A 54,678-nucleotide genomic window follows, 5' to 3' on the forward strand; every position below is an offset into this window, starting at 1 on the left:
CCCCTGCATACTTGGAGGGTCCCTGCATCCCAGGAGGGTCCCTGCATCCCAGAAGGGTCCCCCCATCTTTGGAGGGCCCCTGTATCCCAGGAGGGTCCCTGCATCCCAGGAGGGTCCCCCATCCTGGGAGGGCCCCTGCATACCTGGAGGGTCCCTGCATCCCAGGAGGGTCCCCCATCTTCGGAGGGACGCTTCATACCTGGAGGATCTCTGTATCTGGGAAAGATCCCCCACCCTGGGAGGCTCTCCACATCCTGGGAGGGTCCCCGAAACCCCAGAGGGCCCCTGGAGCACCCTCGCCCCATGCAGGCGCCCACGCAGGGGTGGGCCGAGCCTCTGCCTGCTCAGTCTCCTGCCTCCACAGGACATCGGGCTTGCGTCCTTGGGGGCTTCTGACGAGGAAATCGAGAAGCTGTCCACGGTGGGTGCCTTCCCCTGCCGGGCCTTGGGGGGCACGCTCAGGACACCTGGGTTCAGGCCGGGGGGCCCCCCATCTGGGCTGAGGTCCCCTCTTCTGTCCAGGGAGTGTCACTTTTACGCTGTGATCCCCAGGGCCGGCCGGGCCCTGCTGGGGCTGGGGGTGCGGCAGGGCCGAGCGGCAGGGGCTGGCGGGTGGCGGCTGTGGGCACCCACGCAGTGCTGTCCCCCCCAGCTGTACTGGTTCACGGTGGAGTTCGGGCTGTGTAAGCAGAATGGCGAGGTGAAGGCCTACGGCGCGGGGCTGCTGTCCTCCTACGGGGAGCTCCTGGTGAGGCCCGCCCCTGCCGGGCCCCGGCCCGGAGGGTGCTCGCACTGGGGCTGCGGGGAGGGGGGAGCAGGGTGCCCGAGAAAGCTCGTCCTGCGCTGTCCCAGCCGCAGGGTGCCCAGGCCTCGAGAGGACCCCGCGGGGAGGGTGTGGAGTCAGGGAGCGGCGCTCCTATTCCCTCCGGGCCCAGGGTGGGGGGTCCTGCGACCTCTGGCCTCCTGCAGCACTCCCTGTCTGAGGAGCCTGAGATCCGGGCCTTCGACCCGGACGCTGCCGCCGTGCAGCCCTACCAGGACCAGACCTACCAGTCCGTGTACTTTGTGTCCGAAAGCTTCAGCGATGCCAAGGACAAGCTCAGGTGGGCCAGGGCTCCCAGGGCCGAGACCCACCCCCCACGCCCCCAGACTGGGCTAACCTGCAAGCGGGGCCTGGCGTGCACACCCCTCCCACCGTAGGCCCCCCAAAAGTCCCGGGGGGGTGGGGGGGAGAGCTGCCCGACTGGTGGCCAGGTCAAGGCCAGGTTTCAGGAGGCAGAGTTTGACCTTTGTAAGAAGGATGTGTGGGGCCCTTCCCAGCCTCCTGCCTGCTGAACAGCTGGGGCCATTGGGTGGGACAGAGGGGCAGGGGTGGCTGAGGGTGCAAGGGGGCCTGGAGGGGGCAAGGAGCCCCCAGGGCCGGGGGCTGAGGGTGCATGACCAGTGGTGTCTGGGAGAGGGGCAAAGCCTGACGCATCCCACCTGCTCATCCTCGGAAAGAGTCTTGTTTTCCAGCTAAGGGAAACCGAGGCCCAGGGGCTGTGTCTGCAGAGTGGAGGTGCGGGAGGGCCGGATCCCACAAGCAAGTGTGGGAACAGGAACAGACCTGAGGCTCTCTGGGGCACACAGCCCAGGAAGGCCTCCCGGAGGGGTGGGGCGGGATGGGGGTCCAGCAGAGGCCTGCTTGGGAAAGGCCTGTCCTTCCCCTGCCCCCCACCCTTGGAGCAGGCCTCGATCCCCCGCCTTGTCCAGTCGGTTGGTTGCAAGGAGTTTTGGGGCCTGGGCTTGCCCTGCACTGATGATGCGCCCCCTCTCCTGGGGACCGCAGACTCTGTCCCAAGCGGCCCCTGCTCCTCCCCACCTCCCCAGTGCCCCCCGAGTCCCCACCAGGTGACCGAGGGTCCGTACGCCCTCCCCTCCCTAGGAACTACGCTTCCCGCATCCAACGCCCCTTCTCCGTGAAGTTTGACCCGTATACCCTGGCCATCGACGTGCTGGACAGTCCCCACGCGATCCGGCGCTCCCTGGAGGGCGTCCAGGATGAGCTGCACACCCTCACCCATGCGCTGAGCGCCATCAGCTAGGAGCAGTGGGAGAGGCCCCGAGGTCTCCCTTCCCTTCCCCAGCCTCCCCCTGGCCCCTGCCCACGTGAGGGGCTGGGTCACTGGGCACCCCGAGAGCCCGCCAGAGATCCTCCCTGCTGGAGGGCACCCCGCGGACCCCCACCCCACTGCTGCTCAGCTCTGCCTGCTGTGTCCTTGTCCTGCCCATGCTGCCCGCGCCGCCCGCTCACAACCTCAATAAAAGAAAGAATCCCTCTGAGCGCCTCCCTGGCCTCCTGTGTGTGCTGGGCTCAGGGCTGGGCCCCTCACCCCCTGCTCCTAGCCTTGCTCAAAGCTTTCTCTTCTGCCTCCGGCCTTCTCCGAGACCTCACCAGGCAGGCCAGGCCAGATAGGAGATGCCCTGCTCACCCCGGAGGACCAGCCTGTGCTGAGCCCCCAGCAGCTCCGGGGGGCGGAGGGGGTCCTGGCTGAGCGCATCATCCCCGTAGGGGCGGGGGGTGGGGGCATCGGGAGCCGCACCTGGGGCTCACAGCTCTGCGTTTGGCCGTTGTGGCTTCCAAGGCAGGGCTGCAGGCTGGGCCCTCCCCACAAGCCGGGTGTCCCCACTAGAGGACAGGGGTACAGGGGCCAGCCCGTAGCAGGTGCAGGAACGGGGCCCTGAGGCATCCCACCCGCACGGAGCAGGGCCTGGAAATTGTCCCCAAAATGTGTGCTGATGGGGAGTCCAGCTGAGCTGGTTCCCAGATAACCTCCCTGGGCCTGAGTCCCCCAGCAAGGCGTCTGCGGGCTGGATTCCGGGCTCTGTAAGCTGCCCCTCAGCTCACTCAAGGGGTCTGACATGGCCCTCCAGCTGGAGCCCCCGCATCCTCCAGGGCTGGCCCAGCCCAAGGGGCTCCTCCTCCCGCCCTGCCCCTGGTGCTCGGGGAGAGAAGCCTGGGGGCTTCCCGGGGCGTGCCTGGCTCCCCCCTCGTCGCAGGGTGAGAAATGCCCATGGGTCTCCCAGGCCCTGCTCACTCCTGGCAACTGTGCCTGCCACACATCGCCAGGGCCCTGGCGTTAAGCTTTTAGGATGTCAGTCCCCGCAAACTCCTATTCATCTGTCAAGGCCCTCTGGGGCAAAAGCTTCTTCCCCAGCCCTCCCTGGTGGTCTGAGCACCTTGCCCATCCCAGGCCTCCCCTACCTGCATCCCTTCAGCCCACGAGACCCCAGTGAGGCCATTTCTGAGGGCTGTGAGCCCCACTAAGACCCTGGGGAAGAGGTGAGGGCCGGCCCCAACCCCCGGGCTCTACTGGCCCCTGGGCTCCGCCCTCTCACTGGGGTCCTGCTCCACCCAGCTTCCTGTCCTGCATGTTCCTCTCAAGAGACCCCCAGACCTTCCGCGGCTGCAGACGGCCACGGGCTCCATGCTGGCTGTGGGGGTTGCCGCGCGGCCCAGGCGGAAGCGGCAGTGGGGAAGGCGCCCCACGGGATCAGGGGCGTCCACCCTGTGCAGAGTGCAGCATGGGGGAGTTGCTGAGCTTGGAGTAGGTGGGCCAGGCCCCTGTAGTCCCCCGGTCGTGCAGGGCCACAGACCAGGACTGCCTGGGCAGAGGGTCCAGCCTGGAGACTGGGGTCCATGCTGAGGCAAGGGCACAGGATGCCCCCAACCCTTCCTGCCCACTTTGTCTGAGGCGACAGGAGGAGGCAAGGCTCAGCCTGTCACAGACTCTAGTGGTGTCACGGTTAGACATGGCAGGGGGAGGGGGAGAGGGTTCTGACCTCTCTCCTGGTCCTGTCCAGGGGGCTGGGGAGCACCCCAGGGGCCCCAACCATATATATGAAAGCCCAGGGAGTCGATGGTCTGAAAGTGGTCAGCATGGGGGAGCCTGGCGGGGCCTCCAGAAGCAGGGGTGGCACGGAGGGGGAACGTGGGCAGGACAGGTGGGGCCCCCACACAGAGGGTGTCTGTTGCCCCCACGGCAGACATGAGAAGCAGGGCCTAGCCCGAGCGTCCACACAGCGAGCGGCTGGTCCCCAAGCTCGGCCCTCAGTGCAGCACCCCTGGGTGCTGAGGGTCTCAGCAAGGTTGCCGTGCTGGGGTGGGGTAGGGCTGTGAGCAGGGACGAGATGCTCCCCCACACCACCCCCATGGCCTTGCACCATCCAAGGGGCCCCGGGGGCAGACAGGGGTCCAGGGGCCAGGCAGAAGAAGCCCCCTCCTCTGGCCCCCGGCTCCCCTGGACTAATGTGGAAAATGTGGCTCAGGCAAGGCCCTGGGGGGTGGGGGCTCTGCTCCCATGGAGACATTTGCCCCCAGCTGTGAGTGGCCATCAGGCCCCTCGTTAAGACTCTAATGACCCTGTGGGCCTGCAGGTGCTGACGACCAAGGAGCCGTTCCCGCAGACCCAGCACTGGGGAAATGATCCAGAAATTGCCGCCTCAGCCCCCCGGCCATCTGCCACCCCCACTGGGGGCCCTAATGGGGAGGGCAGTGGGATCAGGAGCTATAAAGCCAGGAGGGCCCTGCAGCCCCCAGCCCCCTGGGACCAGCTGCACCCGGAGACGGACGGCTAGCAGGTGTGTCCCCGTGGGCTCCTTGTCAGCCTGGGGCTGCCCCGCTGAGGAGTCCGGGGTGTCTGGGGCCCCAGGAGGACAAGAGCTCCTACCTCAGAGCGTTTGGGGGCCGAGCACAGGGTGGGGTCCTGGGTGGGGCACATGCCCCTTCCAGCCTCAACCCCGTCTGTCCCCCAGGTCCCCGTCCCCCGCCATGGCCCTCTGGACGCACCTCCTGCCCCTGCTGGCTTTGCTGGCCCTCTGGGCGCCGGCCCCGAGCCGAGCCTTCGTTAACCAGCACCTGTGTGGCTCCCACCTGGTGGAGGCGCTCTACCTGGTGTGCGGGGAGCGCGGCTTCTTCTACACGCCCAAGGCCCGCCGCGAGGTGGAGGACCCGCAGGGTGAGCCCCCGCCGGCCCCACCCTGGCTTCCTACCTGGCACCGGGGAAGGCAGGCGGGATCGTTAAAAAGAACAATGACATGCCCTTGGTCGCGTCCTGCAGGCGACCAGCTCCCCCGTCAGTGTCGGGCAGCAGGGGCGCATGGGCAGACTCAAGCCTTGGCCCCCCCCGGGTCCTGGGAACAGATGGCAGGGAGCACGGGCCCCGTGCCAGGCGGCGGGCACCCTGCTGTCCCGGCAGAGGCCAGCATGGGATGGTGGGCAGGTGGGGGAGCGCGTTCCCTCCCCGACCCACTCCCCCTTGTTTGCTCCCCGCAGCAAGGGCCGTGGAGCTGGGCGGGGCACCTGGACCGGGCGACCTGCAGCCCCTGGCGCTGGAGGGGGCCCTGCAGAAGCGGGGCATCGTGGAACAGTGCTGCACCAGCATCTGCTCCCTCTACCAGCTGGAGAATTACTGCAACTAGGGCGCCTCCCCGCGCCAGCGGCCCTGAGCCTTCCGAGCCCTGCACCCCAAGCTATTCAATAAACCCCCTGAATGAGCCTTGTGAGTGTCGTCTGTGTGGCGTGGGGATTGAGGCGTCGGCCGGGGGGCCGGCAAGGTGACTGCCTGGGCCGTGGGGGCCCTTGCAGGGGCCCCCGTCCTGTTCTCTACACCAGCCCCTCCAAGCTTGGCCCCTGCTCACTGGGTGCCCACAGGCGAGCTCCTGCCCTGGGTGCTGCGAGGTCCCAGGGCCCCTGGCTGCTCAGGACAGGACAGAGAAGGGCTCTGGGGGCTCTGGGGGCCTGGGGGGCCTTGGGCACTGGCTGGGAGCAGATTCTCTTAGCTCAAAAGCCTTGAGCTCTCAGGGCCCCCAGAGCGCTTTCCAAGGAAAGAGAATGAGAACACTCCAGCAACTTCTCCCCACCTAGCCCTGCGGTGCTCTACTTTTAAAGCTATTTCTGATGGAGGCTGAGAGGGGGACGGGGTCCTGCAGGGGCAGGGGACAGAGAAGGGCCCAAGAGGCTCCCCAGGGCTGGGCCTTTCTAGTGCCTCTCCACCACCAGCCCCAGCCCCAGCCCCAGCCCAGATCCAGCCAGAGGAACCCACGGGTGCCCTGGAGGAATCAGAGAAGCCACATGGCAGCCTTGAGCTGAGGGACAGACTCGGACCCTGTGGGCACTGGGCAGGAGCCTTGGGCCTGGCACTCAGGGGTGTCCCAGCTATGTTGCCCCAAGAACTGCAGCCCACAGGGCCCAGGCTGGGTCTCCCTGCTGCCCTGCGGCCCTCTCCTCCTGCTCAGCAGCCCCAGACCAGGTGGTCAGTCCCAGAAGGGCCTTCGGGCCTAAGGATGAGGTCACTTGGGTTCAGGTCTTCAGGGATCCTCCAGTGTGGGTCCACTGGGCACCCCGCCTAAGCCGTCACCTGGCGTGCCAAAGAGCCTGGGGGCTGTCTGGGCTGGCTGTGGCCTGGGAGGTCAGCGGGTGACCCTGGCAGCACAGAAGGCTGGCCAGCCGGCCACCCAAGCCAAACCAATGTGCACCTCTCCTGAAGGCCCCGCCCGGGGCCGGGGCTGGGGATGGCGGGGCCGGGGCCGGGCGCCCAGGCCCCCGAGGCTGCAGACCACGCAGAGGCGGCCTCGGGGCCAGAAGTAGATCATCCTGCTGGGGCCTGGCTGTCTCGGCAGCCTCCCTGTAGCCCCCAGGTTCCCTCCTGGGCCACCCCCTCCCCACGACATCGACACCCCCAGAGACGAGGCCGTCCCCCAACTAGCTCCGCCCCTGGAGTGGACAGCCGGACACTGGACCCGGAAGAGGAGGGGAGGAGGCGGCTGCCATCGGCGGCGAATCGTCCATGGGAGCACCCAGGTGGCCCCATCCGCAGGGGTAGAGGCAGGGGCGTCCTGCAGGAGTTGAGGTAGGTAAGAGCCCGGGGCCGGCCTGGAGGCAGCAGTTAGCCAAGCCCGTGTTCTGGCTGGCCTGCTGGCGGGCAAGACCCTGAAAGATGACCCAGGTGTCCCCCTCCCCCTCAGGGGCCAGCAAATTCTGTGGAGTGGGGAGCAGGAGTATATGGGGCCATCTCAGCTGGTGGGACTCACGGTGCAGCTGGTCTTGGGTGGTGCTGGGGACTCGGGGGCGTCATTGGAGGACTCCCTTCCATTGGGGGGGCTCAGGAGAGGGCTCATGTCCATTGGGGTGGGAAAGCCTGCCCACCCAAGAGACACGGGCATGGTGTGTGGCCACCCTTGGCCCCCCTGCCTGGGCCGGGGCCCATCTCCCCGTTCCCTCCTGAGACTTACTGCAGCCCTGAGACCCAGGCTCTCCTGCCGAGCCTTTCCCACCAGCCCCTCGGCCCCCCACGGCTGTGTTCTTGGCAAGGTGGGTGCAGGACTCTCCATACCCCCCCCACAAACGGATCCCGGGGGCAGGGAGAAGGGGATGCCCATGGTCGCCAGGGTCCCCGGTGGCAGAGGTGGGATCAGACCCAGCCTCCTACTTGGCACCCTCCTGAGCACTGAACCCCAGATGCCCCAGTTTCCCGGAGCCCCCGGGTCACCCCATGGAAGCCAGGCCCACAGACCTTGGCTCTGCCACCCCCTCCGGGCCCATGCTCCGCCCCTTCTGGGAATTGGGAGAACAGTCGTCCCATGTCCTCAGACCCTGCCTGCCCTTGGAACCTGGGCTTCCCTCGCCTGCGGGGCTGGCAGTGGCTCTCAGCTGCATCCAGGCCAAGTGCCCCTTAGCCAGGGGCAGCGGGATGTGGAGGAGCAGACCCCTGGCCATGCTGGGTCCCCCAGCCCTCTCACCAGAGGGCCAGGGTGCCCCCCGCCCCCACACACCTGCTCTCATGTCTGGTCGGTGTCCCACTGTCATGAGTGCCACGTGGGGTGGGATCTGTTGGACCCATATTCTTAATGGGGAGACTGAGGCTGGAGCCAGGATGTCTGGCCCTCTGGTGCGCACACAGTGTGGCTGCCTCCAGGCTGGCTCCCCAGATTGCACCTGCTCCTGGCACCGATAAACTGGCACTTCCGCCTGGCCCTTGGGGCAGTATTTGCCTTGTCCTGTCAGTAAATATTTACCGTCCTCACAGTTCTCCAGGCCCGAGCAGACCCTGAGGGGCAAGGGAGGCAGATGCAGGGATGCCGGGGTGCCCCCCCCCCGCCCTTGGAGGCTTGGTGCCTGGGGGGGCGGCCCAGGAGAGGGAGCTCCTGGAAGGGCCCCCTGGCAGAGCCCAGGCTAAGCCCCGGCCAGCGTCTGTGTCCCGCCGAGCTGTGAGGGGAGACACCTGTGTCCCCACCTTAGGGAGCCTGCCCTCGGGCCCAGGCATGATCAGGCCCCCAGCGCAGGTGGCTCCCCGAGCAGGCACCTGTCCACGCCAGGCAAGGGGGCCCGGGCGGCCATTCACAGATGTGACCAGCAGAGGGCACCAAAGCCCCATTTTTGCCACACGTCCCTCAGCGTTGTCCAGGCCGATGGTCTCCCCACGGGAGCCGTGGGGCCCTCACGGGAGCCGTGGGGGACGCTGGCTCAAGAGGCCTTCAGGCTTAGGAAGGAGAGACGGTGTGTGCGGGGTCTCAGGCCCCCAGCCAAGTGGGGACCAGGCTGGACAAAAGTACCAGGTCCCCAACATTCTGGGAAAGTCTCCAGGGAAAGCCTGAGCCCCGGCCCCCAGGACTGTGGGGGCCTGGGACCCGGGGTGGGATGATGGCTGAGCACGCTGAGGCCAGCGGAGGGGCCGGCGCCCGTGCCCTCTGCCGAAGGGTCTGCAGGGAGCTGACGGATTGGAGGCTGCGGGCTGGGGGCCGCTGGTCAGTCGGGCCAGCCGGCCCCTCGAGCCGGAAGGCTTCAGCGCGGCAGGGACCCTGGGACCCGGGAGGCCTCAGGCAGGGTCCAGCTGGGCCCCATGTCCCATGTCCACCCCCGTCCCCACCTGGTGCTGGGAGGAGAGAGGTCAGTTCCAGAAAGAACATTTTGGGGTCGGAGGTGGACAGGGGTCTGGGAAGTGCAGAGATAAACAGGGTGGTGGGGGCTGGCCCTCCTCCCGCCCTCCCTCCGGCATTATTGTTTCTGGCCTCCGCACAGGGACAGCGAGGCAGATTCCTTCGAAAGTGGACGCTGACGGGGATGCCTCCCCATCGTCCCCCGCAGCATGGTCAGGCAGCGCTGGCGCCAACCCCCCCGCCCCTCCGGTCCTGAGCCCCCAGGTCACCTGCCAGCCCCAGCCTGCAACTGGCTGGGGGGGACTGGTCCCGACGGGCTCTGAGGCTCCACCGAGGGGTCCCTGAGGCTGCCCCCAGAAGCGGGACTTGGGGCTGTACCAAAAGGTCACCCCGCCATTCCTACCCCCCAAGGCACTGGGCTGAGCCACAGCATCCTGGGGGGCCCTGCTGGGCCCACAGCTGGGTTGCAGCCAGAATCCGTCAGGCGGGGGGTGGACGTGGGTGCTGCTTCCCCAGCTCCCCTCACTCTGAGAGGCTCTGGATGTCCAGACCCAAGAGGCTGACCCCTGGACCAAGGTGACAGGGTCATGGGGGGCCGAGCCCAAGCCCCCATCGCCACACTCAGGGCTCCCCATCCGTGAACCCATGAGGGTTGGGCCTGGCCAGGGAGGGAGGTGGGCCTCGAGGCCCCCAGCCCAGGGGGGCAGAAACCCCTGAGCTTCTGGGCTGGCCCCACCCCCTCCAGCCCCATGTGGACTCGGCTGGCTGCTGAGCCATCAGAACCTGGGGGGAAGGGGGCCCACATTCGCCGGCCTCACTCTGACCCTCTTCTCGGCCCATCTGTGTTTTTGGAAAACAGAGCCAGCGCCCCAGCAGCCCTGCCAGCTTGTGGCCATCCCTGCTGTGACTCCGAGCCCACTCCTTTGTTCTTCAAAGGCCATCCTCCCTTCAGAACTTGGCCCAGTTCCAGCTCAGCCTCCCGCGGGGCCACCTTGCCTGCCCTCCCAACGCCCAAGGCGCAGTTGCTGAGGGACCTTGGAAATTCTCTTCCCTCCCTAGACCTCAGGTTCTTACTCAGTGGGCAGCAAGAACAGGGCTGGGAGGAGGTGAATTTGGGAGGCCTGGGATGAAGCTGAGGCTCTGAGCCTGGGGCTCTGGCATCCCTGACCCTCCCTGACCCACTCTGACACCCCCTGGCCTTCCCTGACACTCCATGGCCCTCCCTGGCCCTCCTTGACTTCCTGACCCTCCCTGGCCTTCCCTGACCCTCCCTAACACCCCTGGCCTTCCCTGACATTCCATGACCCTCCCTGGCCCTCCCTGATACTCCCTGACCTTCCCTGACCTTCCCTGACCCTCCCTGACCCTCTATAACCCTCTCTGGCCCTTCTTGACCCTCCATGCCCCTCTGTGGTCTTCCCTGGCCCTCTTTAGCCCTCATGGCCCTCTGTAACCCTCCTGGCCCTCCCTGGCCCTCCCTGACCCTCTGTAGCACTTTCTGGCCCTCCCTGGCCCTCCCTTATGCTCTATAACTCTCCCTGGCCCACTCTGATCCTCTGTAACCCATCCTAGCCCTCCCTGTCCCTCCCCAATCTTCTGTAACCCTCCCTGGCCCTTCGTGACCCTTCCTGACCCACCCTGGCCTTCCATGGCCCTCCGTGATCCTTTGTAATGCTCCCTGGTCCTCCCTAACCCTCCCTAGCTCTCCCTGGCCTTCCCTGGCCCTCCATGGCCTTCTGTAACCGTCCCTCACCCTCTATGACCCTGCCTTCATCCTCTGTAACCCATCCTCTGCTCTCCTTGACCCTCCCTAGTCCTCCCTGGCCCTCCCTGATCCTCTGTAACCCTCTGGCCCTCCTTGACCCTCCATGGTACTTTCGTGAGGTCTGACATGCTCAACTCATCAAGGAGATCTTTAAGGGGCAGGGGTGGGGAAAGGGCAGAAAGGCCCTCTCCAGGCCTAGAGGATGGGTTGGTCCTTGGTTGCCCATGGGGGTGCATTCTGGACCCTGGCCCAGCTGTGGGGAAAGGAAGTGGCAGAGAGGCCAAGCTCTGGAGGAAGGAAGAGTTGGCTGAGAAACTCCTCGGCTCTAGTCACACAGTCAGAGCTCAGAACAGAGGGCAGGCTGGGAGGCTTCCTGGAGGAGGTGTCTTGTGCCCCTACGCAGGCATCTCAACCTTGAGGACAAGTCCATGTCAGGCTGTTGCTGTGGGTCAGGTACAGCTCATGCCACATTCCTTGGGGCCACAGTGGCAGCTGTATTCGCTCAGATGCCCCCCCCCCCTCCTCGTGGCTGGGCACGGGCTAGTCCCAACCAAAAAGAAGGGACAGGCTGAGGTCTGGAGGGCATGATGGGCCGAATCCTGTGAGTGTCTCCCCTCCCCTCAAGCCTCAGCATATCAGGGCCAGCCGGAGTGTCCACCCAGGCTAGTGCCATGCTGCAGGGGGAGAGGTGGTTGGCTAGGCGGGCCAGGGTGTAAGTCCCTGCTCTGCTGCTCCTGGCTGTGTGGCCTTGGGAAGGTTACTGAACATCTCTGGGGCTCAGCTTCCTCATCTCTCAGAGGGAAACCAAAGGAGGCTGTCCTTGCCTTGGCTGCTGAGAGGGCCCAGCATGGCGCACTATGTGCGTGGGGGAGCCCCCCAGGACCTGTTCCAATCAGCAGGCCTGCCTCTCTGCACCATCAGGTCCTTCCCTAGCAGGATGCCACTGTCATCCCAGGAAGCATCGTCCCCAGTGGGCCAGGCATGTAGGTGAAGAGTCGTGGGAGGCCAAGGCCGGGTTTAGGCTCAGCGATCTGTCCTGACTCCGCTGCTTGCTTCCCATGTCCAGCAAGCTGTCCCTCTCTGGGGCTTGGTGGCATTGGGACAGCCCTGTGGGTCTGGTAGTCCTCCCAAGATCATGCGCAAGAGGAAGTGGATGCGGTCCCCGCCATGTGGCCCATGGGTATGTAGGGGGGTGGGGCTTGCCAGGAGGACCAGCTCCCCAAGGGAGGAGCCTCAGGACTGGGGTCCTGGAGGGCCCCCACCGAAAGGAGGCCAGGAACGGGGCAGAGACCAGGACCAGCCAGGGCCTGCCACTGAGCCACCAGCCACCTAGGTTGCACCCCCATATGGCCCCAGGAAAGAATGTTCTAGTGCCAACAGTGAGGGGAGTCAGGGGCAGATACACATTCACATCAGGAGAGTATAATAGTGAGTGTTTATTAGCGTTTACTCTGTGCCAGACACTGATTCCAGGCCTCTGTGTCCCTACACATGGAACTCATGAGATCAGGGGAGGTGGAGGCCCAGGGGGTGACCCGGCTTGCCCACCTCCACGGGCAGAGCCAGCACGTGAACCCTGTCAGCCTCCAGGCCTCCTCCTGCCCACTGCTCCCCTCCCCTCCATCATGCCCGGTGCCCCTAGGGCCCTCGTGATGTGGCCTGGGGGCCTTCAAGCCTGTATGCAGCCCCCAGCAATCTCCCCAGGCTGGTCAGACTACCTGCTGCACAGATGCGGGGAGCTGAAGATATCCGATGGGACAAAACCTAGCTCGTTCAGGTTGGGGTTCTCTCCATTCCTGGGTTTGATAAAGCAACCCTGTTGTTACCCAGGCGGCACTATTACTGATTTAAGGGAAACTAGGCTTTCTGAGGCAGCGAATGCATTTCTACAAGTGGCCACAAGGTGGCAGGATCGGGCCAGATTTGGAAAACCCTGCTCGCAAGCGGGCTTGGGAGAACAAAATTCAGCCTACCCCTGCTCCTCCCAGGGTCTCTGCCTTGGGAAGGGGGTCCTAACATTAACATTCTTCCCAGAGCCTCCCAGTAATAGATCTGATTTTATTCTGATACAAATATAATACAGGCCCCACTAATTTTCAGAACACAACGATACTTCTGGAAGGTGTCCCAGGTTGCACCTGTGGTTTTGGGCATCTGCCTTGCCACATCCGCTAGTGTTGGGGAGTCCCCCAAGGGGGGAATTCCCCTAGGCCTCCCTCCACCACCTGTTCTGTAATGCCAGGATGGAAATGGATAAAAGTCTCCTATCTGAGCACAGAAAAGTGCAGAGCCCACCTGTACCCTGATGCTGTAGCGGGCCCCGCTCCGTAGAGACAAATGTCCTTTTGCCCCCTCAGCCCTCTCCCCAGAATGCCCCAAGTTGTACTAAGACCTGTGGGCTCTTCTGCTGTAATTCTAGAAGTGGCCACCAGGTGTCAGCATGAGGCCGCTCAAGCAGCCAAGCAGAGGTAACTCCTCTGCACTTGGGATTTCTGGGGGTGCCCCAGAAGTCTCCTGAATAAATGAGGTTCTGGCTGGAACCCCAGGATGGGATGATCCTCTCCCAGGCCCAAAGGCAGTGGGGCAATGAGGTTTTTGTTATGAGGTGTCCCTGCAAGCTTGGGGGAGAGTTTTAAATTCCCAGCGAGATTTAGTTCAATGGAGCACTCCAAATTTGTCCCTTTTGTGTTCCTTCCCACTACCTGTATCCCTTATTGGCCATGTGCTCTCCCTCCACCATGGAAAAGAAATGGAATGCAGGGCTGTGCGTCCCAGGCCTCACACCCACCTCCCTGACCCATGCTGCTAGTTCTGCCTCAGTGGTGCCATGGCTTAGCTAGTCTTCCATGGGCCCTTCCCACCCTGACCTCTATCCTCTGCTCCCCTCCCCTTGCTTAAGCACTCTGGGTTCCAAGATGCTGGTGGATTAAAATTGCCCCGCATGATTCCCTTTTGGGCCAGGCCTGAGATAGGAATCCAGATTAGGGCAGAACTCAGATTCAAGACACTGTTTTGGGGCTGGGAGCTTCCACATTTCCAGGAAATGATCTATGGGTTTGAAAGGCTACTTCCTTTTCAGCCCCTTAGCTTCCTGCCTTCTCAGTTTGGTGGGCCTCCTGTGGCACGGGTAAAATGGGTAAAATGTTCAGTAACTTTCCCAGGGCCACACAGCTCCTTATGTCTGGCTTAGAGTCAGCCCTTACACTCTCCCTAGCTCCACCTGTGGCTTGGAAAATCCCAACTAAGTCTTCCCATAAGGACCTGGCAGTAGCTCCTTGCAACATCTGGATATCTTGCAGCAGACACAGGGGACAACACAGGATGCAAAGCCTTCAAGCCACAGAGCCCACAGCAGAGTCAGAGCCAACATGAGCAGGTGACTGCTGTACCCCAAGAACTGTGGGCCGCTTCACACTGACTCCCTTCTATGTGCCCCAGACCTGGCTCAGGATCCTTTAGCATCCCTGCATCCCTCCCCATGCAAGAGTCCAGCAAGGAGTCCCACCTGCCTTCTACCTGTAGGGTGGTGTGGCTCTGGAGCATCTGCATCCTTTGGGACACACCTGCCAGATCTGAGATCCCCCTCAAGTCTCTCTTCCCCACCAAAAGTCCTGTCTTCCCCACTGGATGCCCCATCCCTCCAGCTAAGGAAAGGAGTTCAGGTGAGGGCTTGAGAGAGAAAGGAACAGTGAGTGTTAAACCCAGCATGTGCCAGTTAGCTGGGTAAGCTGGGGTGCAGGGTGCTGGGGGGTGTGGGACTGGTGGCCTTCTCAGAAGTGCACATGTCTTTGCCTTTCAGTGAGTCTTTGCTCTGCTGCCTGCTCTCCCTGCAAGGTTGGAAGAAGGGTTTAAATTCCCAGCGAGATTTAGTCCAATCAGGCAGCACATCTGCCTGCCCATTCCCCAGCTGCTGATGGCTCTGAGGCTGTGCCTTGATTGGAGTTTCAGCCAGGCTCAAAGGCTGTGAACCCAACATCCCACCCTCAGTGCCTATGAGCAGGACTGGTGCTCAGAGCTGCCACCTGCCACCACACTTGTGGTGCAGGGTCCCTATCAGAAGTGATTGGTGAAGGGAGGAAACTCCCAGATGAGGCCCCTACCCCTAAAAGAAGAAATGATGTGAAGGTGCTGCACTGCAGCTGCCTTGGAAGCACCTAAAAAGAGTTTTTTCTGATCACTCTCGAACCCGGCTTCTTTCTGCATATGGCCCGTCGCCATTTTACCCGTGCCACGCCCACTGGCATACCAGGGTGTCAAGTGACTGCCAACTGTCAATCTCAGGAGGCCCCACCCACTCTCCACCCCTCCACATAGTCCCACCTCCTGGGGGAGTGCTTCCGGTCTGTGCCCCCGCCCACACACGCCTCTCCGTGGGGTCAGGGGGTGGGCCAAATCTCCACCCCCTTGTGCACTGTGCCCTGGCGTGAGAAGGTGCCACAGCCAGCTGCCCAGTGGCCCCAGCACCACCGAGTTGGCGCAAAGCTACCCAATTTGGAGGGGCTCGAGGAAAGGCGTGGAGGGGACGAGGAGGTGAGGGGCAAAAATAATTTCAATTGGCATTTGAGCAGGTGCTGTGCTCAGTGGTGGAGAGCCTCTCCCGCTTCTAGGGGCTATTATAATGCACACTCTAAAAGTGCCCTTCATCGTCTCTCCAGCCTCAACCTCGTCCCCCTCCTCCTCCTCCACGTCAACCCGGCTGGAGGGTCTGGGCACCACAGCCAGAGCACCCCTTACTTTGGCGGCGACTGCTAATATTGGCCCGACCAGCGGATCATCGGCCGGGCAGCTTCAGCAGAGAGGCTTGGGCACCAGTGACTCCCCGGTCCTCTTTATCCACCGCCCGGGAACTTCGGGGACTACGCAGCGACTAGAATACAGGTGACTGGGCTTCCCTCCCTCTTGCTGCAGCCTCTGTGTGAGAAACACTGCATGCTGTGTTGAGGCATGGGTGGGCTGGGGGCTTGGGGCAGCTAACAGGATCCCCATTTCTGCAGGAGGGACAGAACCTCTCATGTCAGAGAGAAGGCCCAGGCAAGCTATTCTAAGAATAGCTTCAACTTTGGAGGGGACAGGAAAGACAAGTGGGGAGGGGGCTCCTCTATAGGCTGCACAGAGGCTTTTGCAGGGAAAATAGGTTTTCCTTCACTTATCTGCCAGGCAAAGTGGGAGGGGCAGGGGTGGAGGGTAGGGCTGCTCTTCTCAGCAGGAGTGAACAGCTGTTTTTGCAAATGTAAAAGGCAGGGCTTTTCTGTGTGAGAAGTTTGCAGTTGCTGCACCTCCCCCCACCCCACCACCACCGCAGTCCCAACCAAAGACAAACAGGAGACTGTGCAGAGGGGCCAGGGGCCCGAGATTTTGGAGCAGTTTTTTTTATACCATTTTAAAAGTAAAGCTTCCCCCCCCCCTCCCCACTCCCTACACCTCCCAACCATAACCAAAGAATCCCACTAAGTAATTGGAAAGGAGATTGAGGAGGAGGACAATGAAGGGCCATACACCTTGGTACCCCCACAGCAGGACTGAAAGAGTAAAGCTCCTCTCTCCCTGAAGGCCTGCCGGGTTCTCCTGGTGCCTCTCCTGCCCACAGAACCGTGTGCTGGGGCAAGGGCAATTTCCCAGGGGTGTGCATAATTCTGCACATGAAGTTTCTCTCCCTTCCACCCGGGGGTCCCAGACTTCTCCATACAGCCAATGTGGTGTCTGTGGTGACAGGTTTCATTTCCCAAGGGAAGCCCAGTGTCCCATCCCAAGGCTGCCATCCAGCTGATTTCTTCATACAGAACTGTGTCCTTTGGTTTATACCTGGCCCCCTTCCTTGCTTCCACCCAAGGTGGGAATGTTGGAGTGGGTGGGGGTGTCATATAGTGTGCTGTGATCCCCCAAGTCAAGCCTTTTGTGTGCAGCCCCCACCCCATGCCCAGGCAGAAGTCCACACCAGCCAGGAAGGGACAGCCCACCCAACAGAAGGGTCTCTTGCCTCTTCATGGGCAGGCACCTTTGCAGGCTTGGCTCCTGGGAAGCCCAGCTCTAGGTGAACTGTGGGCCACTTTCCTCTTCCCTTGTCCTTTGAAAAAGGGGGAGCTAGGCAGCCAGAGGGACAGGAAGGGGAGCTGCCACCCAAAACCCTGGCAAGGTGACCTGCAGGCCTTCCCACCGAACAGCCAGGGGACAGGGAGGAAGGGACGATGCTCTGGCTTGGGGGAGGTTTGTTTTAAAAGTGCTCATCTCAGGAACACCTTTGTATTTTCCCCAGGGGCCGAAGAGTCACTGCAGAGCTCCTTGAGGAGGAGGTGGATCCCAAGCCCCGAGGCCCTGCATCTCATCCAGCAGAGCCCCCTGCCCAGGCTGCCCCCCAGCCGGAGCCGCAGCCCCAGTCACTGCCCGACCCGCAGCCGGCCAGAGCCGCCAGAGAACCCAGCCCGGAGGTGAGCTGCTGTGGCCTGTGGCCCAGGCGGTCGCCGCGCGCTCAGAACTGAGGCCCGCAGCCAGCCCCAGCCCCACAGAGGTGAGTGTCTTCAGACCCCCAGGGCAGGGCTGAGGTGTCCGCTGGCTTCGTTCTCCAAGTGTCAGCTCCCGGCAGAGGCCTCCTTTCCTTAGGTTCACGGAGCAACCCCCCCACCAGGCCCAGGGAAGCTGGGGCGCATTCAGAGTCACACCGTGGGCATCTGTGATTCAGGGGGTCTGGTCTGCTCCGCTCCGGGTGTCGGTCCCTTGGTCGCTCAGGTGTGGGCACAGCCGCTCCTTGCAGTCTGGGCTCCTCTGGGGGTCCTTGGAGGGGAGCTCCTGGCCAAAGAAGGGCAAGGGAGGAGGAGGGAGCAGCCATGGGAGAAGGGGAGGACAAGGACTAGGTGGGGACAGAATTGGAGGAAAGAGAAAACAAGCAGGTGGGGGGGAGAATTCATCAATTGCGGGGGCAGCAGGAGCCCCCAGGCAAGCTGGCTTCTGCTGGGGCACCTGAGACCCAGGTCCTTCCCTGCCCTGGGCTGCTGGGCTGTGGGGCCTCACACCGGTGGCTTGACCTCTCTGTGTCCTCATTTGTCAAAGTGGGTGGCAGTCTCAGACTCCTGGCTGTTCAGTTGTGAGGAGAAAGGGAGGTCGTGCCCCATGGGCAGGCGGCAGAGGGACTCTTGAGTGCTTCGGCCATAGGAGCCCCGGTGTCGCGATTCCATTGTGTTCGGCCAGAGGGGCTTCCTGTGTGTGTGAGTGAGGGGTGGGGGGTGGGGGGACTAGAAAGGCCCTCAGGCCAGAGTGCCTGGGACACTTCTGGAGCAAGCTCAGTGGTGGTGGCCACGCCGGTTCACGGACAAGGTACTGGGGTTGGGGGCACAGGCTGAGCTGCCCTGGAGGGGTGCTCTGCTCCAGGGTCCTGGGGAGCTTTGGAAGTGGGGGCGGGGTGGGTCTGTGTCCTTGCGCTGGACCCCAGAAGTGACTGAGGCCACCCTTCAGAGCGGGGGGGGGGCGGGAACCCAGCAGGTGACCCCCTTCTAGGTTGGTTGGCCCATCTGAGAGACAGGCCATGAATGTTCTTTTTAAGGTGTCTTTATTTCTGACTCTACAGAAAACAGTACAATAGTGGCCTTGCCTGGGTCCTTCCCCAGCACGCCTACTCAGCCCCCCCCCCCCCCCCCCCCCGCGTCCTCCACCCAGCCCCTAACCCCTACCTACTTTTGGCTTTGGTTTATGGAACAGTGGTTTGTGGCGCCTTTGTGCCTTGGGTGGCTTGAGCCGTCGTCGGGTCCTGGTGGTTCCGGCTGGGTCCTTGGTCCCTCGCTTCTAGCCAGGGCTGACGCTGAGCCGGGGTCCCTCCTGGAGCCCAGTGCAAGGTCTGAGCCTCAGCGGCCGGTGCCCTGCGGTGGGTGAGGGAGGGGTGCTCAGGGACCCTCGGAGAACAGAGCAGAGTTTGCAGAATGCTGGGCTTGGTCCCAGGGAGCGGGAGCAGCCAGCTCAGAGCCAGAGCTGTGGGAGGACACCGGGAAGGAGAAAGGCTGCCTGCTGGGAGCAGGGGAGTGAGGGAGCCGGGAGGCGGCTCGAGAGCAGCCGCAGGCCTGGGGCGTAGGGGCCAGGCTCTTAGGGTGAGTCCAAATTTGGGGGGGATGATTATTCTCTGTGGAGCATGGGTTTGCGGTCTGCAGGGAGGCTCGTGCTGCCGCCGGGGCTGGAGCAGGGCAGGGGGGAGGGTGGCTGGCGCTAGGGCTGAAGTTCTGCCAGCCGGGCTCTGGGCAGGAGAGACCCCAGTCCCGAAATATGCTCGGGCTACTGCAGTTCCCTTCCTACCGTGGAGGGCCGGAAGTCGGGGAGAGCCTGACGCTGTCCTGGCTGGGGGCAGCCAGTGCCTTTTTGAGCCCTAGGGTGACCCGGATCTGCCCCTTCCCAGCCTGCCCCTTTAGCCACACTTTTGACTAAATAAGGCGAGGGTTCAGCGGGCAGCCCCGCGGGGTAGAGAGCGCATGTGCACCCCCCCTCCTTGCCCCCGTGGCTCAGCCTGGCACCCCAAAGTGGCCTCAGCCTTCCTACCTCCAAGGTCCAGGCAGAGGCCAGAGGGGCACGTCTCCAAGCACCGGGCAGAGGCTTCTCCAGGGCAGGCTCCTGTGTGGGCAGAAAGCAGGGGAGGGACCCACTGAGAGGCTGCTGGTGTGGTTGCCCCCCCACCACCCCCAACCAGGGGGAAAGCCCACGCTTTGGAAAGGGGCTCTCACCTCAGCACCCCATCCCACTCCCAGCCTGGGAAGCAGGCCTGGAGGAAAGGTGGGGGGCCCAGAGCAGAGCCACAGGGAGCCCTGTGTTTGTCCATAAGCAGAGGCCCTCCGGAGGGTTTGGAATCTGCTCTGGGCTCCCAGGGACCCAGTTCCCTACCCCCAAATTCACAGGTCTCCACGCATTGGGGAGCGACTTCAAGGCACCCAAGGCTTCTCTGCTGGAGGCCCTCTCCTCACCCTCCCTCTGTCCCCAGGCACACCCCACGCCCGCACAGGCCTGAGAGCCAGGGGCGCGGGAGGCTACAAAGCTGGTGGAGGGGGGAGGGGGCGGTGATGGGGGGGCAGGCCAGATGTTCTTGGAATGGGACACGGGGTGATTGATGCGGACTGGAATTTGAAGGGGGAACATTCCCCACGTGCCTGGGGCTCTGGGTGGAAAATGGGCTGTTTTTCATGGTGGTGTGGGGGGGGAGTCTCCCTGTCTTGCCAAAATAACGTGAAGAGTCCCGCACCTGTCCAATGGCATTAACCCCTGCCTTCCCAGAGTGTCAGGCTTTGAGCCGCCCCCTTCTAACTGGGGTCCTTCTCTGGGGTGACAGTGGGGACAAGCGGTGCCCGCTGGAGGGGCCCCAGGATCCCCACCATTTCTCTGTCCCCGGCAATGCCTCCTTCCTGGGAGCTCCGTACCCCTCAGATGCCCCCCAGGGTCGCTGCCCCCCACCTCAACAGTGCTCAGTCCGAGGTGGTGACCGTGTTCGTGGCAGCAGCGCCTTGCGCCTGCGCTGCTTCAACCCTGGCTTGTGAGCGACTGGGCTTTCCCAGCCGGGCTAGCGAGGCTCTGCGTGAAAATTCCCTTTGCGAAAACGAAAGGAGACCCCTGGCGCCCCGGCCACCGTGCAGGGCTGCCCCCATTCCTTCTCCCCGATGTCTCTCCTCTTCTTCCCCATTCCCGCCCCTCCTTCGTGTCACCCAAGCAAAACTGGCTTCGCCCCTGTGTGGGGACTGGTTGAGGCCCGAAGGGCGCTCGCGGAGCGCCTCGGCGCGCGGGGGTGGCCGTCTGGGGTGCTCCCGGGCCCCCAAGCCGAGCCGGGGACGAGCCTGCCCGCGGCGGCCGCCCGGCCGCGGCTTCGCCTAGGCTCGCAGCGCGGGAGCGCGTGGGGCGCGGCGGCGGCGGGGAGCGCGGGGCCGTCCTCGGAGGCGGCCGAGCGGGGAGCCGGGAGCCCCGCGAGCGCCGGGGCGCCGCGCCCAAGTCGCTCCCTCGCGGCTCCCGGGTTCCTCCCTTCCTCCCGACGCCTGCTCGGCGGGGCTGCCGCCGCACGCGCGCTCACGGCGGCCAGAAGGCCAAAGAAAGAGCGGCGATACTCCTTCCGGGGCGCGCGCCCCGGGGAGCCCCGCGCTACCTGCCCGCGCCGCCCGCGCCCGCGGCCCCCGGGGAGGGCGCCACTGCTCCGCGCGCGAGCCCCCAGACGCGGGGGAGCGGCGGCGGCGCGGCGCCTCCCGGCCCCGGGAGCCCCGCCACTCCCGTGCGGCCCTCCACCTCCGGGGTCCCAGCCCACCGAGCGACCTCCCTGCTCCCACCGAACGCGGACGTAATTTTTCCTGGGATCCTCCAGATGTAAGGCTCGCTCCCAGGTCCTCCCAACACATCCAGCCTTTCCCCAGGCCACAAGAATTTTCTTGGACATCAATTTCCGGGGACCCCGAGAAAAGCAAGCCCTTCGCTGGCTTCCCCAGATTCACCTAGTGTCCTGGAACCCCAGACTCATTGGGCAGGCCCTTAACAGCCTTATATACCGTGCTCCACACCCCAGCGGTTTACACATCGCCGACCCGGGATCCCCTACAATTTCAACGTTAACCCCGGGTCCTGTGGTCGTCACGCTGACCAATTTGCCTGGCTCCCCAGAAGGCGGACGGTGTTTTTCTGGCACTTAGGTGCCGTCTCTCCGAAACAAGTGGAGCTTTTTCCCTGTGCCTCCATAATTTTGGACCTTAACTGCAGGGTCTCCCAAGCTAGTATACTTGTCCCAGTTTTGGCTGCCCCACACCGAAGCCCTGTTCCCCGGGCTCCCCACAGTTTAGGACGCTGTCTGCGGGGTTCCACAAATTTATCGGCATCAGCCCGGGTTCCCTAAATTTTACACAAAGATTCCCAGGTCCCCCTAATGCACGAAGCAATTTTCCCAGAACCCTCAGAGTTTGAACGTGGCTTCCTATTCCTTTCCTAAAATTGAGGCATTGCACCCAGTGCACACCAGGCCCTTTTCTCAATCCTAAATAGTCTGCACTCTGGTTTCCTGACTTCCACAAAGTTGGGAGGATGATTTCTGACCCCCAGATCTCATTGAGCAATATTTTTTTTTTGTTGGGGGGGGGGATGAAAATTCGGTGAGTTCATTTACAGGACTCTCCAAGCTTCCTGGCCACTAATCAGGTCCCTTATGGATTAGACACTGTCACCCAACCCCGGAAAGCACACTGAGCAATTACTGGAGATGTGCTTCCTTGTGGCCCTGTGGGTTGGGCAGATTCCCCTGGGTCACACCACGCAGGAAACAAACCCTTTGCACAAAGCCTACATCTCCTTGTACCAGGTTCTGTTGGGTGTCCCCAGTAACCAAATATTGGGAACATGTTCTCTTCACCATAACATTTTGAGTATTAAAACATTCCCTGTGTCCCACTGGCTTACTGACAAAAATCCGGATTTTCTGAAATTCAGGCAGTGATCTCAAACCCCAGGATGACACTGGACCCTTTTCCTGATCCCTTATATTTGAACATGCTGGGCTCTCTCAAATATCATGCATTGCCCTCCAGGCCCGAAAACACAGTCAGTGCTACACTTGGATCACAGAAAGACACTGATTTCTTGGATTCCAGAGCATTCTGCATACCCACAAAGTCACCCAAAATGTAAGCAACATTTCCTGGGTCTCTCACACACTGCAAGCTCCCTGTAGATCACCAATTTTGGACACTGATTCTCCAGGCCTCAAAACCTACGGACTCTTAATCCTTTTTCCCTAAAACTTATTGACCCCCAGTTTTCCTGAGGACACTGAGCAACTTCCCTGGATCTCCAGATTCAAAAATTAGTTTGTGGGGGCCTCCAAATTGAGACATGTCTCCCAGTCCTCCAAAATAAATTGGGACTCCCCCTCCAACAAAACAACTGAGCTTTTTTTGAACATTGATTTTTGAGTCTCCTGATTTTATGACCCTTGCTCCCCAACTCCCCCTAAATTCAGGCAACTTTCCATGCCCCCCCCAAATGAAAATGTCCAGGGATCAAAAAATATCCTAGAAACCCTAGGTCTTATGGGCCTGTGTCCTACAGGCTTCCAGGCTATTACCAGTGGTCCCTGAGATTTAGACATCTGCCTCCATTGGACAATTCCCATGGATCCCCAAAACTTGGGACATGTTTTGCTAGGGTTCCCCAAATGCAGACAGTGACCAAGCAAACAGGATATTTTTTCGTGCTCACCAAAAATAAACTAATTGAAACCAATTAAAAATTAAAATATAAGCGGACATGGATTTTTCTGCATTTCCCAAATATACTGATCACACCCCAGGTTCCCCCAAGTTTAGACCGTGTTTCTTGAGTCTCTAAAGGACACTGTGAATTGGCCCCAGACCATGACAATTAAGGAGGTTACTTCCTTGGCGGCACTGGCTTCCAGGCCACTAATTTTGCATTTCTAAATTGTGGAAGTAAATCTCTACTTCCCTCCACCACACTGAAATTTCCCCTAGATCCCCAAAATGGGTTCAGTGTTTCTCTCCTCCCAATTTCAGATAATGTGCCTCTGAGGTTCCCCCCACCCCCCACGTTTCATGCTGAGAATTTTCTCAGAGTCACCCAAAACCTATCTCCCACAAATTGGCCTGGGGTTCCCCTAAGCTTGTTGACCAAGATGCTGAGTCCCCCCTATTTCAGAATCGAATTTCTTGTTCCCTCCCCCCCACCCTTTGTACTGAGCAATGTCCCCTGATCCTTCAAACTTGGACCCTGGATCCTGAGTCTCAAATGTTGTCACTGATTACAGTTCCCCACACCAACGGGGCCTCCCCCGGGTCTCCTGCGACGGGACACTACTGCTCTGAGCCACAAACCAGACAGAGCTCTGACTTGCGTTCCCGACATTTGGGCATTGTTCCCGGCCCGCCGGCAGCCCTCTGCACTTTTTCCAACCCCGAGCGGTGGGTACTGGTTTCAGCCTCTCTTCGTCTCCTACGAAGGCCCCCGAACTCCTCGGATTTGGGAAATTTCTCTCTCTATTCCCCAACACACTTGGCCCTGCAGCGTGTCCGCCAGGACGTGGGCAGTGCTGCTCCCGCGTCCAGGAAAACGACTGGGCATTGCCCCCAGTTTCCCCCAAATTTGGGCATTGTCCCCGGGTCTTCCAACGGACTGGGCGTTGCCCCCGGACACTGGGGACTGCCCCCGGGGTCTCGCTCACCTTCAGCAGCGTCCACCGCCGCCGCAGAGAGCTCGCTCGCTGCCTCGGCTCCTCGCGCGCCCGCGGACGCAGCTTTCAGCCTCCAGCCTCCAGCTTTGCGGTGAGCTCCCCGCCGCCTCCGCGGCCCCGGCCGGCTTCCCCGCCCGCCCCGCCACCGTCCCGCCGGGGCCGGGGCTCGCCTCGGGCGGCCGCCGGGGACACGAGAACGGGGCGCAGGAGCCTTTTGAGGGCTTGCGGCTCGGCGGCCGCGCTCGCTGGGACCTGGCGCCCCGAAACCTGCGCCGCTTTCGTTTGCTCTTTGCAAAGATCACAATCGTGGGGAAGGTGCCTCGGTGGCCCCAGAGCGGGGAGGGCCGGGCGCTGGGTCGGAGGGACGCCGAGGAGAGGCGCACCCCGTTCGGGCGGTGCGGCGCCTCCAAGTCCGCGGGGCAGGGCAGTCGGGGAGGCGCGCGCTGAGCGCGGGCGAAGTGATTGATGGCGGAGCGAGGGGGCGAGCCGGCGCGGGCTTCCGCCGGCGGCGTCCCCTTCCCCTCGGAGAGGCGCGGGTGGCCGGGGCGCCGAGGGGCGGGCGGGGCGCCGGGGCTTGTGCGTGGTTTTGACTTGGTAAAAATCACGACTTCTTTACGTCGTCCAAACTCTCCAAGAGATGGTTTCCCCAGACCCCGAAATTATCGTGGTGGCCCCCGGGGCTGAACCCGACTCTACGCGAGTCCAACGCACTGAGGACAGGGGAATCATTATCCGGATATTTTGGGCGGGCCCCAAAGGCGAGCTGCTTAGACGAACCCCGGTGAGTTCGGTCATGCAGGTAGGATTTGAGCGCTGTTTCCCTCCCTGCTTTCCCCTCCCCGGCTAGGCGCAGCCGCGGCAGGCCCCACGTCTGGCTTCCATGTGGGCCTGGCGGGGCCGGCCCTCCCCAGGAACCGCACCTGGCGGCCGCCGCAGCTACACCCCTGCTCCCGTGTGGCACCGGGGGGCGCTCAGGCTCCGGCTGCCGCGACTTCAGGCGCCGCGCCTGCTCGGGCAGGTGGCGGCTGCGCGCCCTGCCCGCGCCCGGAGGTTCCTCCGTCCCCTACAGCTCCCCGCGGGACCCGGGGACCCCAGACTCGGCGCCGAACCACCTGCGCCCTCACTCTTGGTCCGGCGCCCCCGCCGCGTAGCCCCGCGCCGGCGCTAGGGCCTGGGACACCGCCCACCTTTCTCGCTTCGCGCCCCCCGCGCGCGCGAGCCTAGAAACCCCTGGTTCCCCGGAACCCGAAAGGGGAGCCCCCCAACACTTTAGAACGGAGACTCGGGGTTTCTTTCGCATTCTTCCGCTCCCCGCCCCCAACTCAATCTCTCCGCGAGCACCCCCCAGCCCCCCCACCGTCGCCCCGGACCCGGGGCCCCCCAGCCCCTCGCCCTCCCTTGCTCGAGCTGCAGGGGCGGTCCGGAGGGCGGGGCCAGCGCCCCGAGGGCGCCCATTGGCGCGGGCGCGGGGCCAGCGGGGCCCGAGCGGGCGCCGCGCCGCGGGGTGGCGCGGCTATAAGAGTCGGGCGTTGGCGCCCGCAGTTCGCCTGCTCTCCGGCGGAGCTGCGTGAGGCCAGGCCGGCCCCCGGCCCCCCCCTTCCGGCCGCCCCCGCCTCCTGGCCCACGCCCGCCCGCGCTCGGCCCGCCAGCGCCTCCATCCGGCCGGCGGTCCCGCGTCGTCGCCGCCCGCTGCCACGCTGCTGACTCCCGCCTTGGGCGCCGTCGGCGGGGCCGCGCTCCGCCGGGCCTGCGGATCCCCGCCGCCTCCTCTTCCATCTACCTCAACGCCCTCCCCGCTTCGCCCGAGGAGGCGGTCCCCCCCGCAGGCAGTCCGGCTCGCAGGCCGCCGGCGTTGTCATCCCCCGCGCTGCCCCCAGCCCTCCCCGGCGCGCGGCCCGCCGCTTCCCTCCTCGCCGCGTCCCGAGCGGCTCGGCGCCGCCACCGCCAGCCCCCCCCCCAGGGCCCGGGCTCGCGACGGCCGAGGGCTCCGTCGGCCCAATCCGAGCTGGGCGCCCGTGGCCCGGGCGATCCTCCGCTCCGCCCCCCTCAGCACCGTCCCCGGCCCTCGACGTTGCGCCCTGCCCTCGCTTCTCTGTGCTCCCCCGTCCCCTCTCTAGCCTCTGGCCCCGGCGCCCGCGCTCCGCTCTCCCGCAGCCTGCCCTTCGCTCCCTCCCGCCCCCCCCAGCTCCTCGCCTCCGACTCCCTCCCCCTCCACGCCCGCCCTCTCGCCTCGCCGTCCCGAAGTGGATTAATTATACGCTTTCTGTTTCTCTCTGCGCTGTTCTCCCCCGCTGCGAGCCTGCCCGCCTCTCGCTGTCCTCTCTCCCTCTCTCCCTCTCTTTGGCCCCCCCCTTCACGTTCTCTCTGTGTCTCTCACTATCTCTGCCCCCTCTATCCTTGATACAACAGCTGACCTCATTTCCCGATACCCTTTCCCCCCCTAAAAGTACAACATCTGGCCCGCCCCAGCCCGCAGACAGCCCGCCCTCCCCAAACAATCAGACGAGTCCCCCCCCAAAAATAAGCCATCCCCCCGTTCTGCCCCGTCGCACATTCGGCCCCCGCGACTCGGCCAGAGCGGCGCTGGCAGAGGAGTGTCCGGCAGGAGGGCCAACGCCCGCTGTTCGGTTTGCGATACGCAGCAGGGAGGTGGGCGGCAGCTGCGCCGGCTTCCAGGTAAGCGGCGTGCGGGCCGGCGGGGCGGGGAGAGGGACCCGGGCAGGCCCGGGGTGGGGGTCTGGGGGTCCGGCTCCCTGTGGCGAAGCCCGCGCCCTCCCCTGCGCCGCCCAAGTGGGGGTGGGCGGGTAGGGGCTTCGGGAAGTGCCGGGGAGGTGTGAGCTGTCTGCAAAGGCGACTTCCTGGTCGGTTTGTGGGTGCAGGGGGCTGTTGCTGAGAGTCTGCGATCCGTGCCGTGTGGGGGAGGGCGCTGTCCCCCAGGGTGTTGGGTAATGAGGAGGGGCGCACGGCTCAGAAACCCACCCTGGTATGTTGACTCCGTGCCAGCAAGACTGAAGGAGGAAAACGGGGTGGGCGGGGCCAGGATGGAAGAGGGGGCGAGCTGGCAAAAGGCTCAGACGAGGCGCCACATTTGCAGTTGGCCCCCCCCACACACGCCCCCCCTTTCCCTGTCCCCAACATTTCCACCCAGGAATCTGGGGAGAGGGGCTGGTTGGAAGCTCAGATGAGCAGGAGCGTACAGCCCATAGAGGGTAACTGCCCCTGCCCAGTGGGCAGATGGAACTTTCCATACAAGGAGGTGTAAAGCAGCCCCCCCTTCTTCCCCTCCCCCCCACTTTGCCTTGTGCCTAGATGGGCTGGGGGTGCAGGATGAGCCCCCACCCCCACCCCGCGGTACTTCGCGGAGGGATGGTCCAGGGCTAACTGTTGGGGGTGCAGGAGAGAAGGGACTGGCTGGGAGGACGGAGGGGGCGGGAGCAAAGGGGGCGGGGGGGGGGGTCGGCGGGGGGGGGGGGGGGGGGTAGGGTGGAGCCCGGGCTGGGAGGAGCCGGCTCAGACATAAAAGCTGGAGCACTGACCAGCCAGCAAACTGGACATTAGCTTCTCCTGTGAGGCAGCCTTCCAGCCTCCTCCTCCTCCTCCTTCTCTTCCTCCTTCTCCACCAGTCCCAGCAAGCCTCCTGTCCAGCTGCAGGTAACCAGGGCTGTTGAGCGAGGACCCCTCTGCCCTCTCGCTCCGGCCTGCTCGCCTGCTGATGGCCTCGGGCCTCACCCCCTCCACCTCTCCTCTCTGCCTCTATCCTCCTCACCCCTACCCTCCCTCCTCCCCTCCCTCCTCCGGGGCTTGCTTACCTGGCCCACACCTCTGCCTGCCTCGTGCCTCTCCTCATCGGGCCTCTGCTCTCTGCGGGTGCTCTGGACCGGACCCCGCACTGGAGTGGCCGGGCTTGCAGAAGGACGCAGCTGCCGCTCGGCCGGCGCCCAGTCGCTAGCTGGCCAAATTGTTCTTAGAATTTGGAAGGGGGCAGCAGCGGGGGCAGCCTGGGAGCCTGGCTGGGGCCGGGGCGAGGGCAGGAGGAGGTGACCAGGGTGGCACTTGAGATCCTTCTGTGGATCTGGCCACTGCTCTTCATCCAATTTCAGCGGAGGCTGCGCTCCCTTCTTATTCCCCCTTCTCTCCTGCACGATTTCTGGCATCAGAAAATTCCCTGGGCCTCCCATGCAGCAGCCGGGCTCCAGGCTGGGAAGGGGCATGCTGCCTGGACCCCCCCATGCCCACCTGGTGTGGAGCCTGGGAGGGGCACCTCTGGGCAGGCTGCCTGGCCCCTGGCTTGGGTAGCATCAGGGTGCCAGGGGCTCAGAGGCCCTGGGCCGTGACTGTCGCCCCAGAAGGGGTTTGTACCTGGGCCAGCGGAGGGCAGGCTGGGGCTGCCTGCCTGGATGTGGGGGGGGGGTGGCGAATCCACTTTCTGGAGGGAGCAGGGGCAGCTTGCTGTATCCACAAGAGAGCCTGAGGCCCCTCCTGAGCCCCCCGGCCCTGGAGGGACCTTGTTAACCCTTGCCCGGGGCCTGCAGCTGCACACCCTGTGCAGGGGGTGTGTCCTTCCAGGTTGGGCTCCAAGGACCTGGTGTCCAGCCTCCAGGTGGCCTGACCTGTTCTCTCCAGCTCCCAGGGTGGGCTTTGGTACCCCCGTGGGGGAGAGGGTCTGGTGATCCCAGAGAGACCTCGAGGCCCTGGGTGCTGTGATGCCAGGCGTGCAGAGGAGGCTTCTAGTCTTTGTGTTTTGGGGTGCCCAGGGCACTCTGGAGTGGAGGACTGAGCGATTCAGGAGGACAAGGCCCCTGGGAGTGTGGTTGGCACCATGCGGTAACCACCGGATCCTTGACCTGAGCTTTGCGCAGCCACAGACTGGGAGGGTGGGGGAGGGGGCAGGGGTGGGACTGGCCCAGCAGGACCCCCTGCTGCTTGCAGGGGGGCGGGAGGGTGGTCCTCTGGGATGCACATGCTCTGTGGTGGGGTGGGGCTGTCTGCCATCTTGGCTGATGCTGGGAGGTCTGAGGAGTGGCCACTGCCCTTTGCTGGCCCCGCCCCCATGACTTCATAGGACAGAGGCCAGGTTCAGTGTCCAGCACTGGCCCCCGCAGCTCCGGGTGTGGCCGAGCCCCTGCAGTGGTGACGATGGGGAGGATCACCCCCATGTGGAATTGCCGACCAGCACTTGGTACGGATCAGAGACGTGCTTCACACAGGTCCACTCAGCCTCGGGGCCACCGCGCACCCCGCCTTGGGCAGTGAGAGCACGTGTGATTTCTGTAATTAAAGTGGTCACATTTAGGAGGACACCATGCTCTAAACCGAACTTGGAATTAGGAGATGGCTAGGAGGGTGTCTCCGTCGGAGTCGGGGCGGCCTCTGGCCCTGGATGTGGCCTGGGAGGGCAGGCTCATGGCCTCATCTCTCCGCCCCCAGATGCCGATGGGGGTCCCGATGGGGAAGCCGATGCTGGTGCTGCTGACCTTCTTGGCCTTGGCCTCGTGCTGCTTTGCTGCTTACCGCCCCAGTGAGACCCTGTGCGGCGGGGAGCTGGTGGACACCCTCCAGTTTGTCTGTGGGGACCGCGGCTTCTACTTCAGTAAGTAGCTCAACGTGCGGTGGGGCAAGGGGGAGGGCGTACACAGCAGGTGCTCAATAAATGCTGGAGTCCTCCGCGCCATTTCCCAGACGCCCAGGGATACCCTCCGGGATGCCTGGTGTGGGGGGCCAGGTGGAGGGAAGCCACTGCAAGGTGGCGACCCCAGGCTCTCTTGTTCTGAGACTTCATGAGCACAACTGTGTCCACATTTATTGGGCACCTGCTGTGTGCCCGGGGGGTGGTGCTCACACCCCTGATTTTCCTGCAGCATGACTCAAAGTAGAACACTCTCCTCCCAGGAAGGGTGGGATCTGCGTGGGGGCCGGAGCATGGCAGGCGTGTGGGTGGGGGTGCAGGGTGGGCTGGACGGGGTGGGGGGGTAGGCCCTAGCAGGGAGGGGGACTTACCCTCCCTGCCTCCCTGGGACCTGCTTGCGGGCAGGGCTGTGAGCACTGAAGTTCCCCCCACATTTTCATGGTGCCTGACATTTTGACAGTGGGATTATCTGATTTAAAGTTAGATAAAATGGGTCGGAGACCAGTAAGAACAGAAGCGTCTGCCCGCACACCCACATGGGGGTGGGGGAAGAGAGGAGTGCCTGCCTACACAACAGCACTGGGGGAGGGGACGTGCACCCCAGGGGCGAGCCACAATGTGGGGTGCCCACCTGCCCGCCCAAGGGCTCTTGGGTTGTTCCTCCTGCTTCTCTCTTGATTTTCAACCCCCGGCGGACTTTCCCTGAGACCTCTGCTTCTCCTTGCCTCGTCCCTCTGTGGGACCCCCGAGTTGGAAGTGACCTCTTCCTCAGGGGTGTGGGCCCTTGCCCTCACCTCCCAGAAAGCTGGGCCTCAGTTTCCTCATCTATAAGATGGGCGGGGGAGTGTTTATCTGGATAACAGGAGGAACAGGGGCGGGGGGGCAGGCCCAGGCCGACCCTGAGGGTGGGGTGGGTGGGGGTGGGGACGTGACTGGGGTGAGTTGGCCACCGCCCTCATGGTCAGACCCAGCCCTCCTCCCGTGGCATCCCCCTCTGTAGCCTCAACTTACCCACAGACGCCAGCCTTGGATTCTCAAAGCTTCTCTCTGAAAAGCTCTCCTGCTTGTCCTTGCTTCTGAAACCCTACCCACCCTGGCCTCGCCTGTGCCCTCTCTCGCGCCTGCCTCGTTTGGGGGCAGGAAGTGTAGGGTCTGGTGCCCAGGGAGTGGGTCCCCTGCCGGGAGGGCCGGGCCCCCACCCGCGGGACCTCCTCCCCAGGGCGCCTGCCCTCAGCCCCCCAAGGTGAGGGCCGGGACTCTTCCTCGCAGCTGACCTTGGAGCCTGAGCAGCGGAGGGACGGGGAGGACGGGAGGAAAGGAGGACGTGGTTTCATGCAGGTCCTCACTCCTCCCCTCCCGTCTTCCTCTTCCTCTCCCAAGCCTGCAGCGTCTCAAGGGCTGCGGGCCGCCCAGGCTCCTGCTCTGTTCAGGGACGCCAGTTGCGTCCCAGCCTGGCCTTCTGGATGGGACCCTGTGCCCCCCAGCATGGGGGCTGGACCCCTCGTGGGCGGCCCCCTCCCCCGAGCCGGGCTCCCCGCCGGCACATTTTCCCTACCTCCCTGGGCAGCAGGACCAGGAGGCTGTGTCCACCTTCCACGCGAGCAGGGAGGCACCAAGAGGCCAGGGGCTGGTCCTGGATCACACACCCCCCCACTTCCACTCCTGTCCTTCCTGGGCACCCCGCCTGCCCACTCTCTCCCCCTTCCTCCACGAGGCTGGCTGCCCCTGAAGGCCCGCCCCCCCCGGGTGGTCCTCCTCCTCTCCTCCCCGCCCCGCTCCGGCTGGCCACGGCCAGAGGCCAGCTCCAGGGGACCGTGCGGCCGGTGCTCAAGTGCAGCTCTCCTTCCCCCTGTGGGACTTCCAGGCAGGCCGGCAAGCCGCGCGAGTCGCCGCAGCAGCCGTGGCATTGTGGAGGAGTGCTGTTTCCGCAGCTGTGATCTGGCCCTTCTGGAGACCTACTGTGCCACCCCCGCCAAGTCCGAGAGGGACGTGTCGACCCCTCCGACCGTGCTTCCGGTAAGAGGGGACCCGGTCTCGGCGTGGGGGGTGTCGCCTCGGAGCCAGGGGACCAGGGCACGTGGCACGGCTGGGGTGCACTCACCTGGGTGCCGTGGGTGCGGACGTGGCCGGTCACCCACCGGAGGGTGAGCGTGGAGGCCCCGCAGGCCCCCGGCGAGCTGGGTGCCCCCTGACTGGCCCTTCCCCTCTCAGGACAACTTCCCCAGATACCCCGTGGGCAAGTTCTTCCAATATGACACCTGGAAGCAGTCCGCCCAACGACTGCGCAGGGGCCTGCCTGCCCTCCTGCGCGCCCGCCGGGGTCGCATGCTCGCCAAGGAGCTCGAGGCGTTCAGAGAGGCCAAGCGTCACCGTCCCCTGATCGCCCTGCCCACCCACGACCCCGCGGCCCACGGGGGCGCCTCTCCGGAGGCGTCCGGCAATCAGAAGTGAGCCAAAATGTCGCGTAATTCTGCAAGACGGCACCGTCCACCTAGTGCCCTCCTCTTGACCAGGGGCCGTTCCACCGGGCCCCGCCTCTGACATCTCTCGGGGTCACATGCCCTCTGCGGGCTCCCCCATCCCCAGCCCCCGCGCCCCAACCTCCCCATGTCAGGCTCTTCTCTCCTTGGCCCCCTCCATCGGGCTGAGGAGATCCTAGCAACATCTCTAAAAATGTACAAACTCGATTGGCTTTAAATATCCCCCCAAAATTACCCCCCAAATTATCCCCAAATTGCACAATCGAAAAACTAAAACTACGAACCCCTAAATCTCACACACACACCAGTCCCCTTAAAATGAATTGGCTTTTTAGAAACACCAGGAACGTTAATTAGCTAAAAACAAAAACAAAAAAACCTAAAATTATCAATTGGCTAAAAAAACCCACCCAAACTGAATTGGCTTAAAAACAATTGGCATCATGAAAGAATTAGGCCCCCCCCTTTCCTTCTCTTCCCCAGGGACCTCGAGTCAGATTGGCCGTGAGCTCGGGCGCCTGGCCTCCAGGAGAAAGGAAGGGACCCCAAATCTACAGGTAGGCACGTCATGGTCCACTGCCGGCTCTGGCCTCCTCAGGCAAAACTCTGGTCGCATTTGGGGAGAATTGGTCATCCTCAGAACAGCAAAGCCCCAGACTCGTTCCTCGCTCTGTTTCCCATCCTTGAAAGTCACCATGGAGCTAGATGGGGGTTCCCAGTGAGACCGAAGGAGGGGAGAACAGAACATGAACACCGAAATCTGTGAAAAGAAACTTTAATTGGCACAAACCCCCCTACACTCTAAAATCCATCCTCCCCAAACCCACATATCCCAAAATCTTACATCTCAGTTTCCACCCTTAAAAACACCCACACACCCACCTGCATCCCTGCAGACACGCCCTTACATGCATGCACACACACACACCCTTGTGCACATATGCACACGCACGCTCACACACACATGCACACACGCACACCCTTGTGCACATATGCACACGCACGCTCACACACATGCACACACACACCCTCAACACACACATGCGCACACACTCACACATGCACACACACGCACGCACACATGCACACGCACACCTTCACACACACACACCCTGCTGCACACACACACCCTCCCACGCACACCCTCCCACACACGCACACTGTCATGCACATGCACACCCTCACACCCATGCACGCACGCACGCACGCACACAGATGGGTGAACCCAGCATGGTGCGGCTCAGACAACATTCTATCTCAGACCCTTCTCTAAGAGGTTTTCATGCCCCGTGCTCCCCTCCTGACCCCTGGGATGCGCTCCTCGGGTGGGAGAGGGCGCTCCCCACGGCCCCCGTGGCGTGAGCCCGATGCCCCCAGGCCCCACCAGCATCTGGGCCCTGCACCATCATGTGGAGCGAGGACCGGGTTTGGCCAGACTGGAGGTGGCTGTAGCCGAGCAGAGACCCAGACGTGCCCTACCGCGGAGCCTGACCCCCTAGGTGTGCTCTTTGAGAAACATCTGGGACCCCCAGCACACCTAGGGACCATCCTTGCTGGCCTCCTAGGGGCCTCTCAGCAATGGGGGGCCCCCCAGGGGGCCAGCAACGATGGTGGGGAGTGTGGGAAGTCTGGCGGTTGGAGGGGCGGGTGGGGGGCAGTGGGGGCTGGGTGGGGGGATGCTCTGGAGTAGGAAGTGGTCCCGCGAGCTTTGGAGGAGAAGAGTCAGGAGTCACAAGAGCAGAATTACAGATCCAATTAGGAGCCCAAATTTACGCCAATTGATCTATTCCCCCCTTTAATTGGTTTCTCCTGGGGCTTTTTTCCTTTTTTTTTTTTGATCCCTCCTTAGCTTTTTACGTGCGCTCACATCAAATTAAACTTACCCCCGTCCCACGTAACAGGGGAGCAGTGACAAAGCAATGTACGGAACCACCACCACCACCACCGCGGCCATGCCGCACGTCCTGCTCTCCGCCATTTATCGCCCCGATTCGGTTTTTGTTTTTATCTGTCCCTGTCGCTTGGGTTGAGTCGAGAGTGGGGCCTCCGTGGGGTACTGGCCACTGCACCCCACGGAGAAGCCAGAGGGAAAGGAGTGGGCCGCTGCCCGGCCTGGCCTTCGGGGACAGTGGCTGGTCCCCGGAGGTCCTGAGGGGCGGAGGAGGGGGTGGGGAGGCATCTCCTCGGTGTCCGGAAGGTGCTCGGAGGCCATCAGGAAAGGGCCCCCGGCTGGCCCAGGCCGGCTGGGGGGGAAGGGGCTGCAGGTGTGTGAGTAGAGGGGCTCCATCGGGCTGGAGCAGGTGGCCGCCTTCCGTGCACTTGGGGAGCCCTCCCCTCACCCCTCGGTGACACCTTACCCGCCTTCTCAGCACCCTGTCTTGCCCCCAGGAGGCTCAGAGCTCCGCGGGGTGTCCTGGGGCCCAGGCAGGGTGAGGCCGGAGAGTAGGGGAGGTCAGGAGGGTGTAGGCCCCGCAGAGCAAGGAGAGCTGCAAGAGTGGTCCATCGGCTGGGGTTGCTCCGGCCCCGAGGCCCATGGGTCTGGCGGTACCGAACCAGCCACCATCTCGGCGCCTAGGGCTGTGGCAGGGATCCGGGCGGCTGGGAGGTTTACCTCACCCCCGCTTTTGCCCCCAGCGCAGCCCCCCTGCACGACAGCCCGACTAGCATTCTAGAGGCCCAAGGCTTCTGGGCCCCAGCAACGGGGCTGGCACGACCCTGGGGGCGGTACGTGTCAGCCCACCAGCAGCACAGAGGGTCCTTCGGCAGGCGTCCGGGGAATGGGCCATTTGGAACATTGGACAGAGCTGAAAAGAGCCAAATTGTTGTAATTGGGACCCAGACAGATTGGCCTGAGATCCAAAAAGACTCGGAGGCACCCCAAATTGCCTGCCCATCCTGCCAGACACCCATCCCACCCAGTGTTACATTCTGCCTCTCATGGGGTGGGTGCTCCAGGGCCGTCTGCCAACGCTCCTCTGTGTCCCCCAGCAAACAGCTCCCCCAGGGTCCCCAGCCATCCCGACCCGGGCCCCCGTCTGACCTCCCGAGCCCCGGCTGTGGCCGTCCATCTTTTCTCCCCCCTCAACTGTCTTCAGCGGGACCCCCTCTTGGGTCCCCCCTGTCATCGCCTGAAGACCCCCCACGTGCCGAGCACCCAACGTCACCTCACCCACTGTCGCGGTCCATCTGGCAGTGGCCGTGCGGGCCTCAACTCGACCCCTTTAACATGCTCATATTTCTGGCAAAATTCATTGCTTGGGTTTTGTCTTTAACATTTATCGCTCGCAATCCCAATAAAGCATTCAAATTTATCTTGTTCTGAGTCCTCTGCTCTTTCACGCGCCTACGGGGTCAAGGAGGGAGGGGGCGCCTGGGGGTGCGGGCACCCCTCTGCTGCCTCACAGCACGCATGGCCAGTGAGAACAGCCTGAAAGCCTGCACACTCTCAGCAGCGACCGTGGCCGGGGCTTGGGGCCAGGGGCTCTGGGACAATCTTAGCCACCAAATCCTCAAAGATGGGGTGTCCTGTGGCAGGAGGGGCCCCGGGGGGGGGCTGGTTTCCAGGAGCCACTGATGAGAAGTGAAGTGCCTTCACTGCCAATCCCAGGGACCTCTCCCAGCCTGGGGGAGGGTGCGGGGTGCCCACCAGGTTCTAAAATGTTCTGGAAACTAGCTGTTGCTAGAGACGGGGATTCATGTCGCCTGACGGCCCAGTGGCACACACAGACTTGCTCAGCCTCCCCCCAAGATGGAGGCTGCAGCAGAAACCCCCTCCTCCTCAGCCCTGAACCCCCTTCCCCCACTGCTCTGGCCGCCGAGCTTTAGGGTCCCCGGGCTTGTAAGAAGGTGGTGAGGTTGGCATCGGTGACACTTGAGGCCCGAGCTGGACACCTCCCCGCCTCGGCCCCCCAAGCCCTGGGTCTGCAGGTACAGCGTGGTGGGTAGAGGGGCGGTGGGGCCAGGCAGCTTTCAGCGAGCAGACTCAGGGCTCTGTCTGGGTTGGGGGAAGGCCTCCCACCCTGAACCCCGTCCTTCTTTCTGTTTCTAGTATTTTCGAGTATTTCCTGGCCTGGTGCTGGGCTGCAAAAGGCTCACAACAAGTCCTCCAAGGGCTCGGTGGTGTTCACAGGCTGTCCACACTCACTGCTCTGAGAATTCCAAGCAGAGGGCTGGGGGGCTGCCTGGAGGAGGTAGGACCAGCCTCCAAGGGTGAGGGCAAGAGCCAGGTGGATAGGGACACTGTGCCCATCTTGGGGCAGCCTGAGGCTGACTGCGGCAAGGGCTGGGGCCCAGGTGGGGCAGTGCTGGCACATGCCTCAGTGAAGCACCCTGCCCTGGTCTCCCCACCCTGGAGACCAGGTCTGAGCCTGTCTCCCACCAGCCCGATGCACCACCCGCCCCCGAAGATCCACTGAGCCCTGCCTGGCTCCACTCGTGGGACCCTTGGGGCACTGGGCTCAGGGTCCTCTTCCTCCCAGCTCTGGGCTAGCCATGCCCTCCCTAGCTGCCCCCACCGGCTACACCCAGGGTCCTCGCTCACAACCTCCTCTCCCTCACTGCAGCCCAGCCCACCCGCACCCCTGCCTGTGCTGGCTTTCCCCGAGACCCCCGCTGCCCCTGCTGAGCTCCTGGCAGCTCCCCGACCCTGTTCCACCCCAGTGCCGAGGCTGCCCTCGCCCCAGCTGCTTGGGCAGCCGAGCCCCCGGTCTTCTGGGATGCCCAGCTTGGCTTTTCTCCCCTCTCTCTGCTCTGTAAACTCTCAGCTCATTCCTGAGGCCTCACTCATTCATTCATTTGTTTGTTCACATGTGTGGATGAGCACCCCAGTCTCAGTGTCATGGAGGGAAATGTTGGGGAGCTTTTTGAAGCAGATGGGTCTCATGGAGAGAGTCATTTTGGAGTGCAGGCCTGAAGGAGGTGGGGCGTGGGGTTCTCCTGGAGGGAGGGGTGGAGAGGGGCCTCCTTCTGGGGAGGCTGGGGGGGGGAGGGGTCCGTGGGGGAGATGAGGCCAGGGTGGGAATGGGGGCCATTGTCACTCAATCAACAAACATTTAGGGATTCCTACAGGGCTGGGCTGAACGGTAGGTACTCCCCCAAAACACCCCATGTCCCCATCCCAGCCTCTGGAGCCTGTGAATGCGACCTTGTTTGGAAAAAGGGTCTCTGCAGGGGTCAGTGAGGGATGAGCTCCTCCTGGATTAGGGTGGGCCTCAGTCCAAACACAGGTGTCCCTGTGACAGGAGAGAGGGGGCGGGCCCGCCGGGGGAGGGGCCGGTGGAGCCCCGGGGCTGGGGGAGGCAGGAGGGAGCTCCCCTGGAGGCTGGTGGGGGGCTCGGCCCTGGGACACCTGCGTTTCAGTCCGGAGAGCCGACTTTGGATTCCGGCCTCCAGAATCGGGAGAGAAAGGATTCCGTCCTTCCAGCGGCCCAGCTCGTGGTCACTTAGGAAAATTACACCAGGAGACACCTGCTCTGCCCCAGTTCCTGTTCCAGGTGCTGAGACCACTGTGGAGCAGAGAGCAGGTGGCGTGCCCATCCTGGAGGAGCCTTGGGTCCGTGGTCCCACCACCCCAGGCCACACCCGGGCACCTCCCTCTGATGGTTCTTGCTGGTCTCCGCTCTGACCACATGGAGCCCCGGTGGTCTTTGACAACAGCAGAGCAGGCCCACTTCTGCGAAGTCCCCATGAGGACTTCTGGGTCTGGGCGGACTCATGAGCATGCTTCTGCCTCGGGGCCTTGGCACGGGCTTCCTCTGCCCGGGCCGCTTTCCCGCAGACACCTGCCCATCACCCTCTTTACAGTAAACTCTGCAGACTCGGACTCCCCTCGGTGAAGCCCGCCCCCAGGGCGATAGGGGCCTGCATGTCCCCTCACCACGCTGGATGCAGAGGGTGACACTGAAGGCTGACTGTGAGTGGTGGGAAGGAGAGGGGCTGTGTGCTGAGCTGGAGACGTGGACTATTTCTGGGCTACGACACCCACTTGGGTCTCCGTCCCGCATTCTCACGGAGCTGCAAAGTGGTATCTGCCGTGGTCTGCCCAGCTCCCTTGACGTCCTGCAGACCCCTGACCCAGTGTGCGCATGGCCACCCCTCGCCTGCTCCAGGGTGCCCTGCCCTCCCCCGCAACAATTCAGCCGGTGGTCAAGGCCCACAGCTCCACCAGCCCCTGGACACGGCTGCCGCCTGCTCGTCTCCCCTATGGCTGCCCTTCCATATGCTCTGCCAGCCTGCCGCATGCCACTCTCCCCTTAGGACCCTCCATCGCTCCCATGGGCCACTGGGTAGAGTGCAAACCCCAGACCAGGCTTCCTCTGGGCCTTCAGCAGCACCCGGCACCCCACAGTTCTCCGGTCATTCGCTGAGCCTCCCACCCCAACTTCACACCTGCTGTCTGCTCCCTCCTGGGCCCTTGGGCATCTGCTTTTACCCTGGTGACAGCCCCCCTCCAGCACACCCTCCATCGCTCCGCACGGCGACCTCCACCTGCCGCCGGTTGAGCCAGGAAGACACAGGGGTGCTGTCGTCGCTGCCCGCGGCGGGGTCCCCCCAAGCCCTCCTGCCCTGTGCAGCCTCAGCGCAGAGCTGGCCAGGAGGGCCCTGGAGGGTGCCCTGAAGGGCTCCGGCACACCCGCCTTTGGGGGCCCCTCACCCAGCTGCTCTCCCTCTCCTTCCTAGAGGCCTCCTTGCCTTGGGCCGCCCGCCTGGCTCTGGCCCCTGGGCCTCATTGCTAGCAACCTGTGTCCGCCCGCCCTGCTGGCCGCGGCCCCCCAGGGCCCCTGCTCCTCCCTGCCCAGGCTTGGCACACAGCTGGGGCTCCCTCCCAGGTGTAGCCAGGTCAGGGGGCCACAGAACAGGCGGCACAGCGCCGCCCCCCACAGCCTCTACCTGCCCAGTGCCTCTGGCCCTGGGGGGCGGCGGCCTCAGGCCTCCTAGCGCAGCCCCCAGCCTCTCTCCCTGCTCCCAGCCCCGGCCAGCCCAGGCCTCAGCCGGCCTGAAACCAAAGAGAAAATGCCTGTTTATGCCAGTTATGCCGAAAGCAAAACAGTTTGTGGTTTGTGACCCAAATTTTTTGCCTTTTTTTTCAGAACATAACAAAGCTCAAGACAACTCCCTCCCCCCCCCCCCACCCCCCCACCCAGGCAGACAGAAACGATCTGTTTACACTGGCCGCAGAACATTCCTGGCCCGCCAGCCCGGCCCTCTCCCCCAGGCCGTGCCCTCAGCACTGAGCGGTGGAAGGGGTGCGGGGGCCTGATGAGGGGGACACAGGAGGGGGCCACAAGGCTGGGTCGGGGTGCTGGTGACTGGAGCATCCTGGGGCCAGGAGTATCGGGGTGCCTGTCTGTCTGGTTGGAGGGGCTTCCACATGGCCCTGGACAGGGGAGGAGCCTGGATGCATCCAACATTTCCCGACCGGCATCTGCCCCCAGCCCCGGGCTCCCACCCCTTCACACAGACACCGGGTCCCTGGGCCGTCACCCGCCTCCCCACCTTCCTCCCCACTCCTTCCTGTCCTAATGCCCAAGGCCCACATCCCCTGGCCCAGCGCCGCTGTGGAGCCCACGAGGGGTGGGCACCTTCTTTGCCCTGGGAGCTGGCACCCCCACACTCATGTAGGTGGGGTGGCAGGTGTAGAGCCTGTGATCCCAGCCCAGACTGGGGGAGAGCAAGGCAGGGCTCCTCCTCCCAGGGCTCAGCGGGGCCAGGCACACGCTGGAGCCCCGGGGTGGGGCCAGGCAGGACGGCGAGGTGCCGTGGCCAGGAGGAGGGACTAGGCCCCTGTCCCATTCAGACCATTCTCAGGCCAGTCGTGGCCCTCTGGGGACCCCTGCGTGCCCTGCAGCCTCACCAGTCCCCTCCCCTTGCCTTCCCCCGCTCGTCTTCCCGTCACCTATCCTTTCTGTCTTGGCTCCTTTCTGCACCCCTGCACTGGCCTATGCCTCAGGCTGAGTACTGCAGAGCCAGAGCCTAAGAAGAGGGAGTCTCGGGGGCCAGGACTCCAACGTATGGGGGCACATCCACAGACTCGCTAGTGGGGGTGAGGCAAAGCTGCCCCAGCAAAGCCCACACCTGAGGAAGATGCCCAGACCGCATCTGGATGGTGCGTAGGCGCTAGCAGGATGAGGAGGGCTGGGAGGGCATTGTAGGTGGAGGGAAGAGCATGGGCAGCTTTGGAACGACCTGCGGTTCTGTGTGAGCAAGGCCCAGAGGTGGATGCATGGAGAGGGACGTAAAGGCCCATGGCAGCCACGGATGCAAGGGCCCTGAGCGCCGAGCCAAGAAGCTGAACTTGACCTTGAGAGAGCTGTGGGCAGCAGGGGAGGATTTTCGAGGGGAGAGGGAGACCTCTCTGATGTGCGTTCTAGAAAGAGGGTCCAAGCATGGGTCGAGCTGAAGCCAGAGGGTTAGCAGGCAGGTGAGGGGTGGAGGGGACAGAGCAGGGTGGGGAAGCGCGTCAGCTGGGAAGTCCCTGCACGTGTGCCCTGGTGCGGAGGGGGCCGGGGGGGGGGGGGGGGGGGGGGATTTCACCCCTCCCCCAACCCCAGAGGGCAGGCCCCAGCTCCCCAGTGTGGGGCTGGGGGGTAGGCGCAGGGGCCCATCCTGCTGCAGGCCCTGGACACAGTCCCGTGTTGCTCCTGCGAAGCTGGCGGCCCCCACTCCCTCGCCTGGCCAGAGCATCATTTTGGAAGGTCTGGCCCCTACCTCTGCTTCCCTCTCCCCTCCTTGTCATCCCTGGCCTCCCCTCGATCAGGAACAGATGTGCCTCTGGAGCAGGAATTCTAGCTATTTGGTTAACCAGTCACTCAAGGGACTTTCTGATAAGGCAATTCGGTTCTCAGCAGAGCCAGGGAGGGGGAGGAGCAAAGACAGGGACTCCCACCCCCACCTTCCTTGCACCCCGGGGCCTGGGGTGCTCCCAGCTAGGGTCTCCCCACCAGCTGGCAGCTCTGGGGAAGACAGGTTTTCCAGGCCTCTCGTGGTGCTGAGGTGTCCTGGCAGGTGGGGGGCGGGCTGAGGCTGCCAGTGGTCTCCCACCCCCTGGACCTGGGTGCAGCCAAGCTCCACCCTCCATAGCCCCAGCATGAGAGCTCGCTGCCTGCCTGCCATCCGTCATTCCTTCCTTCATCATTTACCCAGCCAATGAGGCCCTGGAGCCATGGAGATGAGGAAGCCTCCATTCCTGCCATCAGAACAATCAGACCATCAGAGTGAAGGAGGAAGCTGCTGTGTCAGCTCAAAGACAGATGACTGAGGACACAAGGGCTACCTTTTCCAAGTCCTTCCTGATACAGGTGTGGGGAGCGACCACCTGGGGCTCCTCGCCTGGGGCCCCGATCCTCTTCCTCTCCAGGCAACCCCCAATAAACAACAACTGACTCCCTGCTTAGGCAGGCCCTACAGCAGACCAGCCCTGCTTGGACCTTGGGGGTGGCAGTCCCTGGAATTAGTCACTCAGATCTGCCACTTTGGGTCCCTGGTTTCCCAGAACCCAGTACAGCATCCGATCTTGTTCTACTCCATTCATAGCTGCAGACGGCTGGGACCACTTTGACCCTTTATTTGGTTTTCCAGCACTTAAGCTCTTGGCTTATATCTCCCAGCCATGGACCCCAATGCCTCGCCCAGTACCTGATATAGAGTAGAGACTCACTGTGGGCTCCATGAACGGACAGATGGATGAAAGGGTGGATGGGTGGATGTATGTATGTGTATACGTACATACACATGTGTATGTATGTATAGATGGGTGGAATGTGTGGGCAGGTGGATGGGTGCAGGGGTGGATGGAGGGGTAGGCAGAGGTATAGATGGATACATGTACAGATGGATATGTAGATGGGTACGTGGCAGCTGCATGAAAACAAATATCTATCTGTGTGGTCACTCGAGACTGTCCTAGTGGGGAATTAGGGAGGAGAGCAGAGACACTGAAATTTATTGAATGTCCATCCTCATAGAAATTCTATGTGCTGATTCAGATTGTTATATATCCTGCTTTTAGAGTAGGGAACATAATACGGGTTGAAAGATATTTGTTGACTAAATGGAATTTAAAGGTCTTGTTTAAGTGAACACCTATCTGGAAATTGTCTCAAGAGGACCTAAAAAATCTGAACATGTAGGTAAACAGGTTGTGGACTGAAAGTCCTAAAATCCTACCTTAGAAAAAGGCACAGGGCCCAGAGAGTTTTACAGGCAAGTGTTTTGTTTTCGTTTTTGTTTTTTTTAACGCTCAAGATCATTCTTCTGCACAATGTTTCAAGCATAGAATATGGACACAATTCCAATTCATTTTCTGTGTCCATATAACCCTGATCCCAAGGCCTGATCATGATAGCACAGAACGAGGAAAAACCGCAGACCAAGTTCACATGTGAGGATAGATGCACAAATTATAAAGAAAAGAATTAGCAAATTAAATCCAGCAGTGTACTGAATTAAAGTAATAATATACCATGACCAAGCAGAGTTTACTTCCAAGAATGCAAGGATGACTCAACGTGAAGAAATCCATTAATATCATCATGTTAATAAGCCAAAAGAAGAAAAGCCATATGATGATATTGATAGGTGCCAAAAACATATTTAATAAAATCTAACATGCACTCCCAGTTATAAAATGTGTTTCACAGGCTCGGAATAAAAAGAAACTTCCTTAACATGAGAGAATATCGACAGCTTGCCCTGCCACCCTCTATCCCAGCCTGCTTCACATCACCCTCTGAGATGACCCTCCTCATCAACTGAGGGCATTCCTGTAGTGGACTTCAATAGACACTTCTTTTCTTTTTTGGATGTGACCCCTCAGGAGCATCTGCTGCTGCCAACCCCACCCTCACCCCCATCCTGAAACTCATGTTGGTTCCAAGTATGGAGGATGCTTTCTGTATGGGGTGCTTCTGACAAATCAGCCCTTCTGCAGATAACACCCTTAAACCCTGGACAACAAAGAAACCAACAACTCCCCAAGGGCTCTAGAGAGTTGGCAAAAGTAGGGTAGTCATAGTACGGTGTAAGCATCTAAAATCCCCATAGAAACCCTGCCATCTTTCTGGCTGGAGGTGCTAGGAGGAGCCTGGGGCAATTGAGGTCATTGGAGACTAAGATGGGAATCCCCAAGAGAGGCAGAGGAGGGGGCATCCCAAATTCTCTGTATATGCTCTGCCCAAGTTGCTGGCATGGGGCAGACTGAAGGCAGCCCGGATGGAGATGTGAGCCACCTCTTTGCGCACGTGAGTCTGCAGTTGGAGCCCAATAGAGCTAGTAGCTAAAACAAATGCATCGGCACTCCCCAGAGAAATGCCACACACCCACAGTCTGCGCAACAGAACGTTCGCGGAGCCCAGGGCGCAGTCCAAAATTACACGGTGTACGCGAGGGCCAGGAACGTGTGTTTTCCCTTCAAGGGAAAAGATGATGAACCAAGGCCCACTCTGAGGGACGGGATGTCAGAATTGTCAGACAGACTTTAAAGGGAGTACAATAATCACAACCACCCGTGGAGATAAAGAAAAACACAGTCACAATGAATGAAAAGATAGGAGATTCGGCAGACAGGTCGAAGATGTTAAAAACATCTCAACAGATGATTAGAGCTGAAAAATACAATCTCTAGTAGAGATGTATTAGAGATAAGCAAGAATTACTGGACGAGATGAGTATCGGAATGGGGACGAAACAGAAAGAGTCTGTGAACCCGGAGATCGGTCAGTAGAAGTTACTCAGTGTGAGGCAGAGCGAGAAAGACAATTGAACACAGAACAGAGTCAGGGTCAGACCGGGGGGTGGGGCGGGGGCAGGAGACCAGTGGGTCTCGGAAGGGGAGGAGTGGGAGAATGAGAAGTGAAACACTGAAGGAATACTGACTAGAAATCTCCCAAACAGATGAAAAACACAACCGATTCGAGAAGTTCAGTGCAAGCCAAGTAGGATCAGATCACGCTCAGGCACATCCACAACAAGCTGAAGAAAATGAACATTAAAAAGGAAAATCTGGAGAAAACAGTACTCTGTGCAGCGGGAAGCGGCGCACCTCAGCAGGAACCGTGGGGGCCGGTGGACAACAGGACACGTTCTTCCTTGAACCTGTTCTCCTCGTGGCTCCTGTGACCACTGGGTCCAGTCTCCTTGTCTGTCTTCTCGGTGTTTTGTTCTGTTCGGTTCTGTTCTGGTTTGGTTTTCGGTCTCCCCTCAGTGCAGTGTTGCCCTGCCTTGTTCCAACCCAGGCGTCTCCTCTCCTCCCTTCCCTGGGCGTCTCCCCCGCACCCAGGGCCGGCATGCCACAGTTCCGGCCATCACACAAAGCATCCCGAACACCCCCAGTTATGGACCCCAGTTCCCCTTGCCCGCGGTCAGGAGCTTGGTTCCAAACCTGTGCTGCCCCACACCTCTGGGTGCCTGTTGTCTGGTCTGTCTTCCTCCCTCCACCGCAGCGTTCATCCAGAAGCTTCTACGGGTTGGGGGCTGCTCCGTGCTCCCTGGCTACATCCAGAGGTGGAGCCTGTGTCCCCATTTTACAGATGGCCAACTGAGGAAGGCAGACACTCGGCGACGGCCATCAATGGCTTCCAAGTGCCCCGCATCAGGCATGTGCTGGGCACGGCCGGGCCGACTGGCAGGCTGCCTGCCCCTGGGAGCTCACCGTCTGGAGGGAGAGCCTGACAGCTAACGAGGCGTTTAATGAGCCGATTACATAATTATGGGCTGCAGAGAATAACAGGGCTCCCGGGCCTGCTGCGTCTACCCTCCCCACGCCCCTGAGGCCGAGGGGCGGGCTCCGTTCTCCTGCCACCCTGGGCCGAGGCGAGATCTGTTTGTGGGCCCGTCTCTTCGGGCGATCCCAGACTCGGCTCCCGGACGTCTCTCCGTCCAGCCCCAGGGAGCAGGTGCAATAGGACAGCCTCCTTCTCTTTCCGCCCCTGGCTGGGAGGCCTCGGAGATGCGCAGCGAGTCAGCCTGGTGCTGAGCTGAGGCCAGGGGAGAGCTCTTCCCAGTCCGGGGCCCTCGGGCACCAGCCCTGCATCCCACGTGGGTCACCCCATGACCCCAGGGCAGCCCTGTGGGCCTTTGTGGTGGGGGGATGAGGTCAGCTCTCCAGCCCCAACCAGGCCTGGCCTCACCTCCGATTCTGAGTGACTTCCTGCCCCGGAGGCAGAGGTGAGCCCCTTGTGTGCCGAAGGAGGGTCAGCATTCCATTTCCCCAGCTCAGGGAGCAGAGGGGGTCCTCTGTGCACAGCCTCCTGCACGTTCCCCACAACCTGGGGTGCAGGCTCTGGGTGGGATCTCCAGCCCTGTGGTCCAGGGGACACCTAGTCAGGAGCAGGAGAACAGGGAAGCTTGAGGTTGCTCCAGGAGCCCAGCTGGGAGATCCTCTGGCCCCTCTGGCCCTCCTGCCCCAGGAAAAATGGCCAGCAGCTTGGAGGCACGAGCAGAGGGAGGGAGGGAGGCACGTGCCCCCGCGTCCAGGCTCCCTTCTCCTCTGTGTCCCGCGGGGCAGGCGGGGTGGAAGGAGTCATGACGGTGATGCCTGGCCAGGCAGGCCCGCCCGTGCCCGCTGTGGGCCGGGGCAGGGCCACGTCTGTGCTCTCGGCTGGACCGAGGCCCTCCCGCCACGGCCAGGCCCCATCCTCTTGCATCACACAGGTCCGGGCCAGCGTGCCTGGGAGATGCCCTGCAGCTCAGTGACGAGGGGCCGGCGCCCTGCGTGTTCCCGTCCGGCGGGCGATGGGGCAAGAGTGTGGACGTTGGCCGGCGCCGCCTGGCCAGATCCACTTCCAGGCCCGGCCGGACGCCAGCTCCCCAAACGGGAAGGGGGCAGCTTTGGGGTGACTTTGGGGTGGAGCATTCGACCCCTTTCCTGGCCCGGAGCCTCCCAGGAGAGGAAAGCCCTGGGGGCTCGGGGCCCTGAATCCTGGCCTTGCCTGCCCACTGTGAGTTCCATGGAAACTCCTTACACCAGCCTGGGATTTCAGGGCTAATTCCCAGTGACATTCGAGGAAGTTCGTTAGGGAGTGCTGGGCACGGGCAGGAGCTTGGGGCAGGGCCCATCGCAGCACGGAGCCGCGCCCCCACCACACTCTGCTTGTAATTAGCAGAGAGGCGAAGGTTTTGCTCTCAGTGGTTCACCGGGGGGTCAGGAGAATTCCCGGAACCAAAGGAATCCCGCTGCTGCCAGGTCCGAGGTAAAGGGGCTTATGGGGTAGCAACGGGGCTGCGAGAGAGACTTCGGGAGGCACTTCCAGGCCCAGTGATGAGGACATAAATGGCTGCAAACACAAGACTGTCCTGGGGGAGGGGGGTCCGGGGGACATTCACAACCTAGTCGGGGGGAGCCGGGAATAGTCAGGGTGCTGGAGGAGCTCCGGGAAGCAGGTTCTTCTAGGCCAGGCTGGTCAGGGAGGGCTCCCTGGAAGAGGAAAGACTCAGAGAAGACGTGAATCCGGAGGAGGGCATGGTGGGGACAGAGAAGAGGGCAGGCCTATGGGGGGGCGGCAGGGTGCCTGGGGCAGCTCTCCCAGCAGGACTCCTTACACGGGGAGGTTGACTGGGCTCAGGGCCCCACGTGAGGCTGGAGTGGGGCCCCCAAGGTCGGGGGGGTTGCACCCCAAGCAGGAGCCGCAGAGCTAGGACCTAGGCTAGCAGCCAGTTGCATTCAAGAATGTCCTTGAATCGGGGCGCCTGGGTGGTGCAGTCACTTAAGCATTCGACTCTTGATTTCAGGTCCGGTCATGGTCTCAGGGGCGTGCGATCAAGCCTCGCACTGGGCGTGGAGCCTACTTGAGATTCTCTATCTCTCTCCCTCTGCCCCTCTCCCCTGCATGCATGTGCGTGAGGGCAGACGCTCTCTCTGTCTCTAAAAAGAATGTCGGTGAAGCTGAGATTTTGCCTGTTCCAAGAACTCAGGACCGGGCAGGACATCTTCAGTCCCATGTGAGGGGCAGTCCCGCCGGGGAGGAGCGTGGGGGCCACAGTGGAGAGATACTTACCGTCACGTGCTTACAGAAGAGCGATGCGTCCATTCCCTTCAGGAAAGCGGCTGAGGGGCCTTGCTGTCCGTGATCACCTTGGAGCTTCCGAGCAAAAAGCAGAACTTTGGGAAACTGGCACCTGGGAAAGAGAAGCCGGACCCGGGGGGTGGGGTGGGGGGCTTGCCTGCAATAACCCTTTCATTTTGAAGACTTTCAAAGTTGCAGACAATTTGCAAAGGCAGCATGTCGAGCTCCCGAATCCCCTCCCGTGCCCGCCCCCCGTTAGCACCTCCACCCCAGGGTGCGTTTGCAACCTCTCCAGGGCTGGAGAGGGTCCGGGACTCAGCTGCGGCCCTGCTGAGGATTCCACAGCGGATCCGTTCTTGCCCTCTTTCAGCTCCAGTCCCTGGCCCCACGCTGCGCTCCTCTGCCCAGGCTCCTGGTCTCCGGCACGAGTGGGCTTCCCTGGCACGGGGACCCAAGGGGCCATCCGTGTGGCCTCAGGCCCCAGAGTGCATCTTGCTTTAAAGAAACCACCACTCGTCGAGTTCTGGTGTAGAATCAAGAAAATCCCCAAGCGTCCTGAAGGCCGTGGGAACACGCCTCCTCCCTCCGGCCACACGCCCCTATTCTTGGTGCCCGGGGACCGAGGGACAAGTCGCTGATGCCCGCACGGGAACGCTCGCCACAGGGATTGGCGAGGCGTAGAGCCCTGCCTGCCGCTCTTCTCTCCGAATTGGTTTTGTTTTGAAAACTAGAGTTATTTTTTATAAAAAATAATTTATGTTAATACACAGCATCTGATTATTTTGTGGCTTTTAATTTATTTAAACATGTTTTAATTTCTGTAATGTACATATCTAAAAAAAAAGTTAATGTCTTAGTTTTAACTCGTGTAAGTAAATCCCAGTAGCTGCCACCCCACGTCAGCACAAGCTCTTCGGGGCCCTCACTAGTGTTTAGGGGATGTAACGGGATCCCAGGGCAGGAATCGCGAAGAACAGAGGACACGGAGGCTGGCGTGGGCAGCCAGTGCTGGGTTCAATCCCTGGCATGCGGCTCTGCTTCTCTGTGCCTCGGTTTCCCTGGGTGTCAGGCCGAGAGCGTAGGAGCGGGGATCCCAGAATGATTTGTAAGGCAATTCCTCTTTGTCCCTTTGTTGGGAGGGCTTTTTGGGTCATATGCTGTTGTTTTAAATTCATAATGTTCTTGTCTCTGAAGTCTTAATGCTATTTGTACAAATAGTTGGGTCTCTTACCAGACTTCGTTTGCTTCCCACGGAGCTATAGCCCTGTCTCCGTGGGGCTTTATTAGGGTGTCCCTGCGACGTGATCTCACGTCCGGCTGGTGAAACCCCTCTCTGTCCTTCTGTTTGATTACGTTGCCGTCAGCCAACCCGGGTCTCCCGAACCTAGCTGACACACACCCTTCCTCCCCCGGGGTCAGCAGGGAGAAGTCCGGGGCCCCCGCCCAGGGAGCTATCGGAGGCCCCACGCTGCTCTGGCCCCGAGATGCGAGACGGGGGTTGGGCCCGCTGTGGGTACCTGCATCCAGCAAGCAGCAGCATGCTCTGCGGCTCTAGCACCACTGTCTGGATTGCTGTCCCTGCCAAGGGGATGCCAGCCCCTGTGTCCATGGGGCTTTGAGAGGGGCTGTGGGGGACAGGCCAGGTGGCCCTGCCACTCTGCCCAGGGCCGCTGTATGGGAACCTTTCCTTGCGAGCTCCCATTGACGGGGAACTCACTGCCAGTCCCTGATCTAGGCTGTCCTCCTGGGACCCCACCTGCCCCCTCCTCAAACCAGTCAAGGGCCCCCCTGGGGGCTGGGCCGAGCCCACATGCTCCCTCCTGAGCACACCTCCGAGCCGAGCTGGTTCCCTCTGAGTGTCCCCCTCAGCCTGTCCCAGCTCTTTCCCCTCCAGTGCTCCAGGGAGGGGCCCAGCGACACAGCTCTGGCCCCACCGGGACCCCAGGGCCATGGAGGGCGGAAATCCACGTCTTCCTGGCCCAGAACCGCATCTGACCTTGGAGGAGCAGGCTGGGGGCTGGGCTGTCGGGAACACTCAGCCTTTCAGACCCTGGCAGGCTCTGTGGACCCCAGGCCCCGGCTGGCTTGCGGGAGGCCTGCCCCGACCTGCCAAGCATCCCGCCATGCCTTGCCCACCCCCTCTCCTGCCCCCACGGGGAGCCCCTGCTTAAACGTACGTGCTCTTGGGCGGGGTGCGGCAGCCCATGTGGGGCGACTGAACCCCCACAGTTGTGAGTGGGCCGTGTGCCAGGATCCCATCTTCCTCAGACACACCCCGGTCTCCCCCGGCCAGGGCTGAGCCCAGGGGTGCCGCCTGACGGGCTCCCTGAGAACCCCAACAGCCCACCCAGCTGAGCGCCTGGCTGTCTCTGCAGCCATGCATGGGGACCCCAGCCCAACCCTCATGTTTGGGGAAAACCAGCCGCTTCCTGCTTGTGTCTGGGGTTCCCTTGTTTTCCTGAACAGTGGTCGAGGGTCGGAGCACCCAGCGAGCCCGGCGCTCCCCGTCTTTGTGGGGCCTGCTGTTCTGAGGAGAAACTTAATCACTTTGTTTTCTTGGTTTAGGTTTTGCTTTTTAATAAAAAAAATGACCCTGCTCGGCTCTGGCCCCGCGGCCCTAAAAGGCGCCACTTTCAAAGGCTCTGCATTGCCAGCCAGGAGCCCCTGGGGGAGGGCCGTGGGGCCACAGTGGCCGGCGCTCCTGGGGCCCCAGGCTGGGGGAGCCCATCGGGCAAGCTGGAGGGCGAGGCCGGGGGCAGCTGCCCCCTCTGTCCTCCTGCGTGGCCAGCAGGGCCCCAAGCCACAGGTCAGCACTGGGAGCAGGGCCCTCAAATGCCAGGTGGGTCCAGGGAGGCGAAGAGCCCGAGGGCCCTCAGCTGGGGGGCGGGGGCTGGCAGATCTGAGCGACTTCCAGGCCAGCGCACCCCCTCCATCCCTTCTTCCCCCCTCCCTCCTTCCCTCTGTCTCCCAGGGCCTTGAGCCTGGAAAGGTGGGGGATGGACCCCTGGTACCCCTGGTCTTCCTCTGGGCCTATGGGGTCCTGTGATCCCCCCTGAGGGGTCTTCTCCTAGCTGGAGGGGAGGGGAGTGGCTGCACAGAAAGCACCCTTCCTCTGCCTCCCACCCACGGACCCCGGACTCCCCACTCCCTGTGACTTGGGCTGGGGGAGGAGGAGACGGCGGCAAGTGCAGACTGCTTGCCCATGATGCATTGGAGTCAGGTCCAGCGGGCACCTCCGTCCAGAAGGCACTCTCGAAGCCTTCCTCACAGAGCCCCTGGCAAGCCCTGCTCCCAGCACGCCAGGCATGGGCTCGCCCCAGGGTGGGGGAGAGGAGACCCCATCTCTGGGACAGAGGCAGAGCGGGGGGACATCAGTGGAGGGGCTCAGGAGGGAACCAGATGATGGGGATTGGCATGCGGTGGGCTTAGACAGACAGGGAAGCGAGGAAGGAAGGGGGCTGAGGAGCTTGGAGCCCTGGTCGCACAGAGGGCAAACCCCCCAGCTCTCAGGAGCGGGGACGGCTGACCTGGCTGTGGGGCGTACTGCTCATCTCATCACCATTCCATCCCGCATGGACCCCACGCAGACCCCGTTCTCTCTCAACACTGGACACTCAGTAGGGGACGAGAGCAGCAGGACCCCATGCAGCTTGTGGTGGAAACTGGGTGGGGGGGGTGGGGGCAATATTGAGAGGCAGGAGAGCATGTGACCAGGACCCTGTGGTGGCCAGGCCACTGCTGGGCATTTACCTGAGCTGGCGAGGAGGTGCAGGGTGGCCCAGGGCTCCTTGGGCTGGCACCTGTCAGGAAAGAGCAGGTGGGAAGCTTGCACCCGGGCTTGGAGGGTAAAGGGCCCCATGAGCTTGGGGGTGGAGGCCCTGTCTTCATGAAGGTCTGGGTGTTTATCTCGGAAGCAGACTGTGGAATGCATGTAGGGCAGAATCAGGAGTTTGGGGAATGGCAGCTCAGGACGGGTCTCTGCATGTGGCTGAGAGTGACGGAGTTCAAGAGAGTGTTCCCAGTGGCCAACCCATGGGCAGCTTCTGGAGGTTAAGAAGACAGGGGTGGGTGTGTGGCTGAACAGAAGGGAGCTAGAGATGATGGAAGTGGGAGATCAGTGCCAAGAGGCTGGAGCAGGATGTGTCCATGCATCCATCCTTCTATCCTTCCATGACTGTCCATCTGTCTCTCCATCTATCCCTCCATCTATCCTTTCATCCACCCATCCACCCATCATCTCTCCCTCCATCATCCACTCATCTATGCATCATCCCTCCCTCCCTCTATCTTGCCCATCCCTCCATCCTTCTGTCCATCATTCACCCACCCATCCATCTCTCCCTCCCTCCCTCCATCCATCCACCACCCATCTCTCCATCCATCCATCCATCATCCATCCATCCACCATCCATCCATCCATCCATTTATCCCTCCATCCATCCCTTCACCCACCCATCCACCCATCATCCCTCCCTCTATCTGCCCATCCCTCCATCCCTCTGTCCATCATTCACCCACCCATCCATCCCTCCCTCCTGCCCTCCATCCATCCACCACCCATCCTTCCATCCATCTATCCACCATCCATCCATCCACCTATCCCTCCATCCATCCACCCATCCCTCCATCCATCCATCCACCCACCATCCCTCCATCCACCTATCCCTCCATCCATCCACCATCCATCCACCTATCCCTCCATCCATCCATCCTTCTCTCCCTCCAACCCTCCCTCCCTCCCTCTGTCCATCATCCCTCCATTCCCCATCTCTCCAACTGGAACTAGAGTGCAGTGGCAGGTGTGTCGGGGGCAGAGAAACCGCCTGGCAGCCATGTGGTGTCTCTGGGCAGTGGTGAGAATGTGGCAGGAGCAAGGAAGGGTGGCTGGAGGACTGTCCTAGACGACAGGGAAACTGGCCCAGTGAGGGCCCAGGGAGCTCTGAGAAGCATGTGGCTTTTTCTCTGAGTCAGGGGCTGGCTTAGGTGTTGGACCTCTGGATGCTGAGCAAACAGGCTGAAAGCATCCAGGTCCAAAGCTAGAAGAAGAGGGGCTGCCGAGGAGGTAGGTGGTGGCTGGACCGGAAGCCAGGTGATGGCAGAGCTGAGAACATCTGCCGAGGGACTGTAGGGGCCCGGGGTGGCTCCCAGCTCTGTCCCAAGCACCTGGGAGGATGGATGGGAGAGGCAGCGGGTGCAGTGGGCTCTGCAGGAGACAGGTGGGGCTCAGCACCGACTTGGCATGTCTGCGACCACTGGGACATCTGCGGAAGGGGGCTGCTGGTAGACATGCAGATGAGGGCCTCCAGACAGCTGGGGAAGGGGTGGGGCCCTGGCTGCTGGGCTCCCGGGCCAGCCATGGGCACCCCTTCCTCAGGGCACCTTCCGGTGTTGGGTGTTGCAGGGAACTCCCAGGGCCTCCCTCGCCCCGGTGGCCCCGGGGCCTGGCCGCCAGCCAGGCGGGGAGAGGGGGCCAGGAGAGGGGGCAGCAAGAGGGGCTTCGAGTACTCAGCCCTTGGCTGGGCCTGGGAGGCTGAAGTTCCAAGGTGTGCTTTGGGCCACAGGATAAACCCGCTCAGATGTTTTCTGCATTACGGAGTGTGTAGGGAGGGAGGAAAAAAATGCTCCACTTTCTACATCAGGCACAAAATAATTTGGTCATTCGTTTTCATTCCAATATCTGGAAAACAGCTGATTCTGGAAACCTAACACTTCCCTGGGCATAGAGCTCAGAGGAAGAGGGCACCCCACGGAGCCGGGGGTGGGGGCGCAAGCCTGGCGCAAGCCTTGTCCCTGCACCCTGGGCCCTTTGGGAGAGAGGCTGAGGCTGGGGCTTGAAGGAGAGAACCCACCCAGGAGCCAGCTCTGCTCACGAGTGCAGCCAGGTTTCTATGGCACCCGCGAACCCGACACGCGGGGTTTTGGAAACTTGGTGGGCTAATCCGGGCCCTAATCCTAGCAACGGGCTGGGCCTGCAGCCTCATGACAGGCGGGGTTGGGGGGACGCTGAGCAGGCGTGGAGACCCTCCTGTGCGGGGCCTTGCCCCTACAGTGTCAGGGCTTTCCAGGTCCCATCACCGGGTGCAGCCCCCCAGGAAGTGAGGACTGTCTTGGGCCCTGTTCCGGGCACCCTCTGGACTGCCCACGGTCCCCATGGCTGTCCTCGCCTTGAGGTTGTCAGGATCAGAGGAGATTAGCAGGTACAGGAGGCCGGGTGCGAGTTGGCAGTGGGGCTCCCTGCTGGGAGCCGGGAGAAACCCCGTGGCCACTGGGGCGGGCTCAGGGACTCTGGCGTGCTCATTCAAGGCCTGGGCTCTGGGCCTGCCCAGTCACCAAAGCCTTGGAGGCCTTGGCCAAAGAGGCCCACCACACGCGTGTGTGTGCATAAGTGTGCATACGTGAGTGTGTGTGCATGAGCACGGGAGGGAAGATGCACAGAGAGGGCCCTCTGCCTCTGACTGCCCCGCGTGTCCATCAGCAGCACCTGTGAGGGCTGTGTGTTGGAAGGATACCTCTGCTGTGACCCCTGGTCCCCAGGACCCGCTCTGGGCCGGGCGGGTGGCAAAGGGGCTGTGGCCCTTGGGCCCCTCATTGCCGATCCCCGGACCCCACCACGCCTTCAGCCTCTCCAGGTTGGGATGGGGTCCCATGTCCGAGATCCCATGGGAAAGGACCCTCTCTCCCGGGGGCTTGGGCCCAAGAGATAGTTGGCAGGGTAAATCCACCCGAGGAGCCTCGCACAAGGCACTGACTCGGTTTCCCCTCCCCGCCCTCCACGCTTCCCTGGCATCTGGGTAGGGCTGGCCTGAACTCACTCTGCCTGACCGGCCGGGTTCCTCTTCTGCCAGCTGGTGGTCTGTGGGAGTTGAACAGTCCAGACTGGCCATGGTGGGAACAGGGAGGGGGTGGCCGCAGGAAGAGGATGAAGGAGAGAAAGGGGGTGTTGGGCCTTCAAATTAGTGACTTGAAGAAGAAGGACTCAAATCAGGAACAAAGTTGGGTTCTGGAGGATGTTTCGGGGAGGCACCACCTGCCCCTCAAGTCCCTTCAGGGAGTCTGGGGGGCAGCCAGGGCCAGGCTGGAGCCCCAGCCCAGAAGGACAGCATCTTTCCAAGCTGTGCAGGGCCCTGGTCTTTCCTGCCCTCCTGCCCACCCCCAGCCCAGCTCCTGGGCATCCAGCTGAAGGGCCCCGCACCCCATCAGAGGTGGAGGCAGCTTGGGTGGAGCAGGGCAGAGGAGGGCAAGGACCAGGCCGGGCCCATTGTTCAGAAAAGGAGGAACTGACTTCAGCCCCGGGCAGGGCATCCCCCCGCCCCCCTGCTTCCTGCTCCTTGGGCGGCCAGAAGGGACTTGGTCCACCTTATTTGGGGATTGAGAAGCCACACTGCGTATGTGGCCCTGGGAGACCCAGCGCAGACCCACAGACTCACAGCAAGGGGGGCCCCTCTGCAGGCGCTCTCCATGACTCAGAGCTACAACGCGTGGGCAAAGGAAGGGCCATTCAGGATCCGTCCTTCCTCCCAGGCACCCCCCAACCCCTCATTCACCCACCTCCCCACTCAGATGTCCACACCTGCCCTCACGTCTGTCCTCAGCCATCCACCCACTTATCCCTTTCTCCAGTCACCCAGCCATCCCTCCACCCTGCCCTCCACAGTACCCTCATCTGTCCACCATCCGTCTGTCCAGCCATCCCTCCACCCTGCCCTCCACAGTACCCT

At 62.4% G+C, this 54,678-nt stretch overlaps 3 protein-coding genes and 2 long non-coding RNA genes across 9 annotated transcripts in view; 4 read left to right on the forward strand and 1 right to left on the reverse strand.

Moving 5' to 3' along the window:
* Positions 1-2,364, forward strand: part of TH (tyrosine hydroxylase) — a 7,971-nt gene extending 5,607 nt beyond the window's left edge. For all 3 annotated transcript variants that reach the window (XM_035012402.1, XM_035012403.1, XM_035012404.1), the window contains 4 exons: positions 365-421; positions 653-748; positions 970-1,103; positions 1,925-2,364. In XM_035012402.1, coding sequence (XP_034868293.1) covers positions 365-421; positions 653-748; positions 970-1,103; positions 1,925-2,084 — 447 coding nt within the window. In that variant the 3' untranslated portion in view covers positions 2,085-2,364. The remainder of the gene's footprint in view (positions 1-364; positions 422-652; positions 749-969; positions 1,104-1,924) is intronic.
* A 2,442-nt stretch (positions 2,365-4,806) lies between these two features.
* On the forward strand, positions 4,807-5,462 carry INS (insulin). Its single transcript, XM_035012405.1, has 2 exons — positions 4,807-4,997; positions 5,315-5,462. Exons 1-2 carry the CDS (start codon positions 4,811-4,813, stop codon positions 5,458-5,460), a joined length of 333 nt encoding a protein of 110 aa, XP_034868296.1. The 5' UTR covers positions 4,807-4,810; the 3' UTR covers positions 5,461-5,462.
* An 11,821-nt stretch (positions 5,463-17,283) lies between these two features.
* LOC118016187 lies at positions 17,284-20,360 on the reverse strand. The gene is made up of 4 exons (XR_004680772.1): positions 20,099-20,360; positions 19,196-19,267; positions 18,347-18,528; positions 17,284-17,464 (listed from the first exon to the last, which is right to left on the reverse strand). It is a non-coding gene; the product is annotated as an uncharacterized LOC118016187 (long non-coding RNA).
* A 4,132-nt stretch (positions 20,361-24,492) lies between these two features.
* IGF2 (insulin like growth factor 2) lies at positions 24,493-32,610 on the forward strand. 3 transcript variants are annotated; one of them, XM_035013536.1, is made up of 4 exons: positions 24,493-24,654; positions 29,283-29,445; positions 31,346-31,497; positions 31,693-32,610. In XM_035013536.1, exons 1-4 carry the CDS (start codon positions 24,493-24,495, stop codon positions 31,930-31,932), a joined length of 717 nt encoding a protein of 238 aa, XP_034869427.1. In that variant the 3' UTR covers positions 31,933-32,610. The 3 variants fall into 3 exon arrangements, with proteins under 3 accessions (XP_034869427.1, XP_034869426.1, XP_034869428.1); XM_035013535.1 differs by lacking the exon at positions 24,493-24,654 and adding an exon at positions 25,816-26,531; XM_035013537.1 differs by lacking the exon at positions 24,493-24,654 and adding an exon at positions 27,391-27,506.
* A 7,196-nt stretch (positions 32,611-39,806) lies between these two features.
* On the forward strand, positions 39,807-44,510 carry LOC118015657. Its single transcript, XR_004680679.1, has 3 exons — positions 39,807-40,065; positions 43,851-44,082; positions 44,486-44,510. It is a non-coding gene; the product is annotated as an uncharacterized LOC118015657 (long non-coding RNA).
* The last annotated feature ends 10,168 nt before the right edge of the window (positions 44,511-54,678 follow it).

This window comes from Mirounga leonina, unplaced genomic scaffold, assembly GCF_011800145.1.
Source record: "Mirounga leonina isolate KUSES-001 unplaced genomic scaffold, KU_Mleo_1.0 Mir_166, whole genome shotgun sequence".
Classification (NCBI taxonomy): domain Eukaryota; kingdom Metazoa; phylum Chordata; class Mammalia; order Carnivora; family Phocidae; genus Mirounga; species Mirounga leonina.

Bases quoted from the DNA above. Each gene is read 5' to 3' on its own strand.
- INS (XM_035012405.1), top strand. From the start codon at position 4,811: ATGGCCCTCTGGACGCACCTCCTGCCCCTGCTGGCTTTGCTGGCCCTC. The intron at 4,998-5,314 runs GTGAGCCCCCGC...TGCTCCCCGCAG, and splicing joins CGAGGTGGAGGACCCGCAGG to CAAGGGCCGTGGAGCTGGGC.
- IGF2 (XM_035013536.1), top strand. From the start codon at position 24,493: ATGGTTTCCCCAGACCCCGAAATTATCGTGGTGGCCCCCGGGGCTGAA. The intron at 29,446-31,345 runs GTAAGTAGCTCA...TGGGACTTCCAG, and splicing joins GGACCGCGGCTTCTACTTCA to GCAGGCCGGCAAGCCGCGCG. The intron at 31,498-31,692 runs GTAAGAGGGGAC...TTCCCCTCTCAG, and splicing joins CCCCTCCGACCGTGCTTCCG to GACAACTTCCCCAGATACCC.